The following is a 60,948-nucleotide window of genomic DNA, read 5'->3' as shown; positions in this document are numbered from 1 at the left end:
GCATCTGCCCATTCCACTGAAATATTTCATCATATAAATAATTTCCACATCTCTCCTTTATAATAAACTAATGATGGCACCCCGACGTGGAGAGCATCTCCAAGACCACCCCAGGTTCAGTGACGTGTGGGGGCTCACAGGATGCAGCACATAGCTGTCCTCATGGCTGTAACTTATTATAGCTGGAGGATACAAGCCAGACAGCAAAGGGGAAAGGCACGGGGTGATAGTTGGAGGAGACCAGGTCCAGGCTTCCAAGAATCATCTCCTAGTGGAGTCACGTACGATGCACTTGGTTTCTCCAATGACACATAGTGAAAGCACATGTGAAATGCTGTGCACAGGGGAAGCTCATTAGAGACGTGCAATTTTTATTGAGGGCTGGTCAAAGAGGCACTTCCTGCTCAACGCATACCAAAATTCCAGCCTCTCACAAGGAAACAGGTGTTCAACATGAGCCCCACTTCGTGTATGAATAGTTCAGGTGCAGACAGTCATTCTTATCAATTCTGGGAATGGTAGGAGCAACCCGCAAATCCGACTTCCCAGACACCAGCCCCGGACCTAAGCTTCTCAGCAGGCTTCTCTAAGGATGGCGTTCTCTGGCCTGCTACATCTGGTTTGCACAGCCTGCTTATCCCTTGCTCCTTAGGAAAAGAGTAAGAAATCACTGGCATCGATATGGGTTTGGAAAATGCCCAAACTGTCTGAGCATGTGGATAAGGGACCCAGTGTTTTCCACAAATGTTCCAATGCCCGGGTCCCTGTATGCCAAGTGTGGCACTTCTTTTCATCTGTTTCAAGAATTGGATTTAAGCAGCAATTAGGCACCATGTCCGGAGAAAGCAATGGCAACCCACTCCAGTACTCTTGCCTGGAAAATCCCGTGGACGGAGGAGCCTGGTGGGCTGCAGTCCATGGGGTCGTGAAGAGGTGAACACGACTGAGTGACTTCACTTTCACTTTTCACTTTCATGCATTGGAAAAGGAAATGGCAACCCACTCCAGTGTTCTCGCCTGGAGAATCCCAGGGACTGGGGAGCCTGGTGGGCTGCCATCTATGGGGTCACACAGAGTCTGACACGACTGAAGCGACTTAGCAGCAGCAGGCACCATGTCAGCCAAGAACTTCTTTGGCGGGGTGGCAGCTCTTTTAAGGGATTCCAGGCCTGCCTGGGGACTGGAAAGTCACCTCTGGAAGGGGGTTCCGTCAACTGTCCTGACACTGTCTTGATGATTAACTTGCTTCCAGCCTATTCGAGGCTTCCAGAACATCACCAAGAGGAGGTCATTCTTGTACTCGCCAAGGTTTCAGGATGCTTCTATTGGAAACTGACTAGAACCTAGGCCCCAAGAAGCCCAGCTTTGGAGCTGTGCCACATTAAAAGAAACAGTTCATATGGAAAATGCAGTTAAAATGAAGTCTGATCTTTATTTGCATTTTTCAAAGAACATTAAAGACCACAGATTTGTTACCTACAGTGATACTTCTTAAAAATGTATTTCTGCTCATATTTTTAAAACGTTTTATTTTATAATTTTTAATTTAAAAAAGTTTTTGGTGCTGAAATCTGAGATAAGTGTTTTGTTTTAGAACAGTTTTCGATTTCCAGAAAAGTTGCACCAATAATACTGAGATTAGTATATGCGTGCATGGTAGTGAGCATGCTCAGTCTTGCCCGACTCTTTGGGACCTCATGGACTGTAGCCCACCAGGCTCCTCTGTCCATGGGATTCTCCAAGCAAGAGTGCTGGAGTGGGTTGCCTTGCTCTCCTCCAGGGGATCTTCCCGACCCAGAGATTGAATCCCAGTTTCTGGCATTACAGGTGGCTTCTTTACCGCCGAGCCACTGGGGAAGCCCCAGATTGTATATTCCTCACCCGATTTCTCCTATCATTAACATCTTATATCACAATACTACTATCTTATATCAAATACTACTATTTGTCATACCTAAAAAATGAACTAAAAAGGAACCAATGTTGATACATTAGTAACTGAAGTCCATATTTAATCCAGATTTCCATAATTTTTACCTAATTCTTTTTGTTTCAGGTTTCTAGTGAGGAAAACCTATTTAGTCAACATATGTCCTTAGGGTTCTCTTGGCTCTACTTTCCTTGTTTTTGATCACCTTAACAGTTCTCAGGAGGAAACTGCCCTTTGGTTAGGGGTTGTCTATTTTTCTCATGATAAGGCTGGGTTTTGCATTTAGGAGGACCGCAGAGGTCAAGTGCAGGTCTCATCACAAGAAACCTTGCTCACCTGGCTGAGGTTGTGTTTGTTGTAAAGCCACCCCCCTCCCCCTTATCTGTACTGTTCTCCTTGGATAGAAGTCACTATGTACCACCCATACCTCAAGAGTGGAGGGTTAGGCTCCACTCTCTTGAGGGCAAAAATATCTATTTAAATTATGTAGAATTCTCCTTGGGAAACCTCTCTATTCACTTGCATCTATTTATTTATTCAATCATCTATTTGTGTTGGTAATGACTGGTATTTTGGGAAACTATCTCTCATTCATCTGGCACGGGTTCTCCTATCTCTTTCTACTCTTCCTTATAAATAACTTTTTCCATTATTTTCATTTTTCTCTTCTTTCCTTTTCACTTCCGTTAACCTGTTTTCCCACCCCCTTTCCCACGCCCTCTGTCTCTTATCTCATCCCTTTCCTTGAATCTCCTACCCTATTCCTCCAGTTGTCCTCCCGATTGGTCGATTGGTTACTCCGCATACCAAATAAAGTATTTAGAAAATAAAGTATAAATAAAATAAAATATCTAGAAAACAGGGGGAAGGGAAGCAGGGAATGCTCATTAGTCAACATCAGAATAGCTTAGCAGTCGAGGGGGCAGAAAGAGGCTGTGACTATTTCAAGCACTGATAATTTTACCCATCTTGTATGCATATATGTGGAAATGGTTTCTAGAGAGCTTGTGTCGGGGGTGGTATTGAGAACCATACTACTATCTTACTCAACCTCACAACAACCTCATCATGCTTATTTCAGAGCTGATAAATCTGAGACTCAGAGAGAGTACCTGCTCAATGTCAAGTTAAGAGGCAAAGTGGGGGTTTTAAGTCACAATTGACTCCAAATCGGGTGTGCTCATAGGAAGAACTGAGATGTATTTATAATCCTGGCTCCCTAGGAAATGAAACATACCTCTACTTCTAAAAACACCAATGTGGAGTACAGAAACATGTTCACAGTCTCAGAGAGTCTCAGCTCTCACGAGGCCTTGGCTCTGTCTGAATTTGTAGGTACACCTTAATTACAGTTTTGCCCTTTTCCTCCATGGAGCTGGTACCTCGGTTTTCACCTCCTGCAAAGCAGACTCCAGAGTGTTTTAGTCTTTTTTCCTCTGTGAGTTACTGTGGAGAAAACCGTTTAGGTCTCTGGATTTGTTTTCTCTTGCTGTGTCACAGGTAACCACAAACAGCGGCTTAAAGCAATACCCACTGCTTAGCTCCCGGTTCTGTAGATTTGTGTGACAGCTCTCTGTTCAGGGACTTGATGGCCAGGCTGCCTTCCTTTCTGGAGGCTTCGGGGAAGAATCGGCTTCCAAGCTCATCCAAGTTGTTGACAGAATTCAGTTCCTCGCAGACTAAGGCCTCTGTTCACAGGGTGACTTTTGCCTGGGAGATGCTCTCAGCTTCTAGACCGCCCTCCACTCCCTGCCAACAGTCTTTCTTCATGTAGCTCCCTCCAGATACTCTCATGCTTTGAATCTCTTCCCTCCTCTGCCTCTGACTTGGGACCCAGATTTAAAGGGCTCATGTGATTGGTTAGGCCCACCCAAATAATGAACCCGCCTTCCCCACCCACCCACCCCTTTTTCTTTGACCACACCATGTAGCAGGCAGGATATTTCCCCAACTAGGGATCAAGTCTGGGCCCTCTGCAGTGGAAGCACGGAGTCCTATCCGCTGGGCCACCAGGGAAGTCCCAGCCTCCCCTTCTTAAAGTCAGCTGTGACACATAATATAACCTAAAAAAAAAAGTGAAAATGTTAGTCGTTCAGTCTGACTCTTTACAAACCCATGGACTGTAGCCCACCTGGCTCCTTCATCCATAGGATTTTCCCGGCAAGAATACTGGAGTGGGTAGCCATTCCCTTCTCCAGGGGATCTCTCCAACCCAGGGATCAAACCTGGGTCTCTTGTATTGCAGGCAGAGTCTTCACCATCTGAGTCACCAGGGAAGCACAGCAGTAATACCCCATCACATTTCCAGTCTTAGGTATTAAACAGGCTGTAAACCACATCTTACAAGTCTGTCTACCACAGCCTCCATTGCTTCATTTATTTACACATCTCTTAGTTAGGGAATGCCTGCCCTGTGCCAGGCATAGTTCTAGGAGTTGGAGATAAAATGGTGAACAAGACAAACCTGACCTCTTAAAGCTTACTATGTAGCATAGTAAGACAGATAGTAACCAAGGAAACAAAAAAAACTCCCTGTTAGCGCTGAATGCTCTGCGGAGAATTAAAATGGGCTGGTCTTTAGGAAAGGGCTCTCCGTGGAGGGACTGTTTTAGCTGCTCCGTGAGAAGATAATATAATGAAAAGGTCCATGTGAAGATAATCTAACATCCACAAACCCGAGATGAAAGTCTACACATTCCAGGGTTCCTTCTAATCATGTTTAACACGCTTCACAGAGAAGCCTTGTTTTAAACCACACCCAAAACCACTATACACAGTGTCTTACTCATTCTGCTTCCTTGGCTGTAGTTGGTCTGTGCAGCTTTGAGCATAATCTCCCAAGTTCCCCAGCAGTAGCTGGGTTCCATGGCATGCCAACCTTGGCCTGTGTGAGCATGTATTCCTTGTCCCATAAACAAGCCCCTGTTTCTCCCTTCAGCTTTCTTCTACAGGCAAGCAGTATCTTTTTAAAAAATTCTTGTTAAATAAATTAATTGTTTTACTTTGGCTGTGCTGGGTCTTTGCTGCTCTAAGGGCCTTTCTCTAGTCACAGAAAGAGGGGGCTACTCTTTGTTTCTGAGTGTGGGCTTCTCATTGTGGTGGCTTCTCTTGCTGTGGAGCACGGGCTCTAGGGCACACAGGCTCTGGTGCACAGGCTCAGCAGTTGTGGAGCACAGACTTAGTTGCTCCTCAGCCTGGGAGATCTTCCTGGACCAGGGATCAAACTTGCGTCTCCTGCGTTGACTGGCAGGAGAGTTCTTTACCACTGAGCCACCAGGGAAGCCCCAAGGCAAGCGGAATGTTAATTGAAGACTCCTGAGTGTAAGATGTATGTTTCCCAATCAGTAATAATATATCACCAGGACATGTTTCTGCTAAAAAATATACTCGACTGAATCTGCATTTCAAGTTCCTGCTTTAAGTTTGCAGAATCCAAACTTTCAGTGAGGTGAGAACTTCCTGGCATAAGCACAGTGCACTCCACGTGTGCCCTGGGCACACCACTGTTTAAAGGCTTCCCAACCCCAGCTGGACATTTTCAAGGTGAGAAACGCCAGGCTGTGAGGTTTTGGACTAGTTTATTTTCATAAAGCTTCGGTGCCACTGATGTGCTCTGAAATACACACCAAACACTTCCTGGGTGTGACCATGAGCCAGGCACCATCCAGATACAAAGATGAACGGTACCAGTCACTACCTTCAAGGGACTTCCAGGGTGACACAGGAGAAATGTGCAGATGGGCAATTATAATATAGAAGGCTTGCTTTGACCAACTGTCATTTATGCAAATGACTTTGACTTACTGAGTGTTTACTCTGCGTCAGGTACTGCTACCGGTGCTACAGAGATAGCAGTTGGACAAAACAGACATAAATCCCTCCCCTCATCAAGCTTATATTCTAGGAAATTCCCTGATGGTCCAGTGGTTAAGACTCCTTGTTCTCACTGCTGAAGGCCTGGAATTGATCCCTTGTCAGGGAACTAAAAGTCCCACAGGCCACATGGCACAGTCAAACAAGCAAATAAACAAAAAACTTACCTTTTGGAGGGGCAGACAGTAAAGAAATAAACTCATAAAATATATCAGGGGTCAAATGGTGATAAATAAATATTACGGAGGAAATGAAAGGCTAGAAGGGTGCTAAGAAGTATAGAAAGAAGGGAGGCTATTATTACTTTAAAGAGGTGAGATAAGACATTGCTGAAAAGGTGACATTGGCATGATGTGAGGGGGATGAGGGAAGAGAAGGGGCTGTGTTGGGTCTTGCAGGTCATTATAAGGACTGACTTTCACAGAGTGATCTGGGGGCCACAAGAGGGTCTTGATTAGGAGACTGACACGATCACCTCACTTTTGTTTTGAAAAGGATCCCCCTCCTTGCTATGTGGAGAAAAACAGGTGAAAAGAGAAAGACAAGCTAGCTGGTTATTGTACACTCTAGCTGAGAAGTGATGGTGACTCAGACCATCATTGGATAGCCGTGGAAGTGGTGTATGTGGGATTTGTTGATGGGCTGATTGGACATGGGGAAATGACAGAGAAAAGCGGAGTCAAGGATGTCTTTAATATTTTTGTGGCTTAGGCAACCAGGAAAACAGGGTTGTAATTATTCTCTGGGGGATGGTGAGAAGAAGAGCAGGATGGAGCCAGAGAGATCTGGCATCTGGTTTGGGGCAGGCTGGGTGTACGTTGCGTGTCAGACATTTAATGGATGTGTCAAATAGACATCTGGGTGTGAGCTGGGCTTTCAGGAAAAGAGGTCAAGTGCTGGTGATACAGTTTTGTAACTTGACAGCACAGATGTGATTTGTAAAACTATGAGCTAGTATTTTGGATGTCTTTGCTGCAAGCATTTTCGCTGCAAATTGGCCATAAGACAATTTTGCCAAGAAGGATATACTAACCGGTTGACAGTTTGGGGTTTGACAGTTTGGTTTCAATAAGTTGAAAAGTATTAGCATTTCTTCTAGTCAGTGACATTATGGATGTCTTTATTGAGCTACCAGGTGATGTCTCTCCTTTACTTTTTGTTCTTTTAGCTTTTTCCCTCCCATTGTTTTATCTTTTACAGCAAAATTGCCTCTGGCCAATCAGTTATGAGGTAAAAATATTTGGGGCAAAAATGCTTGCGGCAAAGATGCTTACAGCAAAAGCATCTAGAACCATGAGCTAGAACCAAAAGATGAGGGCAGTTAGAGGAGGAACAAGGTCCAGGAACTGACCTCCGGAACTTTTCAACCTTACAAGTCAGAGGGACGAGGAACAGACGGAGAGGTGAGAAGAAAATCAGGAAAGGAGGATCCTGGAAGTCAAGTGGAGAAAGTGTTTCAGGGAAGATACAGCGATCATTTCTGTGTATGAGAGGAGATGGAATCCAACACATTGGTAGGTAAGGGCTGACCCTAGATAGGAGCATCAATGAATGGTAATAGGAGGGAAGGCAGAGAGTCTGAGCATAGATGAAAGTGGGCAGCAGATGGCACAGTGCCAGACTTCTCTAATTTCTCCTCTGTTTTCTCTCAGCCATCAGTGGAAAGTAGAGAAAGGAGGGCCTGGAGGTTAGAGAGAGGGAAATGTATGAACTGGTCACCTAGGAGAGTGAGAGAAAGGCCGAGAGAAGTGCAGTAGGATGGGTGAGCAGCTGCATGGCGCTTGTTGAAGCTTGTGGTTGTGAATTTGAAGTGAGACTTCTCGATGTGGCTGTGCTTTCGTCTCCAGTCATATGAGGCTGCAGGCAGGAGTAGGTAGAGGGTTGGATTGGCCAGAGTTTGGGGTAAAATAGAGAACTGAGCAGACAATAACTAAATGATGGAGTCCATGTTAGGCCTGGAGGGACTTCCATGGTGGTCCAGGGGCTAAAACTCCATGCTCAATGCAGGGGGCCTGGGTTTGATCCCTGGTCAGGGCACTGGATCTCACATGCTGCAAGCAGGGATCCTGCATGCTGCACTGAAGACTGAGGACCCAACATGCTGTAGCTGTAGCTGAGACCAGGTGCAGCCAAAATAAATACATAAAAAAGAAGGAAAAAGTTGTGTCTGGAGGAAACAGAGAACATGGGGGATGAGAGCAGAGAAAAGAGGTACACTGGATGAGTGGATTGCAAATAAATCCCAGTCAAGCAGCAGGGTTGTTCCAGTTGGGATCTGATAGAATTAACCACAGCAGGGGGTGGTCAGAAAGTAAGATGCTTGAAATCTAGATTTGGGAACTGAGATAGTTAGTATGACAAGATCTGGATAGAGGTCAGCATACTATGGCCTTGCAGGTTAAATCTGGGCCTGTAGCCTGTTTTTATATAACCTTGAGATAAGAATGGTTTTCCACATTAAAAAAAAAGAATATTATCCTTTTAGCAAGAACAGTTGCTCCAAGAATTGAAGGTATTTCATGGCCCACAAAACCTAAAATAATTACTACCTGGCCCTTTATAGAAAGAGTGCTGACTCTTGGTCCAGACTCTAGGGTATCAATGGCTGTGTGAGTGGCTGAGGTCAGGCAGAGGACACAATGGTGAAGGCCAGGTGGCCAGGATATCTGCCAGGATCAATTACTTGGGTACAGAGCCCACCAATCATTATAATGGTGGTGTTGGAGAGAGTGACAGGGAACCAGAACTAACAGCCAAGGAATGAGAGGGTGTGACCTGGGATTGGTAGATGACTGAAGAGAAAGGGCCACAGCATGGAGGAATCAAACATGGCCTAGACTGATGATGTGAGCATCAGAAGTGAGAATTTAAGGGAAGAGAGAGAGAGAGGAAGAGATAGAGAAAGCATGCTCTGGGATGGAAGGAGTTAGTGGATTAAAACTAGTTGGTCACGGATCCACCTCCCCGTGCCAGTGGTTTGATGGAGAAACTCTAAAATTTATTATGTTCATCAGTACAAATACCTTCATTATAGCATTCTTGTAAACAATGAATGTGAAAGTGTAAACTGTGAAACAGGATACTTGTTTTAAAGCTGTGAAGTATTATGTTGCAAATATGTATAATGTAGTACTTCAGTTGTACCCTCAACAACCGTTGTCTTTTTTTTTTAGAACCTTATTTATTCCACTCAAGTCAGAAAAATCCTACAAAACACTGTATTAGAGAAAGTATCCAGTCATATACAGTATAAACGTAGCTTGATTAGGGGGAAAAAAAAACTTCATCAGCCTGATTACATCCTTTTGCCACTTCCTGAGTGGCTTTTAGCATTATTCAGGTTGCCTGTTTTCCACTAAGTGAGCATTAATCAACAGCAAGTAATTATGCTTTTCTCCAGGCCCAGAATAGATCCCATCTTGTCCCTCTTTGTGTACTAGTCTATTTTCACCAGTGAATCATCATCTGTATGAAAGGAGGCATCGTGCTTATTTTTATCCCCAGCATCTTACATTATGGCTTTTAGCTGGTACTGAATACCTGTTAGTTGAGTTTAACAGGTAAATTTATCCTGGAAATTGACATTATACCTTTACTCATTCAAAAATATGGTAACAGACTCTAAATACTTCTCATGCACCTAAATGGTCCTTTGGTATTGCTGCTGCTGCTACTTAGTTGCTTGTCATATAAGACTCTGTGTGACCCTATGGACTGCAGTCCACCAGGCCCCTCTGTCCATGGGATTCTCCAGGCAAGAGTACTGGAGTGGGTTGCTGTGCCCCCCTTCAGGGAATCTTCTAGACCCAGGGATTGAACCGGGTTCTCCAGCATTACAGGCAGATTCTTTACCACTGAGCCACCAGGGAAGCCCCATTTGGTGTTGATATATTACCAAATGCTTCAAATGCAGTCTTCCCTTGGTATCTACAGGGGATTGGTTCCAGTTCCCACCACATATTAAAATGTGCAATACTCAAGTCTTTTGGCATAGTATTTGCAGGCAACCCTATCACATCCTCCTATATAATTTAAATAATCTCTAGATTACATATAACTCTCAATGCAGTGTGAGTGCTAAGTTGCTTCAGTCGTGTCTGACTCTGCAACTCTATGGACTGCAGCCCATCAGGCTCCTCTGTCCATGGGATTCTCCAGGCAAGAACACTGGAGTGGATTGCCATGCCCTCCTCCAGGGGACCTTCCCAACCCAGGGATTGAACCCATGTCTCCTATGTCTACCTGCATTGGCCAGCAGGTTCTTTACCACCTGGGAAAAAGCCCTAATGTGGTGGTGCTGCTGCTAAGTCGCTTCAGTCGTGTCTGACTCTGTGCGACCCCATACACAGCAGCCCACCAGGCTCCCCCATCTCTGGGATTCTCCAGGCAAGAACACTGGAGTGGGTTGCCATTTCCTTCTCCAATGCATGAAGTGAAACGTGAAAGTGAAGTTGCTCAGTCAAGTCCAACTCTTAGCAACCCCATGGACTGCAGCCTACCAGGCTCCTCCATCCGTGGGATTTTTCCAGGCAAGAGTACTGGAGTGGGGTGTCATTGTCTTCTCTATAATGCAGTGTAAACCTATGTAAATAGTTGCCAGTAACAAATTCAAATTAGGTTTTTTGAAATTTCTGGAACTTTTTCCCCAAATATTTTCTTTCTTTTTTTCTATCTGTTGCTCTCTCTTTTGAGGCTTTTTTTTTTTTTTTTGGCTGTGGGATCTTAGTTCCCCAGCCAGCGATTGAACCTGGACTCTCAGCAATGAAAGTGCAGAGTCCTACCCCTTGGGCCTTCAGGGAATTCCCTTCTGAATATTTCTGATGCACGTCTAGTTGAATCTGGGGATGCAGAACTCCACAGGTGTGGGCGCAGAGGGTTGACTGTACTTTTAAAATAACTTCAAAGAGAAAAGGATGAAGATGTAGAAACATTGGATTTCATTTTACCTCCCAATTTTCTAGTATTTTTGTTTCAGGTCTACCAAATAATGAGCAATAATCAATAATGATTTTACCATTTTCTTTGAGATATGACAATGGAAAGTTAAGAATGTTGGAAAGCTTTTTTGATACTTAGGTCAGGTTTCTTTTTATTTTATTCTGTTATGTACCTCTCTGGTCTACTGAAAAAGTTTTCTATCTATAGCATTTAAAAGCTATATTTGATCTTATGTTTAGCTATTTTGACTTAAGTATTTTATACACAAATAAGCCTCTTGATCTTGTCCTATAAAACAGTTCCCATGGCTTTTTAATACCTATTGCTCAACTCTGCTCTTAGTTTTTGAGGTGTAAGCTCAGGGTGATCTAATCATTTGGAAGAAGAACTCTCTGAAATGAATTTTAAAGTAAATTTTTTTTTTTTTTAGAATTTGTGATTTTTTTTCTGTCTATGTCTGCATTTCCCAAATATTCTTTCTAGTGATAAACAGAAAAACCTCTTTGCTGAGGCAGAAGGAATGAGGGGGAAATGCTTTTTGTGTGTATATACTGTAGTTTTCTCATTCGTTAATGTGGTACTCTCATTAATTCACACATCCCATCTATTATTGTGGTGGTGAGTTTAGTCACTAATTCTGTGTCCGACTCTTGCGACCCCATGGCCTGCAGCCTGCCAGGTGCCTCTGTCCATGGGATTTCTCAGGCAAGAATATTGGAATGATTTGCTATTTCCTTCTCCAGGTGGTCTTCTCCACCCAGAAATTAAACCCACATCTCCTGCATTACAGGTGGTCTCCTCTATTGTAGGCAGATTCTTTACCACTCATTATTACAGAATGTATAATAAATTTGCAACAATTTATTCTACTGCTGCTTTCTGAATTTTTCTTCTGATTTTAATTTTTTTGGTCAAGCTGCAGGGCATGCAGGATCTTCTGTTTCCTTGACCAGGGATGGAACCCATGCCCTGGCAGTGGAAGTGCATAGTCTTAACTGTTGGACCACTGCCAGGCAAGTCCCAGAACTCATTTTGAATAATTAGATTAAGTTTAAATGGCTTTCAAGTTCTAGGTATAATGTTTGAACATTAAAGTTGTTCATTAAAAATAGAAGACCTGTAGCAAACGGCCTGTACAGAATTTTTTCATTAACACTCTTCTTAGGTTTGTGTGCAGTATATGCTCAAAATAAAGGCGACGACAGTCCCATGTATTTTCAAATATTTTGAGGGTCTGGTCTGCTGCACGTCTTTTCTCCCCACGCTAGACTGCTGTCTCCAGTATATCTCCAACCTTCAGGTCTTGGCTCAAAACGAGCTTTTTCTGACGGCCCAGGCACTCTCTGTGTCACCAACTTTAGGGTTTTATCTAGATGTGAAAAAAACCTGCTTGGTTGTTTAGTTACTTATTGCAACTCTCCTCCCCTGGCTAGTCCGTCATGTGACAGGTCTCCACTAGAGGTGAAAATCCTTGGCCTAATGATATGTTCTCAATGCATTTGTGTTAAGCGAATAAATTCGGTATTTTAACTCAGCCAAGCCAGTATCCTTGTGTGGAGAATTCCAGGGAGGGAAGCCTGACGGGCTACAGTCCATGGGGTCGCAGAGAGTCGGACAGGACTGAGCGACTAATTTTCACTTTCAAGTCAGATCATTCTCTTCCCTAGGCGAATGAAACTCCACTACTTTGGCCATCTGATGCCAAGAACTGACTCATTGGGAAAGACCCTGATGCTGGGAAAGATTGAAGGCGGGAGAAGGGGACGACAGACGAGATGGTTGGACGGCATCACCGACTCGATGGAGATGAGTTTGAGCAAGCTCCGGGGAGTTGGTGATGGACAGGGAGACCTGGCGTGCTGCAGTCCATGGGCTCGCAAACAGTCGGACACGACTCAGCTGACTGAACGGAACCGAACTAAGGCGAATGAGACCGATTTTAACTTTGTAGGACTCCGCACAAATCTTATTAGAGGAAGACTGCGCTTTCTCGCCAGACAGTAGTTCTGACCCAAACTGCATCTTTTTCACCCCTATTCTCACTCGAGGAGCTAGGGGCCTGAGAACCCTCTCCCCAACGTTCGTCTCGCAGGAACCAGAGGTGGAACCCGAGCGCCCGTCTGCCGAGCACAGCCGCCACGTCAGCCGGCGCGCGTGACGCCAACACGCTTGCGCGCGGGAGGGGCGGGGCGTGCCCGGAGGCCCGCCCCCTACATCCGGGGCCTAAGCGGCGGCGGCGGCGCCGCCGCGCAGGGCGGGTCACGTGGCTCTTTCCTTTCCGTCTCTGGCCGGCTGGGCGCGGGCGACTGCTGGCGAGGCGCGTGGAGCCTCGCGCTGGTTCCCCTTCGTCTCCTCTCCCGGCCCGGGACCGCGAGGATTCGCTGACGCCGGGTGAACTGAGCCTGCCGCCAAGATGCCGGCCTATTTCCAGAGGCCGGAAAATGCCCTCAAGCGCGCCAACGGTGAGGAGGGGATCGGAGCGCGCCGGACTGGGGCGGCCCGAGGCCTCGGAGGTCGAGGGGGCCCGGGCCTGGTGCGCGGTGTGCGGCCGCCCGACTGTGGCTGCACGGGAGGCCCCTGCGGCCTGCCCGCCGCCGACCCTACCCAGGGTTGGGTATGGTATCCCTTCTCGCCCCAACCGACATGGGAGGTAGAGCCGGGAGGGTGGGAGGCACGGAGCCGGGAACCGTCTCTCTGCGGGGCTCGCTTTCCTCCCGCCGCCTCCCGGTGAGTCTCGGAGGCAGGGTGGCGGCGTCGCGGCGCCGGAGACAGGCCGACCCGGGCCAGAGCTCCTCTCTCTCCCTGTCTCTGCTGGGCACCCCCTCACTCCAGACCACGGGTCCTTGTGCGATTCGGCCCCGCGCCCCCGGCCGCCATCTGGGAGTGTCGGGGAGGAGGAAACATGGCTCCCTCCCGGGGACAATGCACGCGAGAACCTCGGCTCCACCTCCCGCCGGGCCGGGAGGCCTGGCAGGCCCACCTCCGGGCTCTCCTGCGGACGCCTTCGCGCCCCCGAATCCAGCGCCGCTCTTTGCCGGCCCAGGGTCCACTTCCCCTTCCGACCCCTCTTCTCCGCTTCGGGGACTCTGACCCCTTTAACTAGTTCCCTATTTTTTTTTTTTTTCTTTTGGCATTGATTATTGGCAGCTGCGAAGCCTACTCCGAGTCACAAGGAAGTTGGGACAGAGTTAATACTATAAGAGGGACTTGAAGTTTCTCTCAAATATTAGGAAAGTGAGGCCTAGGGAGACTGGTTTGCCCAAGGTCACTCTGGGAGTGAGTTGTTGAGCTAGAAGCCTAACACCAAGGTCTCTGAACTTCAAGATCCATCGTGATTCTCCCCCCCCGCCCCCCCCCCCCAACTATTGCGCTGCTGCTTGCGATTATTTCCATATGTGTGCTTGAGTCGGCGGCACTGTTGGGAAAACGTGTGTGTCCTGATTTGTTCAAGAGGCATTTATTACGTTGTCATTACAGGGGGTGCAAATGTATTCTCTGGTCTTTCAATAGATTCTTATTTAGGGTTTGTAAGTGTTAAGAGTGTCCATTGCTCTTTAATTTTCACGCTTCCTCAAGCCAAACGAGTTTTGGGTCTTACCCCTGTTGTGGATCGATGTACCGTGTCTGTTAACCCTTTTATACTTATGAAGCTTATTTTGTTAGTTCGTTTGAAAATCCTCTTAGGAAAAGGTCAGTTTCAGTCAATGCGTACAATTGGTACTACTGATAATCTGTCAGGGCCAGAGAGCTGTTTGTCCTATGCTTGTTACTTTTACTGTAAGTTAACAATTTCGGGGAATAAGTAACCGTCTGCGGAATAGGATAATGCCACATTCTGTGGAATAGACTAACTGTTCTAAAAAACAATGGAAACTACAACTTTGATCTAATCACTCACTCTGATCCTCCATGTTAATAGTTTGAACAGGCAGGAAGTTTACACATGCTGATTAATTTATAGGAAAAAATAAGATTGAGATGGAAATTTAACCCTACAAAATAAACTAGCAAATTTAGGGAAAGCATTATTTCTCAAATGTTTTGAAACTTAAGAGAATTATATATTGTGGTATACAAATGGCTTGGGTGAAATTATTACTGTAGATCTGTTTTATAGCCCTTTGAATGCTTTACCAACACATTTTTTCCCATGTTAATTGGCTGAAGCCCTGTAATCTTCATGGCCTAAATACTACATATTGATGTGTTCAAGCCTTGTATCCTTCACTCCTCCCCTTTGAATCTATATGAACTTAATATTTCAGTAACTTGTATGTTAACATCTTAAATCTTTTCTCACAATTTCTAAGTTGAAATAGATTTGATTCATGAAGAGCAATGTATGAAAATGTCAGAAATTCAGGTAGGCAAGATGAGAAACACATGGGGATGGGGACTTGAATTTGTTAGTGTAGTTTTTGTAAAAGGCCTTTTAAAAAGCTGTTAGATGAGTGCTGGTATGGTAGAGATGCCTTCCCTTTCAAGTAGTATAATTTCTGTCCCTTTCATCTTAGATCCTGTCTTAGTATCAATGAGCAGAATGTGGATGGCATATGACACTGTTGACAAAATTTTATAAATAGGGTAATCAGAGCACATTTTATTTTTAATGGAAATAATCTCATTACATTTGTAATATCAAATCAAATCACATTTAGATCTCATCCATTTGAGTATCCTAATAAGATGTGAATAAATTTAGGTGTAGAATGGTTTATCAGAGCAATAGTTTTGGAAGCAGTTGGAAAACAAGCATTCTGGAAAATGAGACCGAGTGGCAGCAGTTACCGGCAAGAAATTTGCATACCCCAGAGTCATTCAGAAAAAGCCCCCTTCCAGTTCATATTGATGATAGTGCCAGTCCAGTTGCTTCTGACTGTATAACGGCCGTTTAACTTACACTCCACCACCTTTGTCTTAAAAATAAAGTTGCTATTAAACCCACAAATTCTGTAACATTATAGCTTATCTACTTGGTCTGTTACACAAATAAACTAGTAAAATTGAAGGGCTGACCTAAACTTTACTATAGGTAGATACATGGCTCACTCACTGTGTCATTAAGAATGCCTACCCTCCTAGGAATAGTTTGTAATTCCAGATTTTATTTTTAAGACGGTATCAATCTGGAAATGAACGTTTCTTTAAAGATTGCAGTATAGCTTTTAGTGTGTGGTAGTTTTCTATCGCATAGCCTCAAAAACTTGTTTTTTTCCCCTAAGTAGATGATTGATTTGGAATTCGAAAGTATTGAATTTGGAATCTTAACTAGCTGTTGAGGAAATGAAAAGTACTTTCAGTTTTATCGCTAAACAAGGCTCACTATTTTTTTAAGTGACATTGTTACCACAGTCATTTAAAAATAAGAGATTGGGAATTATTTTTTGATAGTTTGTTATTTTGTTACCACATCATACTGGGGCCTGCTCTTAAATTTAACTCTTGGTGCCTATTTTGCAACATATTGACAGTGCTTATATACAGTAGTATGGGATTTAAATCCTCAATGTAAAAGTGGGAATTGGATAAGTGATTTTGGTGGGCTGCTGTGATATGCTTAATGTAAAGGATAAACGTAAAAACATTTACTCCCCAATTTTTGGCTGATAGAAGCTGTTTCTGTTAAATAGTTTTGAAAAAAATACTAAAATATTGTTGAATTTTAAAATAACGATGTGTGCGTGCTCCAGGAAGATGATGAGTAGGTCGTTCCCTTGAAACAGAAAACAGCAAAGTATCTAGTTGTAGTCAGTGTTACATCTTTGATTGGGAGGGCGTGATAAAATTGACCCTAGCGAAGATGGCCTTGCTCCCATATTGGCAGATTTGATATTGAGATTATTGAAGTATTGAAGAGGGGTTTATATTAATTTGCTTGTGAGGAGTATGATTGGTATAATATGGGATGACGTAGGATATTGTGTTAAAAGATACTAACTTCAGTGTGTTTTGTGATTTCTCCTGTATAAGGTTTTAAAAATATACTAGAGTAGAAATATTGTTTATAGTTTTCCTGGAGGAAGGAATGTTCAGAGGCAGCATTCCTGAAAGATATGATGATTGAAAGAAGAAATAACAGTTACTAAATCCATAGATCTAGTAAATCCTTCAGATAAGAGACATTTTGGTCTGTTTTTGCCCTAGAATAGTTAATCTTAGATAATGTTATACATTGTTAGGTTAATGCCTAAAATAATTGTCAAGGATTTTTTTAAGAAAAATGAACATTGATTTTAAAAAACAGATGTGTTTTAACTTTTTTATAGTGTAAACCCGTGTTCTGCCAAATTATTTGTCAAAATTTTCAGTGGAGAAATTTTTGTGTGTGTGAAATTTGGCGCTTAACTGAGTTTTAAGTTGAACATAACCAGAAAAGAACTATGTGTAGTCTGTTAAGTGTATTAAGAAAGTTTAAAAAAAAAGAAAAATATGACAAATTTTAACTTTGGTCAGAAATGTAATGGAGGAGCTTTTGCTTTTATTTTCAAAACAAGCAGTATACACAAAATCTGAGGTTGGAACAGATTTTGAAATATTGCTACATACAGAATGCCCTCAGATTTGGGCAGTGAATTTTAAAGAGTATACATTTGTTTGCGCTACATTCAAATATTTTTTCCTCAATTAAAAAATAAACTTTTAATTTTAGAAGTTTGAGATTTACAGAATTATTGTAAAGATAGTACAGAGGGTCACACCACACACAGATTCTCCTGTTAGTAAATATCTTAGATCTGTGTGGTATGTTTGTTACAACTAGTGAATCAGTGCTGATACATTATTATTAAGCAAAGTCCATACATTGTTCATATTTTCTCAGCTTTCTGTAATGTCCCCTGTGTATTTCAGGATCCCACCCAGGACACACTGCATGTAGTTGTCTCCTTAGGTTTCTCTTGGTTGTGGCAGTTAGGGTTGTTGATGGCCTTGACCGTTTGAGGAGTATTGGTTGTCAGGTATTTTGTCTCTTAGCTGGGATTTGTCTCAGTTTGTTTCTCGTGTTTAGATTGGGATAAATAAGTGGGGAGATACTTCATGCTCATGGATTGGAAGACTAAATGCTGTTGTCAGTTCTTCCAAACTTGTTCTATAGGTTCAATGAGATCCCACTGAGCTATTTTGTAGGTATCGACAAGAAATTCTGAAGTTTGTATGGAAAGGCAAAAGGTGTTACCTAGCCAGCTAGTACTGAAGAACAAAGTTGGAGTACTCACAGTACCTGACTTCAGGATTTTCTGTCAGGATACAGTAATCAAGACAGTGAGGTATTGGCAAAAGCCTAGGCAGGTCAGTAGAGAAATGATCAAAAGACAGTCCCCAAATAGACCCACACAGTCAGTTGATCTAAAAGGAACATAGTCAATCTAATTTGTTTTTTCTACCTCAGATCTTAATACAAACTAGCAAAAATTGCATCAGCCAGATAATTGTGACTGAAGTTACACTTGCTTTTTCTGCCTGTTCAAGGGGGAGATTGTTACCCTCATGACTTGAATTTCTGGAACTTCATAAAGTAACTTAGACATAATTGGTGCAGAGGAATTGAGTGAAATCTAGTTTTACCTATAGGTCATATCTGAGATAGTATCAGTTTTCTATTTTTTTATCTTGGCATAGTGTTAGAAATCAAAAATAAATTGTGACCTCAAAAGAGATGGTAATAGGTTGGGAAATTAAAAACAGCCAAGTTAAAAAGCAAGATTTAGGTTTTTACATAGCATTCATAACTAATTTTCTTCTGAATTATTTTTCCAGAATTTCTTGAAGTTGGCAAAAAGCAACCTGCTTTGGACGTTCTTTATGATGTTATGAAAAGTAAGAAACATAGAACATGGCAAAAGATACACGAGCCGATTATGTTGAAATACTTGGAACTTTGTGTGGATCTTCGCAAGAGCCATTTGGCTAAAGAAGGCTTGTATCAGTATAAGAACATTTGTCAACAGGTATGAACAGCTGGGTTTTTGTATTTTAGTAAGTGCTTTTAGTAATTTTGGGAGGCATTTACCTTTCAAATTTACTGTTTTATACCATAAAGTTTGCTTTTAAAATTATTTTTTGATAAAATATTTTCTGGTTTGTTGGGAGACGAGTTTTATTTATTTATTTATTGGCTAGGTGAACATCAAATCTCTAGAGGATGTTGTTAGGGCATATTTGAAATTGGCAGAGGAGAAAACGGAAGCTGCTAAAGAAGAGTCCCAGCAGATGGTCTTAGACATAGAAGATCTGGATAATATTCAAACTCCTGAGAGGTATGTGGGCTGAATTGCTAAATATATCTTTCTCATTGTTTTTCTTCACATGTGTCTCCATTGTCCCCATTTGAAGTAAATGTTTATTAGAAAGAATGCTTGTCTTTGGGATTTTAAATGTACAGTAACTTCAAGTCATGTACTATTCAGAGTTCATAAAAGTGAAAAATTAAACCATCCGATAGGGTGTATACTAATTTAAATGGCTTTAATACAGATTGAGAATTCAAATACTTGGACTAAGTGATAGCTTTACAGTATGTTCAAAGTTGTAGGTAGGATTTGAACTATTTTATAACGATCATTGTTGGTTTTGGTTTTATAATCATATGGCAAAGTAGGAAACCATGTCTAAAATTGTTTTCAACATTTTTAAATATTTTTGTAGTGTTCTCCTAAGTGCTGTAAGTGGTGAAGACACTCAGGATCGTACTGACAGATTACTTTTAACTCCATGGGTTAAATTCCTGTGGGAATCATACAGACAGTGTTTGGACCTTCTTCGAAACAATTCTAGAGTAGAGCGTCTCTACCATGATATTGCCCAACAAGGTAAAACAAGAACTGATTTGAAAAGTTGACTTAAGGATAGGTTTTGCAAAAGATTTAACTGTTAAAGTTAACCTCCTTTTCTCTGTAGTACTTTACATAGTTTTAATTCTTTCTTTAGTGATTGGCATTCATTTAAATATTAAATAAGAAATTTGTTTCATTAGTCAAGGTAATTCTGTGTTTTCCATTGATGTCTGAAGCACCCTTTAAAGTCATTTTGGAATTTTCTGAGTGACTGAAAAGATAAACTTTTCCATTGCTTTCTGGCAAACTTGATTCTATCAGTGCTTTTGACTCTATAGCATACTCTTCAGCAAGCTACTTAACCATATACTGGGTTTCTGAGGTCTTTTTGAGTTCTAGAGTGTTACTGAATATCGAGCTAAACCTTACTGAAGACTCAGGATCATCATAAGAAGTATCCAGTAGTTAACAGTCCGTGCACTTTTAATCTGAAGAACTGTATTAAGTTTGTTTTCCTAATCTTGTCTTCTTGCCTTACTGTTGCAGCTTATCTTCTGTCAGTGCAACCTTTTAACTATATATGACATGAGTGGCTCTTGGCTTTTTCTTACTTTTAGCCTTAGGCACAAGCTTGTCACCATTCTTTAATATGGTATTTGTTTTTGTTTATTTTTAAGTGATTATGTGACTAAGAGTAGCTTACTAGGAGCATTAGAATCTGTTTCGTTTTGCCCACATGGCTAGCATTTAACACAAGTCAACTCTCAACTGTTTTGATAACAGTTGAGATAAATATTAACTTGTAGTTAAACTGCATCCTTTTGTTTCAGGCCTATTGAAATAGAAATACTCTTTTAAGGGATTGACAAAGGACATTCAAAGAAGTTACTTTAGTATTGCATGTATGATAGTAGAGAATTATGTGTTTCAATGATAGAGCAAGTGGTTCATTTACACATCTGTGCACAATTGAAATTAGGTTACCATAGACCCCCAGTTTGTATTACTCAGTTTGTTAGTGCAGAAGCTGTTTTCTAGTAAATTAGGTAAGAGAGTTAATTATATTTCAGACCAGAATTTTTTTGCTCTTTTAGGGTTTGAAGTGATAAGTGTTTGAAAGGTGAGTCTCTCTTAGACCTAAACTTAAATAGCTTCCTTAGCTCTCAGAACCATTTCAGTCATAGACCAGGACTGATGACTATGTCTAAAAGGTGCTCAGGGCACATGAAGTGAGTTATAACTGATCATTTCTCAAAACTGATGCTGAGTTTGGTAAATCTTGTTAAGATAACTAACCTTAATGCATGAAATAGAACCTGTTTAAAAACTAAGTTTATGGTGGAAAGTACCTAATATATTTTACAATTATGCTTATAGCTTTCAAGTTCTGCCTCCAATACACCCGGAAGGCCGAATTCCGTAAGTTGTGTGACAACTTGAGAATGCACTTGTCTCAGATTCAACGCCACCATAACCAAAGTACAGCAATCAACCTTAATAATCCAGAGAGCCAGTCTATGCATTTGGAAACCAGGCTTGTTCAGTTGGACAGTGCTATCAGCATGGAATTGTGGCAGGTATTTTGTGAACTATTTTGGCTTTTCTTTGTAGTAATAATAACCCATATTACCTTTTTTTCTCTTAATGAGTATCTGTGTCTTGGTATCTCTTGGTTAATTTCAATAGCTCGGTAACAGATTTGAGGTTGTCTAATGGAGAAGGAAGAGTTTGGGACAAGAAGTCTCAGTTATTTTGGTTCTTGATGCCTGCTGTCACTTCCAGGCCAAATCATCTAATCTCTTTTTTAGACCTTAGTGCTCAAATTGTGGCTCAGTGTGTGGCGAGTATGCATTTACAAAATTTTGTAAATAATTTCATGGTAGCTTTGTTTCTTATTTACCTGGATTTTAAAAAATCAGTTTGTCTTTCCATCTTATTTTAATAGTAATTTATTGTACTTTATAAAAGTATTGATGGCAACAGTTTAGAAATTACAGACTTGTCCTTTACTGCAGAGAGTTGGAAAATGCAGCACTAGACTGTCCCCTAGATTTCTCAGTGCTGTGTAGACTTAGTAAGCTTCCACAGTGAATATCCTGCATCAGAGATCTCGATAGTGGGCATTTTGTTGTCAACATGGACTTTTTTACTCTAAGGATTCTGCAGACATTTTCTCATGAGTTATTTTTATATATTTGATTCCCCCACCAAATCTTATTGAAATTGCAGAGGCAGAAACTAAAAATTGGTAGTTTTCAGCCAATGAAAATGTGATCTCCTGCTCTCCCATATTTTCCTTTTCTGCAGGTACACCCTTAAGATACCTGAACTAAAGGAAAAAGTTTAATAGAAGACGAGTAAACATGCCTAGTATGGAAAAAATGGATAAGTGAAAGGAAGAAAATATCCATTATCTTAACATTCAGAAATAGCCTTTATATTGTGTTTTATGTCCTTCCAGATTCTTTAAAATTATATTCCCCCAAGTGGTATGATCCTCTTTAGAGGCTTGAGCAGTCTAAGAAATTGTGTTAGTTTTCTGAAATATATCAGATAGTTAAATTATGAATAAAAAGAACCACACATGAAGGTATTTTATTTGCTATTTTTAACCACACATGAAGGTATTTTATTTGCTATTTTTATTCTTAAGTGTAATATATTTTAAGTTTCATAGATTTTTTTTTGTTTTTTTAGAATGTAATGACTAATTTATACCACTAATTTTAGGAAGCATTCAAAGCTGTGGAAGATATCCATGGGCTATTTTCCTTATCTAAAAAACCGCCCAAGCCTCAGTTGATGGCAAATTACTATAACAAAGTCTCAACTGTATTTTGGAAATCTGGAAATGCTCTTTTTCATGCGTCTACCCTCCATCGTCTTTACCATTTATCTAGAGAAATGAGAAAGAATCTTACGCAAGAAGAGATGCAAAGGTAAGAATCTTAACTGTTGGGTAGTACTGAGATATAGAAGAGCTGTCTTGTAAATGGTGTGATAGTGCTAGATCAGGGCTTCTCAGCTGCGCTGCTGACGTTTGGGGCTGGTTATTTTTTTGTCAGGGGGACTGCGCTTAGGATCTTTGGCAGCATCCCTGGTTTTCCCACTGCTTACCAGTAGCACGACTTCTGACTGTTAACTACCAAAAACTCTCTGTGGTATTCTTGAGCAGTATTCTTGGTCTTTGGTAGCTATCTTTTATCTGATAACCAACCCTCCAATTGAGAAAATGGAATGTTAGAAAAGGCAGTGTTAAGGTATTAGCTTCCTTAACTGAGTGTAGGTATTTAGAATTTAGGAACTAATTCGACCCCCTCCCCCCAAAATGAGTACTTTTATCAAGTAACTTTTCCCCCCCAGCTATAAAACATTAACTGTGTAAATAATTGGCATGTGTATTATGTAGATAGCCTATAACCTAACAATCTAAAGACTTTTATTTTTTTAGCATTACGTATATACTTTGTCATGTTTGGTTTTTATTATACATGTTAGTTGGGTTTAGACAACTCACATACCATTTCTTACTGGCAGACCATGTTATTTTAGTCTCTAGCAGAAGTATGTACATCAAATTGTTTTTCTTAGCTTGTAAGCAGTGCATGGAACCAACTAAGTTTTTTCTAGTGTATATGGCAACCCACTCCAGTCTAATTGCATGGAGAATCTTAGACCGAAGAGCCTGGTGGACTGCAGTCCATGGGGGCTGCAAAGAGTTGGGACAGGACTGAGCAACTAAAAGTTGCACTTCCATGTATATATATGTATCTTTTGCCCCACAGAGCATCATGTGGGATCTTAGTTCCCCAAGTAGGGATTGAACGTGTGCCTCCTGCATTGGGAGCTCAAGAGTCTTAACCAGTAGGCCACCAGGAAAGTCCCTTAAAAAACTATTGAGGGCAGTGTTCATTATGTCATTCACTATCAGTTATGTATGTAATCCTTGTCTATTGGAATAAGGGAAAAAACTTGATTTTCTTTAAGTTATTTCTATACTCTTCTGTTAGAAAATACTGTAAGAGTACTGTCATAATCATTAGGCTGTTCGGCTATATGTACATTATTTTCCGTAATCCTCCCAACACCTTGTGACTTAGAAAATTAAGTATCTTGCCTAAGGTTCCAGTCTTGGAAATGGTGAAGCTGAGATTCCAACTCTTGACTCTTGGGCTCCAGAGCCTGCAATCCTTAGTGTCCTGTGGTGCTCTAAATTCAACCTGAGTTTTGTATTTTAAGGAAGCTAACATTTAACCTTTGCCCTCAACTCCCATAATACGTTTTTGTGATCCTTGTAATTTTCCCTCTTCTTAAGTGTCAGTTTTTTCTTAGTTTTAAAAATCTTCCCTAATAGTTTCTATAAGGAAGTAGGGGTGTATGCAGATGTGTCTGTGCTGGCATTCAACACAGTCATTCTAGCTAGAAAACACTGACAGTAGTAAGTGGGTGGGTGAAGTTCTGCTTCTCCAAGTGTTCATTGTAGGATAATCCATTTCTTTTTTAATTAATCCCATGCTTTGATAAACGCTTAGGAGGCCAGTTCGTCGTGGTGGTATACAGATTCTATCACTGGCACATTTTACTAGATAATTAAAGAGAAGTGTCTTTCTCCTATCAAGTAACATTTGCAAATTTAACAGATTGTATCTTTGTTCTCCAGAATGTCTACTAGAGTCCTTTTGGCCACTCTTTCCATCCCTATTACCCCTGAGCGTACCGATATTGCTCGACTTCTGGATATGGACGGCATTATAGTTGAGAAACAGCGTCGCCTTGCAACCCTGCTAGGCCTGCAAGCCCCACCAACGCGAATTGGCCTTATTAACGATATGGTTGGTATAAGTTTTAGCACTTTTTAACGGCTTTGAACAGAACGCTCTATGATCAGGTTTTATAATTTATGATTAAATGAATTCTGATGCATTGCCAGGGGATTCTGATGCTTGGACAAGTTTGAGAACCATTGGTGTAAGTCAGCCCTGTGTTGAGGTGAGATGTTTTGTCTTGAATGAGCTGGAGTTAAATTGGATGCAGCAGACAAGACTCAGACTAGCTTTGAGGACTAGCACGGGCCCCTTAATAAGGGAAGTGTGATGGGAAGGAACGATCATGGCTTATTTCAGGGGCTGTAGGAAAAACTGAAGCTGATAGGTATTAGAAATACGATGAGTCCAGGAAAGCATGGAATTAGATTAGGCCCAGTTCTGGACAACTCAGGTGTTTCTAACTTTGTTTTCTTTAACTTTCATTGTATGTTACTAAGGCAGTGGTTCTTAATTAGGGCTATACACTGTAATTGTGTGTGAAGTACTTTTTAAAATGCAGATTTCTAGGTTTCACCCACTGCAGATACTGATTTCAGAATATGGAGCCCAAGGTTTTGTATCTCACAGTGTTTTACATTGGACTCTTTAATTCAGTAGGAATTTATCATGTTAGTGTCTGTTATCTGCCAGGCAAGTGATAGTTAAATGGAATTTGTACTCCAGAGGAGTTTGATTCACGGTACTTTGACTTAGTGGTTACTGTGATACAGCTCTAGCAAATTACTTCAGGATAAGAGAAAAAAGAGGGAATATAGGCCTTATTTCTTCACTGACAGAGTCAATCAGTTTGGATAAAAGTTAATACATTTTGTATATGGCAACATCCTTCACTGGCAGAGTCAATCAGGTTGGATAAAAGTTAATACATATTGTATATGGCAATACTTTTATCTTGTAACAGTTCTCTGTTATAGTAGCAAGGCAAGTTCCTGTTGTGGTCAATTTTTCAAAAGAACTAACTTAACCTCTGAAATAGTATTTCTCTCTCAATGCCTTCGTGTTTTATACTGCTGCCATTTATAAAAACCGGCTCTGTGTTGGCATGTTTTTATGGGACTGAATTAGGATTGCTGCTGCTGCTATGTCGCTTCAGTCGTGTCCGACTCTGTGCGACCCCATAGACGGCAGCCCACCAGGCATCCCTGTCCTTGAGATTCTCCAGGCAAGAACAGTGGAGTGGGTTGCCATTTCCTTCTCCAGTGTGTGAAAGTGAAGTCACTCAGTCGTGTCTGACTCTTAGCGACCCCATGGACTGCAGCCCACCAGGCTCCTCTGTCCATGGGATTTTCCAGGCAAGAGTACTGGAGTGGGTTGCCATTGCCGTCTCCTGAATTAGGATTAAACGTAATTAAATAAGAGCATCGTATTTAGGAAGAGGTCTTAACTAGCAAATAAGTATTAGAAAAAAAATTTTTTTAATACTGAAAAGTGTGCCTGATGGAAGTATTATCCATATCTCTTGAGCTCATGTAGCATACCTTGATGTTAAAGTTGATCAGTTATGATACTGATGTAGGAGTCTGTTGGTGAGGTCAGGGTCAGTAGGCAGGACATTCACATTTGGGTCCTCATTGGACCCATAAATAAATTCCTATAAGAAGGCTTCTAGTTGGTGCCAGATGAATGGCTTAACTAGATGTCAGGAGGCATTGTCTAAATCTTGAGTTCACTATATGTACAAGGTTGAGACCTGAGTATTATGTTTATGTAGCTAAATTCATAATCACCTAGAGAATGATTCTAGTATCTCAGGAACAGACTCAAGTTAATCAAGTTCATAAGAGATTATTAAGCTTGGGAAGCAAGTTTATTTCAGTAGATGGATAGCCAGTACATTCCTTATTGGAGGTGGTGCTCAATGGAAAATCCAGAATATTCATTTATTTAAAATACAAGTACAGTTGATTCATAATGTGTTCATTTTTGCTGTACAGCAAAGTGATTTAATTGTATATACATTCTTTTTTATATCCTCTTCCATTATGGCTTATCTTGGGATACTGAATATAGTTGTGCTGTTCAGTAGGAAATCTTGTTTATTCTGTGTGTAACAGTTTGCGTCACTAAACCCCAACATCCCAGTCCATCCCCCTGCAAGCACAAGTCTGTTCTCTATGTCTGTGGGTCTGTTTCTGTCTCATAGTTTAGATTTCACATGAAAGTGATCGTATGGCACTTCTTTCTCTTTCTGACTTCACTTGGTACGATCATGGCTAGTTGTGTTTGTGCTCCAGCAATGATGTTACTCCATGCTTTTCCACTGTGTGTGTGTGTGCTTTATCAGCTCATCTGTTGATGAACATTTAGGTTGTCTCCATGCGCTGGCTGTTGAGAATAGTGCTGCTATTCACAATAGTAGGGGTGCATGTATCTTTTTTGAATTACTTTTTCTGGGTCTGTGCCCAGGAGTAGGATTGCTGGATCATGTGATAATTCTAATTTTAGTTTTCTGAGGAACCGCCATACTGTGTTCGTTAGTGGCTGCCCCAGTTTCTGTTCCCATCAGCAGTGTAAGAGGGTGCCCTTTGTCCATACCTTGTCCAGGATTTGTTGTTGATAGATTTCTTTTGCTAATGGCCATAGAGTAGGTGGCCATTTGTGTCGGTGAGTCTCTATCATTTCATGGCAGGTATGTGACTGATGTCCCATGACCTGAGGTCTCTGTCATTTCATGATGGGTGTATGACTAATGTCCCATGACCTGAGGTCTCTATCATTTCATGGCAGGTGTATGACTGATGTCCTATGACCTGAGGGCAGGTTAGACAAGCTACGTCTGTATTGTGCAAGGAAGCTCTATTCACATATCAACTTAAAATATGACTAAATTGTAACATACATTTTAAAAGTACATGTCCTAAGTATAATTGTGTAAATTCTCAAAAAGATTTTTCCATTCACCGCTTTTTCCTGTTTCCTCCAAGAGTAGCCACAGTCCTGATTTATGACACCACAGATAAATTTTGCCTGTTTGTGTATTTTATATGAAATTTAAATCTCACATAAATATGTGAAATTCTTCTCCTCATTGGTGAGATATATTCATGTATTGAATATAGTTGTTATTTCTTTGACTGTTTCTGTATATTATGTGAATCAGGGCCTGTTTTGTCCTGAGTTCTCGCTTTTTTTTTTTGAGTTTGTGGCTTTCCAAGCAGTGTTTCTGTAATAACTTTTCTCTGATACAGCTATTTGTAAACTGGTATTTACTTTTTATTGATAATAAACTTATTTGTATTGGCTGCATGAATTGTCTTTGTAAATATTTTGATTGTGTCGATGAGTTTTTATTTCCTTTGTAAATTCCTGTTGGGTTTCACTGTAGAGAGTTGCATAATTTGGGGCAAGAGACTCAACATAGTGGTCCTGGATTTCTCTTTGGTACAGGTGGTTGAGGCTAGATAAATACCAGTCATTTCTCAGATCTCCAGTGTGATATTTTTATTTAATTTATAATCAATTCAGAATCCCAGTTACAAAATACCTTCAGCAGTTAATCCTTTTGTTTTGCTCACTGTAGGTCAGATTCAATGTGCTACAATATGTTGTCCCAGAAGTAAAAGACCTTTACAATTGGCTGGAAGTCGAATTTAACCCACTAAAACTCTGTGAGAGAGTCACAAAGGTAAGCTTTGGTTATATTATCATGTAGCTATCCCTGTTACAGTTTTATGTTGTATTGTTTTCTTTTTTATTGGAATATAATCACTTTACATTGCGTTCGTTTTTCTGATGTACAGTGAAGTAGATCGGCCATATGCATGCATATGTCTTCCTCTGTCTTGGACTTCCCTTCCACCCTGGTCATCGCAGAGCCCCTGCTGAGCTCTGTGTGCTGCAGCTTCCCACTGGCTGTTTTCTACCTGGCAGTGTGTGCTTGTCAGTCAGAACCTCCCAGTTAGTCCCGTATTTGTTAATAGAGAAGTGTTATCCTGTGTGTTCGAATTCGGTGCACATTTCATTGTCTTTTTTCTTTATGTCAAGAGAAAAGATATTTCTGATGTGCTAAATAAACCTTTGGAGGTAAATTAGCAGCATGACTTAATTTAGCCATTGCTGTCAGTCACCTTCATACAAGAGTCAATAGCTTCCTGTTACATTTTGTATTTCTTTGCATAGTGTGGTGATTTTGTCTGTGAAGAAAATGAAAAAGTATCACAAGTGTTTTAGTATTTATTGTAGAGAAAATGTAACTCTTTTAATGAATTTTATAGGTTCTCAATTGGGTTAGGGAGCAACCTGAAAAGGAACCAGAGTTACAACAGTATGTTCCACAACTGCAGAACAACACCATACTCCGGCTTCTCCAGCAGGTAAAGATGGAAAAACGGATGTTTCATGGAACAGCTGGGAATGTTCCAGTGATTGTTCTGATCACAAAACTAAAAAATTTGGAAATAGCCCAGAAAAAAGCTTCCTCAAATTCTAACTTTCACCAAAATTATTTTATGTGTTTGATTTAAAAAACAGTTATTTTACATAACTCATAGCTGCTTTTGTCTCTTTTGTTAGCCATTGTCTTCGTACATTTTTCCTTGTTAGCCATGTACATCTTTCTTATTCCTTTCGATACCTATGTAGTTTTTCATTGTCTCAAACTACCATGGTTTATTTATTCAGACTATTGGTGGAAATTTTTTAGTTTTTTTGGCCTTAATAAAAAGTTGAAATACTGAACATTTTCTTTACAAGTGTATTTGCATATTTCTAAGAAGTAGAGTTAGTCATAGTCTACACATTTAAAACTTTTAACAGATCCTCAGAGATTGAATTCATGGACCTTCCCAGCAGTAGTTAAGAAAGCTTTTTTTTCCTGCTAACGCTAGTATTGTCAGTCTGTTAGTTTTTTTGGCAACCCTGTGGTATGTGGGATCTCAGTTTCCCACCCAGGGATGGATCCCGTATCCCTTGGATTGGACGTGTGGATTCTTAACCACTTGACCGCTAGGGAAGTCCCAGTATTGTCAGCCTTTTAACTGTTGCAGGTCAGCTTTGTACTTGAGTTTGAATATTATGGTTTACAGTATGACTTAAATGATCCTGTTGTGTCTTCCATTTGTTTCATTGATGGTGGAGAACGTTTACTATATGTTAACTTCCATGTTTGTGCACATGTCATTGACCTGCTTTCTCTATGTGTGAGCAGTGTTATTTCTTCTGTGCTATACAAATAATTGAAGGTTAATTAGCAGTATAACTAAATAGTAATACTGCCCGTCTCCTTCAGACAGTTTTATTAAATGTTCAGATGAATTCGGTAAGTAGCAAGTCTATCTACAAATATGTGACCATTTAGGGGTTTTTTTGGTTTGTTTTTATGGAACTAGGATTTGAAAGGATTATGTGATGGTTTGAAATATGGCGTAATCTTTTCATTAGCCTTGGATTTTAATTCTAGCTCCAGCAGTGCATGTTTACATACTCTGAGCTTCAGTTTCTTTTCTTTGAAAAATAGGCTAACTTTCTAGCTTTCTACTGTTCCATGAGACTCCACGTAACAATTGCTGAATAAATGATAGCTATTATTACTAACATTGTGTTTCTTATGCAGGTGGCACAAATTTATCAGAGCATTGAGTTTTCTCGTTTGACTTCTCTGGTTCCTTTTGTTGATGCTTTCCAACTGGAACGGGCCATAGTAGATGCAGCTAGGCACTGCGACCTGCAGGTAGGTGCTACCAGGGGACACTGAGGCGGTGGAAGGCCTAAGAGGACTAAAACACACACTCGTTGCTTTTCTGCTTTTGGCACTGCTTTAAAGCTTTAATGAATTGAGACTTCTAGCTTTGATATTTGACATTCTTCAGTTGATTTTTTTTCTTAAATTCAGTTGAAATTTTAATCAAAGTTACTAATTTGTGTAAAGACTTTATATTTGCGTGTAGATTTAACTATTGATAATACTCTTTCAATTTTCATAGGTTCGTATTGACCACACTTCTCGGACCCTTAGTTTTGGATCTGATTTGAATTACGCTACTCGAGAAGATGCTCCAATTGGTCCTCATCTGCAAAGCATGCCTTCAGAACAGATAAGAAATCAGCTGACCGCTATGTCCTCAGTACTTGCGAAAGCACTTGAAGTCATTAAGCCAGCTCATATCCTGGTACGCATCTATGGGAGAAATGGATGACGGAATTATGAGGGGCCCTTTAGGTCTTTCAAAAAAAGGTTTGAAATGATGTCTCAGAGAAGGGATTTATTATATATTTCCTCTTAGTTGTGTTTGATACTTTCGATATTTTATTAAATATCTTTGTCAGATAACACAGATCGTTGAGCTGCCTTCTGTGGGTTAGAGTAACAGGTTAAGGTGATCATAGGAGTACTGTGATGAGTGATAAACCACAGGTGATGACCCTCCACATAGGGAGTACTGTGATCATGCCTTTGCCTTCTGTTTAAGTTGTTTGTGAACTCTGTATTTTCTCCTTGGCTTGAACACTTTATAGTATGTATGCATGGTTCAGATAAAAATTGGCCTAGCAGATAAAGGTTCTTCAGCTATGTCATTGCTGTTAAAGACTTTGAATAGTTGTAGCATCATAGTATTTGGTGCTAGAAACCAGTAGTTGAATAATGTCATCTTCTCTTTTCAAATGCAAGTACATGTTAGGATAATACATTAGGAGTATGTAGCAATATTTTTGGTCTCGGATACTGTGGTATGTCACTTAAAGATATTTTTAATGCATTTGTTCTTGAAGCAAGAGAAAGAAGAACAGCATCAGTTGGCTGTTACCGCATACCTTAAAAATTCACGGAAAGAGCACCAGCGTATCTTGGCTCGCCGTCAGACAATTGAGGAAAGAAAAGAGCGGCTTGAGAGTCTGAATATTCAGCGTGAGAAAGAAGAACTGGAGCAGCGGGAAGCTGAACTCCAGAAAGTGCGGAAGGCTGAGGAAGAGAGGCTGAGACAGGAGGCAAAGGAGAGAGAGAAGGAGCGGATCTTACAGGAACATGAACAAATCAAGAAGAAAACTGTTCGTGAGCGTTTGGAGCAAATCAAGAAGACAGAACTGGGTGCCAAAGCATTCAAAGATATTGACATTGAAGTATGTAGCATATTAATGCATTAAAATTCCAGTTTTATTCAGGTCTCTTAGAAGCACAATTCTTTACCATTTATTGGTTTACTTTGGGTTTTTGGTTATTTTGCTCAGTTTGATACAGCTATTAATAGTTCATTAGTCTATGAAATAAGCATTTGTTTGTTGACTCCACAGTTTTTAGTCACTGTTGAAATGGAGTTTGGATACAGTAGAATACAGGAATAAGAAGTAGATGTTATGATTACATTGTTTTTCCTCACAAGTAAGCCTGTTTTAAAACATTTTTGTTGCCTGAATTTACCCATTGTAAGCATATGCCCTTTTGAAGTAAAGTAATTTAGGATCCATTTCTAGGAAGGAGTGGTGCTCCATATTGACTGGTATGCACTTTTATACTCTTATTAATTAATTGTGGTACATTTCTGTTACTTTTCAGGACCTTGAAGAATTGGATCCTGATTTCATCATGGCTAAACAGGTTGAACAACTGGAGAAAGAAAAGAAGGAACTTCAGGAACGCCTAAAGAATCAAGAAAAGAAGGTAAATGAAAGAACTGATGAACTTAAACATGCCAAGTTAAAGGAATTTTTCTAACATTTGTTTTCATGATACTCAGATTGACTACTTTGAAAGAGCTAAGCGTTTGGAAGAAATCCCCTTGATAAAGAGTGCTTACGAAGAACAGAGAATTAAAGACATGGATCTGTGGGAACAACAAGAAGAAGAAAGAGTAAGGCTTTAATTTAATTGTAATATTTTTAGACTGTAAGCAAACTATAATAAAGCCAGTAATGGGAAAAGGGTTTCAAATTGATTTTTGTATTATTTTGCCAGAAAGTGTATTTTAATGGCTGTATACAAACAGGTTGGTAGACATCTACAAAATAGAGATTAAATAATGAAACTTGTAAAGTACAAAGGATAGATGAACTTTATTTTTTTTTTTTTTGAAAACTGCTTTATGGAGATATAATTCACGAAATTAAAGTGTGCAATTGATGTTTTTAGTATATGGAATTGAGCAACAATCTGATTTTAGAACATACCCCAGAGGAAACTCCATACCCATTAGCAGTCACTCCATTTTCTCTGCACTCTTTCAGCAGCCACCTAACTCCTTTCCGTCTCTAGACTTGTCTGTGGGTATTTCTTACAGACGGAATCATACAGGCTGTGTGTGTGAGACTAAACAGCTCCTTCAGTAGTTTTATTTGTTTATGTGTACTTAAACAGTACAAAAGCAACATTTGCAAATGCTTATAGTGGCCAGATTTGTAGTAAAAACGAGTGACCTCATTTTGGTTAAAAAAGAAACCATAGGCAGGAGACAACATATATCTGTGGTGGCTGCCTCTTCTTGGTTTCATTGGATTGTTGTCATTCTGGGCCTAGTGTTAACCATCTTTTCCAGTTTTCTTAGAAGTCGCAATTTGTGTGATAATTCTTTTAACATGAAATTAGAGAAAGCTTGAGAGGATTTGCTGCTTTTTTTAGGTTAATTTATTGAAACAAAATTTAAAAATTTTTTTTTTGGCTTGTGCCTCATGGCATTTGGGATTTTAGTTTACTGATCAGGGATCAAACCCATACTCCCTGGAGGGGCCAGAGAAGTCCCTCCAGTTGCTTTTAAAGAAGAAAATACAGTAATAAAGCCGTGAGGTATCTGTTGTTTTGTCACACACATTTTAGTTTTTCCTCCATAAGTTTTGTGGTTGTCTTTGTCCAGTCTCTAAGTCCTGTCCAGCTCTTTGTGACCCCATGAACTGCAGCCCTCCAGGCTTCTCTGTCCTTCATTATCTCCAGGAGTTTGCTCAGACTCAGTGTCCATTGAGGTAGTGGTGCTATGGTACCGTCAGGTTAAAGCTGTTTCTTACAGATGCCCCAGGTCTTTTTTTATTCATCTTCTGTTCCTCATTGTCATCCTAGGGAGCTGTTGGTGTGGCAGAATGGAGGGGGCAGAGGAGATGCTTATACTTCTTCAAGCATATCTGTCAGAAATTTGGGATAAATTAATCATCAGATAATGAGCACTTTGAAATTTAACTTTGTATCATGTGTTTGCAGATTACTACGATGCAGCTGGAACGGGAAAAGGCTCTAGAACATAAGAACCGGATGTCACGAATGCTTGAGGACAGAGATTTATTTGTAATGCGGCTCAAGGCAGCACGACAGTCTGTTTATGAGGTGAACTTCTTGGTTTCAGGGAAACCTTTATTCATGAGCTTTGCCTTAAGGGTTCTTCGTGTGGTGGTACATTCTCTATCTTGAGCTAACATAATCATCATTCAAATAACATTTTAATAGAGATGTCTTGAAATTATTTCCTGGACTTAAGTAGCCATCACTATAAACGGATTTTTTCTGAAGGTGAAAATAGACTGCATTAAACTTGCTTTTGATATAAATTTTTGTTCTTTGATTCAGAAAGAGAAAAAACTAGATCGAAAATCCGGCTCTTAGACTCTGATTTAATCACTTTATTTATTTTGTATAAATAGATCCACTGTGTATAGATAATACTGTCAATTCAAAGTTTTAACCATTTGACACAAAAACTTGTTATGTGGAAATTTGATTTTTAGGTTTGTAGGTTGCTTTTTATGGGTCCACCAGACTTAACCATGCTTTTGTAACTTACTGCCATTTTGTAGCCCTTGATAGTTTGATTCCTTTCTTTTGGTGATCATTCCATTACAGGAAAAACTTAAACAGTTTGAAGAGCGGTTAGCAGAAGAACGGCATAATCGCTTGGAAGAACGTAAAAGGCAGCGTAAAGAAGAACGAAGGATAACCTACTATAGAGAAAAAGAAGAGGAAGAGCAGAGGAGGGCAGAAGAAAAGATGCTAAAAGGTAACTAGTTGGACTGAGACTGGGGCTATACAGCAAGGCTGATAATAGGTCTCCTCTGTACAGCCTTACTTAGGAAACAGGAATGTGGAACCAAGGCGATTAGCTAACTAGTCCTCAGGTTCTGACAACCTGACTTAGTTCTCTGCAGTGTGTTACCTGTGAGGGTGTTAATGTCCTCTGCCAGCCTATTTCAATGATGTTGGTGTTCTTTCACAAACTTTGCCCTCGTATTATCATTGTAGTCTGTATAGTATTAACATTTATTGAGCAAAACGTGCCACGTGAAGTTTCTCAAATGATGCTTTTTGTGGCATCACAGATGCTTAGGTGTTGGGGTGGGATTCTAATATCTTTCATTGTGTTGAGTGGGATAAGACTTGTTTTCTTGAATATTTTCTGATATTCAAGTTTAGCTGATTGTAAACTATTTTAAACTTTTTAAAAAGAATTTTTTTCTACACTATGCTGCCTCTAATACCAGAAAAGTAGACCTATAGTATAGCACCGATGGAAACGTGTGGGTGGGAGGCACACTTTATAACCTGATGTGTCATGCAGAGCGAGAAGAGCGAGAGCGGGCTGAGCGTGCGAAGCGTGAGGAGGAGCTACGGGAATACCAGGAGCGGGTCAAGAAGCTAGAAGAAGTTGAAAGGAAAAAACGTCAGAGGGAGTTGGAAATTGAAGAAAGGGAGCGTCGTAGAGAGGAGGAGAGGAGACTTGGTGATGACTCACTTTCTAGAAAGGTAAGTACGGGTGTCAGTGCTATGTGAAAGTGAAGTGAGGTCGCTCAGTCGTGTCCGACTCTGCGACCCCATGGACTGTAGCCTATCAGGCTCCTCCTTCCATGGGATTTTCCAGGCAAGAGTGCTGGAGTGGATTGCCAGTTCCTTCTCCAGGGGGTCTTCCCGACCCAGGAGTCCCAGGTTTCCCTCATTGCAGGCAGACGCTTTTACCATCCGAGCCACCAGGAATCAGCCAGGTCTCTGCATATCAGAGCTGTCTGCGTGTGTCAGTGTCTGGGCATGGTGTTTTGAATCACATCGTTCAGATTTGATACTGCTTTATCTTTCCAAAGACGGAGGGTTCCTAAGGAGGATGGGGAGGGGATTAGACTTGTCTTAGCAAGCTGGGATTTTATAGGCTTTAGAGTACTTGTCAGGAAGAACTAATCCCATGGAATTAAGTATTTGATGAAAAGTAACACAGTCATATGGAAGAGGAACTGTTCGGTTCCTTGAAAGGAGTTGCTATGATGTAAGGGTCCTCAAAGATGAATTTGTGGAACCAGCCAGTATTCAACATCCCTTGATAGAAATGCAGTCTTAGGCTCATAGCCAAATCTTTTGAACTAGAATTTGCATTTTAACAAGATTACCAGGTGCTTCAAATGCTGGTCTAAGTGTTTATTTTTAATTTCCATTCGTGTCCAAAGCGACCAGTGCTTCTGATTTTATCTTGTATAAAGAGGGTATCTGATACCTTCTCCTTGCAGTAGCTTTGTTACCTCCTTAAACCACATTGTTTCAAACCCATCCCTCCTTTCTGTCCCTGTGCTCCTGCCTTATTTAATTCAGCTGGTTTCTTTTGCCTGTATTACTTACAGGTCTTATCCCTGGTTGTCATCTTTTCCCCCAGCCTCAGACCTTCATCTATACTGTGGCTTGCTTGGTTTTTCATAAAGCATACTTGATTGTTACCTCTGCTTTCGGTTTCAGACCTTCCTTTGGGTCGTACTCATTGCTTGGAGCCCAACTAAATTAAACACACCTTAGCAGCTAAGGTGTGTTTAATTATGTTTTATATTTACTGTTGTTTCATTAGCTTCATCAGTCACTGTTTTCTTAGTCACTTCTACTCTAGCTATTCTGAGCTAGTGTTAGCTTTTATTGCGTCTGTGACATCTGCCTGCATGCTCTTTGTTTTTCCTGCAATGTGTGCTGCCCTTTAAATGAAATACTGCTGTTTTTTAAGGTTAGTGGTGAGTAGCTGGAGGGTTTATTGCTGGAGGGTTTACGTCTCTGAACCTTCATCTGTGCCGCACCTGTATCAAATGCTTCCCTTTATTGGAGGGTCTGCTCCTAGTTATGTAGCCTTCAGTTTGTTTTATAATATATGAATGGATTTTAGTTTTGTTAATTTTGTTGGTAATTATTATGAGTGTTCTTTTCCTATTGGGCACAGAGGGGGGGTGTGTGTGTGGGTGGGTGGGTGTGTGTGGGTGTGTGGGTGTGTGGGTGTGTGTGATTTGCTACATCCTGTTAATTTAGTTCTGAAGCAGATGAGGTAGACCACCCATGGTTATGGATTTCAAAGGTTTTTATCAGTTTTTGCAGTTCTGTGTTCATCCTTTGTTGCTGTTTCTGTTTTGTTAGCGCCCCCTTCCCTTTCAGTTGGAGAGTGTTTAGTTTTCTGTTCACGTTTAACATGGTAGCTAACTGTGGTAACTAACTAGTGCTTGTACCTTTATTCCTGACATTTGTTTTGGCATTTATGCTTTTCTCTGCTGTTTTACCATCCATTCTTTCCAAAGTCTAAACTTACAGTCTGTAGATTTTGAGAACTCTTCCCTTTCTTTAGAACAAACAAAATGTGCAAAACAAAGAAAACAAGCACTGCTGTGCTTAGTCACATCTGACTGTTAGTGACCCCGCAGATTGCAGCCCGCCAGGCCCCTCTGTGCCTGGGGATTCCAGGCAAGAATACTAGAGAGGGTTGCCATGCCCTCCTCCATGCTCTCCCAACCTAGGGGTCGAACCCAGGTCTCCTGAACTGCAGGTGGATTCTTACTGACCGAGCCACCAGAGAAGCCCAAAGATGGAAAGGCTTAAGGCCTGTTTGTCGCGTGTAGTGGCACCTGTGTTCGTCCTGCAGTTGTGTCCAACTCTGCAGCCCCATGGACTATAGAGAGCTGGCCAGGCTCCTCTGTCCATGGAATTCTCCAGGCATGAATACTGGAGTGAGGAGCCATTCCCTTCTCCAGAGGAATCTTCCCAACCCAGGGGGTCTCCTGAATTGCAGGCAGATTCTTTACCATCTGAGCCACATCTATTTAAAGGCTTTACTTAAATGTGTTGCCTCCAATGCATTTAAACAATGTTTTCTATTTAGAATTCTCTTATCAGTTTTACAACTGCATTGGCAAGGTGATTTAGTTTAAAATACGTTTACACTATCTTTTCCCCTTTGCATGTAAATTTTTTGTTTTGTACATTCTATATTTTATTTTTGTGTATGCCTCACAAGAGGTTTGGTTTTTCTCTCACAGTTGCATAACGGTTCATTGGTTTAGCCAATTCAAAATCATCCTCCTTCAGAAGTTGAGAGACCTGTCAGTCCTAGTACTTAGTGGGAAGAGGGTTCTTGACAATAGTCTTGATCTTTTTAGTTCAGTAGATATTCTGCTGTGTTCCTAGGAAGCTCTGAGAAAAGAAGTTCTAGTGTTTCACCAAGTCTTTGTTTAGCTGTCTAAGCTTAGGTCTTTGCTGTTCACCCTTTCTGGCATGTGTGCCCCGTCAGTCAGGACTCAGTTTACGTAGAGCATATTGAATTGTCTTAACTCAGGAAGATTTTTTCTCCTTTTCTCTTCTTCTGGCCTTTCAAAGTCCTATTCTTTATCTCCTTTAATGTTTCAGTTATTTTTTTCTTCTCTTTGTGTTATAGCAACTAGCTCTTTGAGGTTCCAGTTCAATTTCTATCAGCGATGTTGCTAATGTAGTGACTCTCGCTTTGCTCATTGCAGGACTCTCGTTGGGGAGAGAGAGATACAGAAGGCACTTGGAGAAAAGGACCTGAAACAGATTCTGAGTGGAGAAGAGGCCCTCCAGAGAAGTAAGTAGAACTAAGGAGAAGAGACTAATCATAGGTCCTGTTAGTATCTTATTAGTGTTTTTCTAATTTGGCATATTTTGTGGGGGTGGGGAAAAGGGAGTGGTGAAGAATTGTATGCATACCTATTATTGGAATGTTTGTCATGGTTTACTTCAGTGCTGCTGTAATTACATAGAATAGATATCTTGGAAAATACGTGCTTTAGGTTTTTCTTTTATTTTTAATTTCCTAAACTAATGGTATTGAGGTTAGAGTATAGTGAATGGTTTCATAGTATTTTTCTTGTCGTTTTGAAAGCTGGTAGTAATAGATTCAGAAATTGCTAAGGCATTCCTCATAAAGTGCAGATACCTTTAAGAGGCAGTTGTCTGCTTACTGGTTTATTTTGTTGACATAAACTTTTGGATTTTGTGTTTTTGTGTTTTTTTTAATTGGAACATACTCTTATAGGACTAAGATTAGTGAATTTACACTTTGGAAGTAAGTAAAATCATTGCCAAAGAGATCATGTACTTTCTTAAGAAAGAATACTCTTAAAGGTGTTTGGCTTGTTACTCTGTAGGGAGTGGAGACGTGGAGAAGGGCGGGACGAAGAGAGACCTCACAGAAGAGACGACGACAGACCGAGGCGCCTGGGGGATGATGAAGAGAGAGAGTCCTCTCTTAGACCAGATGATGATCGCATTCCCCGACGTGCCATGGATGATGACAGAGGCCCACGACGTGGTCCTGATGAAGATCGGTTCTCTCGCAGAGCGGCGGACGATGACCGGCCTTCTTGGCGTAGTGCAGACGATGACAGGCCTCCCAGACGAATTGGAGATGAAGACAGGGGTAGCTGGCGTCACGCAGATGACGACAGACCACCTAGACGAGGGCTGGATGAGGACAGAGGAAGCTGGCGCACGGCTGATGAGGACAGAGGACCCAGGCGAGGGCTGGACGAGGACCGGGGGCCGCGCCGAGGAGGTGCAGACGATGAGCGTTCGTCCTGGAGGAATGCTGACGATGATCGTCCCAGGCGGGGCCTGGATGATGACCGGGGTCCCAGGCGGGGCCTGGATGATGACCGGGGTCCCAGGCGGGGCCTGGATGATGATCGAGGACCTTGGCGGAATACAGACGATGATAGATTTTCCAGGCGCGGTGCAGATGATGACAGGTTTTCCAGGCGCGGTGCAGATGATGACAGGGGGCCTTGGAGAAACATGGATGACGATCGGATCTCAAGACGGGTTGATGACGATCGGATTCCCAGAAGGGGTGATGATTCACGACCTGGTCCCTGGAGACCATTTGTCAAACCAGGTAAAATTGTGGTATTCGAAAAGCCAAATTGGATGCTTTATATGTATTTACAAATGCTACCTGAAATTTTACACCAGCTAATCCCCACTATTCTGTAGAGAGTAGCAGGTTATTTCAAAGAAAAAACACAGGTCTCAAAAGGACAACTTACATTTTGATTGTTAAGTAAGATGTGTTCCTGCTATTTCAGGGCTTTGAGGTTCTTCTTTCTGTGCTTGTCCGTAAGTATCAGTGTTTTTCAGGATCCTTCCTGGACTGGACTCCTTGTAGAAGTAATGAAAAATATTCTTATCATTTGTTTGTACTCTCATCAACCATGGCATTGTGTTCATGAGGGGAGCCCATTTCCTTTCTCTGTCTTGGGCCTGTTCATCCTTTCATACTTTTGTTTCATTTATTCAGCTATGCTGGGAGAAGGCAACGGCACCCCACTCCAGTACTCTTGCCTGGAAAATCCCATGGCCGGAGGAGCCTGGTAGGCTGCAGTCCATGGGGTCACTAAGAGTCAGACACGACTGAGTGACTTCACTTTCACTTTTCACTTTCATGCATTGGAGAAGGAAATGGCAACCCACTCCAGTGTTCTTGCCTGGAGAATCCCAGGGTCGGGGGAGCCTGGTGGGCTGCCGTCTGTGGGGTCGCACAGAGTCGGACACGACTGAAGTGACTTAGCAGCAGCAGCTGGGACTAAGTTGCCGAGAGCAGGATCTTGGTGGCATGTGAGTTCTAGTTCCCTGACCAAGGATCGAACCCAGGCCTCCATTGGGAGTGTGGAATTTTTATAGCCGCCGGACTACCAGGGAACTATTCCGCCTTCATAATTTTTATTATTCTCGAGTAATTGTGTACAGATCTATGCCTTCATTACTGTCTTGCCCAGATGACTTTTACCCATACCTTCAGACCTGTGTTTCCAACTTTTATGTAGCACCTCGTCACTGACACTTCAGACTCAACCTATGAAAACAGAATTCCGCCCTGCCCACCCGCTCTCCCCCAACCCCGGGGGGGGGAAAACACATATACACGTTTCTCTTCAAGGGCATCACTGTCCATCTAATTGTGTAAGATGGGAGTTCTCCTTTACTCTGCTCTTTGATCCTTCTGGTATCTTTTCAATGACTGATGTCTTTTCAGTAACTTATTTTAAAAGCAGTTTGAGCACCTGCCTGCCCCTTAGCCTGAGTGGTTTCTGTTGCATACTCGTGCTTCTTCTCACTTCGTTCCATTGTGAAGCTTTGTGACTTGTGGGTAAACTTAACCTTGCGGTGCTTTATGTAACATGGGGATAAAAGCATAGTTGATTCTCATTAATTCATGATAATTACATTTTTATAAAGTCAGTGAATACTGAACCATTGCTACTAAGGGAAATACTAGGTTAGGTTCCTGTTTTTTCCTGAACCCTCTGGTCAGTTTTTTCCAGCCAGTCAACACATAACCTTGTTTTAACTTTCTGTTTAAAGATACCTCATTTAATGTACATTATTGATTCATTAGCATTGAACTCCCTGGCCAACAACACAGTCATTCATTCCTGGAAGAAGTTTTATCTAACACCTGTATTTTCTCCCTAAGTCATGTCCATTGCCTTTTTGTCTTTGGGAGAATGCTGGGGGTAACTGAAATCACTAAAAAGAAGCGCAAAAAAGTGGAAATGTGCCACTAAATAGGCCATTCAGAGGCTACTTATTTAAAGTAGGAGAGCTGCAGCCAGAAGACAGCATTGCCTTGTTTGAGCTCAGCTGAGAACAGGCCCGTCGGGTGGCCCAAATATTTCACCACTGGCTACATGCCTTGTACATGGCTTGTGAACGTGCTGGAGTGCTAATTTTGGAATTACAGATTTTTAGCAAGTAGCAAATTAGCAGGTATAATAATCTACTTATCTCAGAGCTGTGGATAGGATTGAAAGAGCTAATAATAGACGGTTTAGACTAGTGCTGTAGCCCACCGGAATATAAATGGTAGTGATGATAATTGTTGGCCTTGCAGCTATAAGAGATTTTCATCAAAATAATCTGCTTCCTTTCATTTCCTTTCGTGTGTGTGCCAGTGCACTTGTGTGCACACATTTTCCCTAGATTGGGACATCGCACGGCTAAGTGAGATACTGAGCAGGGCCAAAGGCTTTGTCCTTATTTCATGACTTTATGGTGGTAAATGGTAGGGGGCAGGATTGTGAAAGGAAAGAGTCTTTTTAGTTAGGTTTTGAAAATGTTGAAAGATATAAGTGAACTCATAATTGGGGCTGTGTCTCTCAGATCTAGATCCTACCCCTCACCCTTGAAGTTCTCTGCTTAAATGAGTTGTCTTCACTGTCAGAACAGGTTTACAGATTTTTATACCTGAAATCTCTGCATATGGAACATAAAGTTCCTATGTGTTATATGTTAGAAAAACAATAATAGGTAGTCAAAATAGAGGAGTTGGTTCTGTGAAATGAGGTAAATGCATTTAGTTTTTTAAAATTATGTTAGAATGTCTTAATTAGCCATTACAGAGGTGATGGATTAACATCAAGATTTGTGGTTGCCAATCTGTTTCTTGAGTGGAAATTTTCATTTTGTTTTTTAAAAACCTAGGTGGATGGAGAGAGAAAGAAAAAGCCAGAGAAGAGAGTTGGGGTCCACCTCGAGACTCGAGACCATCAGAAGACCGTGAATGGGAGAGGGAAAAAGAGAGAGACCGAGATAATCAAGATCGAGACGAGAACGACAGGGACCCGGAGAGAGAGAGAGACAGAGAGAGAGAGAGAGACAGAGAGAGAGATGGTGATCGAGATGACCGCTTCAGACGGCCAAGGTTTGATACTCTGGTTAAGACTGTGGCCTTACGGTTAAAATTCCTTTAATGTCCTATGCATTCCCAGCTATTTTTGAAAAACATGCTCCCCCCTTGCATATATTTATCTAGTAGAATCATAGATTTTTAAAAATTTAGAGGTCATCTGATTGAACCAGATTCCTCTCTTCAAGAGGGGACAGGCAGGCTGGCACTGTCTGTAGGTTGTGTGGCTCTATGGTGGTGGAACCAGTCTAGGTTCTTCACTGTCCATTACTTTTGCCTTGTGGTTGAGGTCCATTTATTGCTTTTAAATTATTTAAAAGCCCCTTTGCTTTTTTTTAAGAGTTCTGGCTGGCTTCATCTGGTCAAAGTGGCTTTGTACTAACCTAATCTAGATCAGCACAATTCAGTACAGTTTCCTGCAAGGATGAAAGTGTCCTGTAGCTGTAATGTCCACACAGTAACCAGCTATCACGTTTGACTGTTGAGTGTTTGGAATGGGTAATGACTATTCTGTTGGACAATGCGGAGCCAGATGTTCTCATTTGACTTCATGCCTGAAGCATCAGTTTGAGGTCAACTCATGAGTTTAAGACTTCTCTGGTGGCTCAGATGGTAAGCGTCTGCCTGCAATACTGGAGACCCAGGTTCGATCCCTGGATTGGGAAGATCTGGAGAAGGAAATGGCAACCCACTCCAGTATTCCTGCTTGGAGAATTCCAGGGACGGAGGAGCCTGGTAGGCTACAGTCTATGGGGTCTCAAAGAGTCGGACACGACTGAGCGACTTCACTTCACTTCACTTCACGTGTTTAAAGTTTATTCCTGTTATTTGCTGACCTGGGTGTTATATATGCACTTAAATTTACCCATGTTGTCTAACGACAGACCTTAACGTGTCATTTGAATTGGCTTGCAGGGATGAAGGTGGCTGGAGAAGAGGACCAGCTGAGGAGTCTTCAAGCTGGAGAGATGCAAGTCGTCGTGACGATAGGGACCGCGATGACCGGCGTCGTGAGAGAGATGATCGCCGTGAGAGAGATGATCGCCGTGATCTAAGGGACAGACGAGACGACAGGGACCGAAGAGGACCGCCTCTCAGATCCGAGCGTGAGGAAGGTAGAGATGTGCTGTGTGACCGCTGGACACCGGGGAGCCATAGTTGATGAGGGGATTTACTGTCTCTTTAACTTCTGTGAACACCAAAAATAAGATGGCCAAGCATATCATTTATTCCATTTAAAGTTCATGGTCTTCACAAAGTTACTGGAGAAGGAAATGGCAGCTCACTCCAGTACTCTTGCCCGGGAAATTCCATGGACTGAGGAGCTTGGTAGGCTACAGTCCAGGGGGTTGCAAAGTCAGACAGGACTGAGCAACTTCAGTTTCACTTTCATTTTGTTTAAAATGACCATGGCACTTTTGCCTCAAAAGCTTTTACTATTTATTTGGTTTTACATCAAGGGTATTTCTTCTTTTATAGTATAATGAAATATATTTCACTTATTTGCTGTTGAGTCTTCAACAGGAGCCAAAAATTTTGTAAAAGATTTTTATCCAGCCAGATATTTGTCACCTTATCCTAAATTTTTTTAAAATTAGGACACTTAACAGGCCAGTGATTTATTGCTTGCAAGTTGGTATTTTTAAGTCTATTTTAAAGGTTTTTCAGAAATTGTATCAAAATGATTAAAATATATTTAGCTTTTTTTTTTTTTAGTGAAGATTATCATCTTCAGTACTGAATTTCTGAGTAATTTGAGGCATTCCTTTTGCTTTAGTTCTATTTAGTCTGAGCTGATAGAATACAGTACACATTTATTTTCTTTCCTTTTCTTTTAATTAAAGTAAGTTCTTGGAGACGTGCTGATGACAGGAAAGATGACCGGGCCGAAGAGCGGGATACCCCTCGTCGTGTTCCTCCCGCAGCTCTTTCGAGAGACCGAGACCGAGACCGAGAAAGGGAAGGTGAGAAAGAGAAGACCTCCTGGAGAGCTGAGAAAGATAGGGAATCTCTTCGTCGTACTAAAAATGAGACTGATGAAGATGGATGGACCACAGTACGACGTTAAGTCTCAATATAATGGATTCAAACTCATGTCTTTACATAGGTTTGATCACATTCAAGGATTATTATATTTGTGCTTCAACCAATCTAAATTGGATTCTTTAATGTCTCACCATAACACAAAAAGCATGAACTTGTATTAATCCTATATAATAGATTGATCAGGCACCGCATCCACAGACGGTTGGAAAACCACGCCATGTTTTTGAATTTAAGGTGTTGCATTATTTCGTCAATCATTTGTTTACAAAAAAGAAAAACTAAAAATAAATTTAAAATGAGAATTCTTCAGGTATTGAGTAACACCTGTATCTTGGTATAGAACTGATCTTTTTTCTTTTGATTTTGAAATATCTGGTATTAATTTGTAATGAAGTAAGGTTCTGTTATAGAGAATGTATCTGAAGTCTCTAAAACAGGGAGCTGAAACAGTTCTCACACCATTGAGACATACCTCTAGATATTTTGAGGTATTTACTATTTACTAAATTCAGAAGGTTTTTAGGTTTACTCTGAGTGCAGTAAACATTACACACATTGGATACAGTGGAGTTTTCGGTAGATTTTACTTGAAAGAAGGTGAGTATAAACCAACTTGTGGTCATTATTATAATGACGAGAATACTGCTGGAGTGTGAATCCAAAACAGATATAGCTTTTAAATTTTAAAGCATTTGGTAAACTGTGGCTGAGTTTTTTCTGTTGCCAATAGCAAACTGCTTTTCCATTTATGGAGAATTCATGCCTTTCAAGCATTTTAAATATGACAATATTTATAAATGTGTGGTTTGGAGAAATTCTTTAAATTCTTTTTCCTAATTTCCTTTCTCTTCAGGATAGATTCTTTCAATAAGTAATTTGTAGTAATGACTGTGTTGACTTCAATTTTGGAGTGTAGTAGCTATGTTAAAGATTAACTATTTGGTCTTATTGAAGCCAACACAGAACTTGCTGCTGTGTTTTTTCTTCAATGATAAATAAAACACTTACATAATTTGTTTTAGTGTTGATTTGTGGTTAGAGTTAGTGTTTCATATATAATGTTTAGCTTGCATGTTCGTTGAGTTTATTTCACTTGAGGTTTTACCAGTGGTATTAATTTTCTCACTGTTGAGTATCAAAGAAAATAACCTAAGTATAACAAAAAGCAAATGTGGCTAGGATATTTCCACTAAAGTGTCTTCCTCTGTTACTGGATGAACCTCTTAGTTTCCCTGTAAAGTTGTCCTGTCTGTATAGGGGGTGTGTGTGTGTAAAGTTGTGTTTCCCTGTAAAGTTGTCCTCTCTGTGTGGTGTGTGTGTGATGTACATCTTGAGTTTTCCCGTGAAATTAAAAGCATAATTGATTTCACAGAATGTTAATTGCAAATTTATAGTGGCTCTAGGCACTTAGATTCTTTCTGGTGTTGAGTAGAGGTGAGAATTACTCTTGGTGCAGCTGTGAGGCCAGAAGAGGGAGTATTGATGCTTTTTTATAAAAAAACTTTACCAAACGCAGCCTTTCGTTTTTGATGTTAATAATGATAGAACTCACTTTAAAAAAACGTTCAAATAAGTGAAAGTCTTGTGAAAAGAGGGCCTTTTGTAACAAGTGAAAACTTGGGACAGTAACCTGCTCTGTCCTTTTACTAGAACAGGATATACCTGGGCAGTCACATACAGGCCCCAACAGACATTCATTTGAGCCGATTTGTTTAGATGGCTGTCTGACGGTTAGGTTTCCAGGCTCGTCTGCAAACGACCCTTCCTCCCCAGACCCTCTCCCAGATGTGCTGTCCTCCCAAGCTCTGTGACCTGGGTGTTGGAATTGGAGCACAGGGCAAGGGCAGAAGAGTGTGCTGCTTGTGACCCTGCTCAGGGCCTCAGTCTTGCCCCCTCCCTCAGTGTTTATTCTGCATTTGTAGACAGGGTGTCATCACTGTCAGTATGGGTGGATCTGAGGGTGGAGTCAGCAGCCCAGAGAAGGTTCCACATCCCAGCGGTTGTCCAAAGTGGCTACTAGGGGGAGGCTGGCATCTATATGTGTGACATGGTTTGGCTGGACACCGACTTAAGATTTTGTAAGTGTAACTAAAATATACTGCAAATTAATGGAAGGAATGTTCATGTTGTAGCTAAGAACAGATGAGAAAACTAGGACTAACACTGAAATTTTTCTTTGATAGTACATGTTCATTTGTGGTACGATTTTAAAATGTAAGGTAGTCTGTGGCTGCACAGTTGGTAAAGCTCTTTTGAGGACTCCATACATCTTTTCCCAAAAATATGCAGTCTTTTGAAAATAAGTACTTTTGTCACTATTTTGTATACTTTCTAGACTTCAAAAAATTGGATTTCCTTTTAAATTAAGCTTTTCAAGTGCTTAAAACATGTTTCAGATTGAGAGTTGCTTTTAAATGTGTTAGAGCCTGTTTAGTAAACCTTTTCAGAAGAGAGTTCTAGAGAACTACTGACATTCAAAATACTAGAAGGTAAAGTTAGCTGCAAAACAGGCAAATGGCTGGTGGGGGGTGGGGTGTTGCTGCTGATAGGTAAGTCACCTGCCTAGTCCTTCCAGTCTGGAGAATGCACCCATCTGTTAATAGTGACTCTTGAAAAGGTAGAATTAAAGCAGTGGCAAGAGGTGACAGGAATTCATGTGACCTAAAAACAACCCAGAAAGCAAAACTCTTTTAAATTGATATGTTTTCTAGCAAAACTGAAGAGAAGAAGTTAATGCATGCTTTTGAGTTTAGGTATATTCATATATGAAGTTTTCTCATTTGGAGCTATACTAACAAGTATAGCTCTTGTTATAGTTCTTGACCAAGAAATGAATGGTTTGCCTGTGTGCCCCCGCCCCCTTCTCCCACCCTTTGACCAAAAAAGCTCATAGCTATCATGGCAGCTTCTTAGACTTTAAAAGAAGTGTTGAAATGAAGCAAATTTGCTGTGGAGGGAGGTAAATATGAAGGCAGCCTAATTTTTAATAACCTAGCTAAGCTCTCCTGGAACCTCTAAAGACTATAAATTTGTTGCTGTTATTTTCAGATAGTGATTTTTGTACATTTTAGATGACTTCATGTTAATTTCCATTTTTACCTTCTGTGTCTGTTCTGATGGTACATACGGTGTGGTAGGTTAAAGTAGAAGTCAAGCACCTTTGCCCAAGATGAGATTTAATCTCATGGATGAAAATCACTGGTGGGATTCCAGAATGGTTGTTCTAATGAGAATGGGAACACAATAGAGGGAGGCTGTGTTCCATGTCTTACCCCACCTACCCCCAGTCAGTTCCTTTAATTGTTACTTATACTGGTTTGACTTCTATGATGGTTTAAAGCTGACACAGTCCAGAGTGGAACCTTCCTGAACACCAGTTGTTCCATTAGCTCAAAGGATTCCATCTTACATTTAGAGCTCAAAGGATTCCATCTTACATTTAGTGTGAGAGGCAACAGCTGGAATGAGATTTCCACTATTTAGAGACCCTGAAATCGAGCAATTCAGAGTGAATGGAATACTGCACCCTTTTGATCTTAAGTACGACATATTGTTGAAGAACTGGAATAGGAAGGGGCATAAAGAAAAAGGCAAGTAGTAGAGTTAAAGGCAAGGTTAATGAATTCATATACTGTTACTGTATAAATACACAATTTTTTTTAAACAGCACCATTTTCAAGTGTATACACAATATGATTATAACTTGGCACTATTTTTAAAGGGGGAAAACGGTAGTTGCTCGTTCAGTAATAAAAAGATCTGGTACATACATGAGCTGTATTCTACCTGCTACCTACAAATTGTACATTTTATACATCTCCAACTAGGACAAAAACAAGCCACAAGGAGGGAACACCCACCCAAACTACTGTAAAGTATACCAAGTCTTCACTTAATGCTGCTACCAGGCAGGGCTTCACCTGGAATTATAACTGGGTAAGGACAACAGAAATATTACTTGTTTCAAACAATAAAATAGTCATTTTGCTGACACTCCATAAAATCGCCAGTTTTAAGTTCAGTTGAGAGGCTTTTAAAAAAATATTCTAGACCTAGTAAAGTGCCTCCACTCATAAAATTAAACATCCAAGATTAGATTGAGACAATTTCATACTGATGCGCATCTAAAATAGGTCGACGTATAAACAAACCACAGCGCCTCTAAGTTGCCACATTTCAGTTAGTACCCAGCCTTCACCGTCTGGATGTGCACAAACTAGAAACAATCAAGATTTTAACGTCTAGTCTCAACCGCTCTTCGACAGGAAAATACTCGGTACCGTTGGCTTCCTCTGGAAAAGCCAAGACGAGCTCCACACTCCCCCGGCAGCGAGGGAGAAATGGTGCGCAGACCAAACACGAGAGTGGGCGGGCGGCTACCCTGGTGGCATCAGGGGGCAGCAGCAGATGGGGATCCGGGCCCTTAGCGCAGCTTCTTGCCGGGCAGGCCGTCCCGGGCGCTGCGCGGCGGCGGGCGGGCTGCAGGCGGAGGCGGCACTTTGGAAAGCGGGCAGTACTTGATGGTGTGCGCGTTGTCGCCGCTGGCACCGCACAGGGGACACGTGTACCGGCGCAACACGGGGCACAGCACCCGCCCGTCGGGTCCCTTCAGGATGTGGGTGGTGTAGAGCGCCACCGCCTCCTTGTTGTTCCGGCAAAACACACACACCTGCAGCTCGGGTTTGAGCAGCCGGGTGGCGGCCGCCCCGTTGGCGGCGTGCAGCTTGGGCTCGGCCGCCCACGCTGGGGCCCGCTCCTCTCGCGGCGCTGCTTCGGCGGTGGCCGCGGCGGCCGCGGGTGCGCAGCCCAGAAGCACGGCAGCGGCGCGACCAGCGAACGGGCTCAGCTCAGCGAAACGCTCCTCCAGCAGCCCGGCCTCGGCAGGGTCCGCGCACAGCTCCAGCGCGCGCAGCTCCAGCGCGCCCCCCAGGTAGCGGCTCCGCGACCCCTGGTCGTCGCTGTCGTCGTCGTCGTCCTCGTCGTAGTCGGGCGGCCCCAGCGCGGGCCCCAGCGCCCCGGACCCGGCCCCCGCGTGGGGGGAGCAGCACGACGAGGAGGAAGAAGAGGGCGGGGAGCCGTCTCCGCCGCCGTCCCCGCCGCGGGCGCAGCCGAAGCGCCGCTCGCCGTCCACCGCCTTGGTGATGAGCGTGGCGAGTCCCAGATAGTCGTTCCACGAGCTGAAGGGCTGCGGGTGCGCCGGGCCCTGGGTGCTCACGTAGCGGGCGCTAGGCACAAGCGCCATGGGCGGGGGGGCGCGGCCGCGGCGGGGCGAGCGGGGCGCCCAGGGGAAAGCCTCCATGGGCGGGGTGCGGGCCGCGCGCGCCGCCTCCCCGCCGCCGGCGCGGGCCGGACGGAAGGGACGAGCCGAGCCTGCCCGCCGGCCTGCCTCGGGGTGGGGCTGCCTCGCCGCCTTTTATCGGGCCCCGCTCCTCCCCGCCCCGCGGCCTCTCCGCCGCGGCCCTGCCCCCTGCCCTCCCCCGCCCGGGCCACCTCGCCCGCGCCCGGGACGGAGGCGGAGCGGAGGCGGACGCGCGGGGGGCGGGCGGGCAGTGAGCGCGCGCTGCTCCGTCAGGCGAGGCTCCAGCACCCCACGCGCTGCGCCCGCCTCGCCAGCTGCCGGGCAGCTTTCATTCTGGGAGGGGGCGGACAGGCACCGCCTCGGGCCGCTGCGCTAATTGGCTGCTGACCAGAGCCCCCTGCGCCACGGGCGCCGCTCCGGACGGTGATTGGTGAATCCGGGGGAGGGGGCGTGCCCTACCGAGAAGCTGGGAGGGGAGGGGGATGTAGGGGAGGGGCGGCTGCTGGGGCCCGCCTTCGCCTGTTCCCCTGGTTTGGAACAGGTGACCAGTCCTGGCTCTCTCTCAGCCTGGGGGTGAGACCCACCTCCCAAGCTTTTAGTGCCCTGGGCCAGCCTCTGTCTTCTGAGAAACGCCTTCTCTCCTCTCTCCTTCTCATCAGCATCAGCAAGGAAAGATGTGGGGAGGCAAGACTTGGTGCGAGCTAACGATGCAGTTTTTAAGTGGGAGCCGCCCAGCAATCAAGTAACTTCCTTTTGCACAGCGTTTTGGAGAACTTTCAACTGAGTGGAATCCTCTCACAAACCTCAGGGAGCTTCAGAGAGGTTTTAGTTCTTACCTCGTAAGTAGTGGAAGGACACATAACTTTCCCACAGCAGCACTGTAGCACCTCCCAACAGGTGTTCCGAGACCAGGTGGTGGCCAGTAGCTGGTGAGACAGGTAGGGGTGAGGGCCTTAGGACAATGATCAGTGTGTGTGTTTCTAAGTGTGTGTAGCTCCTCACTCCCCGTTGCCCCTGGGGTGAGGTGACCGTATTGACATATGAGGTGTTTGTGCAATTGAAATAACAAAGCGTATTCAGGGGCCACTTCAGCGTCACCATTTAATACTTTGAAATGAATACTGTACTTTTGTAAAAACGGTGGAAAATAAATCAGAAGACTTTAGGTGGCTACGAGATGGTCATGCCCTTCCCAGGAGAAGGAGCAACAAGGTTTTTTAAAATATGGAAAGTAGGAAAAGTATTAGGTGGGAGGAGGGTTCCTGTAGGGTGCTGAGGGGCGGGGACAATGCCTCCTCTAAGCTGGCAGGTAGGGTTTTCCTTCCTCTCTCTGGAGGAGCTCTGTCTGTTGAAACAAGGGTTGGGAGACTGGTGTTGGCAGCTGTCATTAGTGGGTGGGTCTGGGTACGTCCCAGCAGGTATAGAGTGGCCCCGTAGGGATGCCCAGAACCTAGTGCTGGCTCGGGTTAACAGGGGAATGAATGAATGAGTCCCAATGCTCACAGTGAAGGGGATCTTTGGTATCATTCAGTCCGATCTTAACTTTACAGATGAAGAAAATGAGACCCAGAGAAGAGAAGGCTTCTTTACAACACACAGTGAATTTGTCACACTGCCAGAGTGAGGACTCAGGCCTCTTCATGACTGGCTTGGTGGCCTTCCCTCCACACCGTGAATCTGGAAGCTATTTCAGACTTTGAGACTGTCTGTGCGAGCATCAGCAGAAATCAAGTGTAGCACATGGGGGTACGGAGGAAGAGAAGCGAGATGGGGCCTTGTGCCTTTGGTATGGACCCCTGCCCTCAGGCATGATCCAGGGACCACGCAGCAGGGACAGGGAAGGTCTTGAGGCAGTAACGTGGTGCCTGTCCCGGCCACCTGTCTACATGCCGGGGTGGAAGTTATATTTTTCAGCCTCTTCCTCACCTCCTACTCCCTGATGGTTGATTTAAGTCCCCAAACCAGGCAGTGATATTCAGCACTTGCCAAGCTGGTTCCTTTTCCAAGTTTGTGTTGGCACTCAAGTTGAAAAGCTATTCCTTTATTTCCTCCTGTCTCCCACCAAAAATAAATAAAAGGGCCTGGCTGGCGTGGGGCTCCTGCAGAAGCGTGGTGGGTTTGCTGACACTGAACTTACCACGAGAACGCTGGCCCCCAGAGTGGTATGAAGAGTATTATTCTATAAATGGAAAATTCCACTCTGTTCTTGCAGCCTGCGTACTTTCAAGGTATGCGGGCTTTTCAAGCTCTGAAGACTGAGAGCTACTATTCTGAGAAAAATCTCTGCGAGCAAAGTTTAAAGCCACCAGCGGCTGAGGCCAGCCACTCTTGGTCAGACCAGAGAGAATGGCAACTAGGAGAGGCTTTCTTTCCTCATGTGGATTTTTTAGCCCTTGTGGATTTGCAGGGAAATAAACGCTTTTAAGTGAACTTGAATGGGAACAAATGCCTGGATCCGGAGCTGCAGCCTGGGTGGGTGGGATGTGGTAATCGTGAGGCAGATGTCCTGGGGAAAGCTGGCGGGGTGTGTCCTGGAGCCCTGGCTCCATGCTGTTTCCCCGGGGCTACTCACCTCATCTGCTGTCAGCCTTGCCCAGAGTAGGTGTTTTGCCCCGAAAGAGTGTCTGGAAGTGGAGGTCAAGGGCATGAAGGCTTCTTTTTTTTTTTGGCAGGGGTGAGGGTACATGCTGCACCTCGGTATACTGTCAGTGACCCCAGAAAGGCTAGAGTGCATGCCTGCCCCAGCTCTTGGCTCAATCAGCAGTTACTTTTGTCACCAAGCGCAGACCTCAGATGAGCTCTCTAGCTCTCTTTGAGGCTCTTTAGCCAACTTCTGAGATGTGCTTAGTACCTCTGTTGGATGAAGTCTGACTGCCTTTGGTTCCGCTTCCAGAAGTCCAGACTGAAACAGACAGAAAAGCCTGAGTGTTAAAGTTTCTTCGAGGGACAGCTTCAGGTGGTTGGGGGCAGGAAGACAGAGCAGGAGGGGCCTCATCTCAGAGCTTAGACAGTGTATCTTCCGTTTCTTCTGGAACGGGGCCTGCGTGCCACAGGCAGGGCAGGGGTGAGTTGTGAGATGCTTGGGCTCCGGGTGTCCAACTCTCCACGAGGCCCCCAGGCCCCATCCTGGGCCGTTGCCTTTGCTGGCAGCAGAACTGAACCAGGAGAGACAACACACAGACCCCGGGCGTCTTGAGGCTCTTCAGAAACATGAGGTCAGCCCCAGGGAATGAGGCAGCTTGGCGGGGGTCCAGGCGGCTACAGAGATGCTGTTTGTCAGGCTCTGGGATCCCGTGGCCTGCCTGCCAAGCTCCTGTGAGGGGCAGGAATTGCTCTGACTGCCCCAGCCCCACACGGCCCTGGGGCCTAGAGGCACATTTGGGCACATCAGGGGTTCACTTCTGTTAACGGTCTTGACTTTGTCCGCGTCATGCCTCTGGCCAAGCTCAGAGGAGTGCCCTTTGGGGCTTGGGGTCAGCCACAGTTGGTGAAGAAGCCCCGTGGTGATGTGGTGGGAGCTGGCTGGGCCAGTGGTTAGGATTTTACCTTGGTCTTTCTGCAAAATCTTGAGTGGCCTTGGATGAGGGACTTCACCACTCTGGGCTCCAGGTCCTTCCTCCGTCAATGAAGGGGCTCTATGTAGAGGGACAGCCACATTCTCCTTCCTTCTCTCTTACTTTTATGAAGTCTCTCCCTTGAACCTGGCGAAGTGAGCTGTGATAGGTGTAAGCCAGCAGAAACAGCCCCTGTTCCTTGATATTTTTAGGAGAGGGCTGGTAACCCACGTCTGGTGCCTGAAATATAAGAGGGTTGTCTGTTAGGGAGGCTCTGGAAGAGAGTTTGCTCCTTTCTTCAGAAAGATACAAACCAAAACCAGGAACCTCACCTTCTTCCAGTCACTGGCAGGATGAAAATCTGAGGCAGCCCAGAGGTGACAAAGCTAAGTTTTCAGGACAAAAAGCTGATACACTGATGGCTGCCTGGATAAGTTATTTAGAAAAATGAAGCCTCGGTGACATTTCTATTGCTGTCCTATGACTTGTTACACAAGATAATTAAGCATCTTTATTGTTTCAGCCACTGCAAGTCAGGTATTGGCTTGCAGCTGAATTCAGTCTAATTGAGACCTGCTGTGCTCAGACTCTCGGTTGTGTCCGACTCTTTGTGACCCCATGGTCTGTAGCCCACCAGGCCCCCCTGTCCACGGGATTTCCCAGGCCGGAACACTGCAGTGGGTAGCCATTTCCTCCTCCAGGGGATCTTCCTGACCCTGGGATCAAACCTGCATCTCCTGCATTGGCAGGCAGATTCTTTACCACTAGCACCACCTGCGAAGCCCAACGGAGATATAGTAATTAAAAAAGCATTTGGCAATTCTGTCAAGAAGGTGAGACACCCCATTCTGGCCAGAGGGAGGTGACAACCATGTGAGCATTGTGTGTGTGTGTGTGTACGTGTACAGGGGACGGAAGGAAATCCAGAGGACTGAGAACAGGAGCTTTGTGGGGCTCTTACCCAGCCTGCCTTGCCCTGAAGCCTCCCAGCTGATGTTAGTATTGATAACACCACGACCATCAGACCAGGTGCTTCGTAGCATCGTCTCAGTACCACCTACATAACTGCTGCACGAGGGCTGGCTGGGATTGCCCTCGTGTTATCCATGAGTTGAGGCTGAGCTCACATGTCAACCTGTGTCCCTCTCCAAAGCTGGGCTGTGCTTCCTTGGGTTCACCTGGTCATCCTCTGGCCCTGGGGCTTCAGGGCACAGCTTGGGGAGGCTGGCCAGGAGCCAGGCAGGGGCTGAGGGAGGCAGAAGGGGACATTCAAGGCCAAACTGGGCCCATCTATCGTGTCAGAGATTGTTCCCCAACAAAATCAATTTTGTTCAAAAGCGGTGTGGACTTTTTATCAAGTACTGGGTACTTTGGTTCAACGAGTAGTCCTTTCTGTTTGTAACACACCCTCCACCTCCCGGCCAATATGGTTCCAATTTTGTTTAAAGCAAGTTATGCCTGGAAGCTGAGGGCCTGAAGGGCAGATGTCCCTGGACTGATGGTGCTGATAATAACAGCAATAACAACAGCTGGCACATCCGGAGCTCTCACAGGCTCATGGTTTTTTTTTTGGCCTCGCCACGCAGCAGGCAGGATTCCCAGCCAGGGATCGAAACCATGCTCCCTGCGCTGGAAGCTCGGAGTCTGAACAACTGGACCACCAGGGAAGTCCCAGGCTCGAAGTTTCTTAAATTCTCCCAACAGTCCTATAATCATACCCTTTTCACAGAAAGGAAAACAAGGTTTGGGAAGGCTTAAAAAGTGTGCCCAGGGCTTCCCTGGTGGCTTGGTGGCAAAGAATCCGCCTGCCGACGCAGGAGACGTGGGTTTGATCCCTGGTCCAGGAAGATCCCGCATGCCGTGAAGCAGCTAAGCCCGCGCACCACGACTATTAAGCCTGTGCTCTAGAGCCCTGGAGCCGCAAATACTGAAGCTTTGGCCCCTCTGGAGCCTGTGCTCTGGAAGAAGAGAAACCACTGCAGTGAGAAGCCCGCGCGCCACAGCTAGAGAAAGTTCGGGCACAGCGACAAAGACCCAGCACATTAGACCCCGCCCCCCCGCAAAAAAAGTGTCCAGCATCTCCCGGTGGGCAGTGCATGGCTTTCTCGAAGGCCTGAGCTGGGAGCTACCCTACTTCCTCGACCACCTCCTGGCCTGTGGATACTGAGTTAGAATCCCCCACTTCCTGTCTTCCTACCTGGGGGAGGGGGGAGGGGGACCGGGCTGGGAGCGGGGACGGGCGGCGGGGGGCGCAAAGGCTGGGGCCCCGAGTGGAAGAGTCAGACATAAAATGGCATACTATGAGGGTAAGGCTGTTCTCCAGTGGGCCTGCGGGATGGGGTGGGGGCAGCCTGCCCAGCAGGGCTGCTCTGTATGGTTCTGCAGGTTGTGCAGTGTGCCAGGCTTCCCATCTCAGGGAGTGCCTGGTGCTTCCTAGACGTGGTAATATTGATATATGTAGGGGTACGTCTATGATAGTTTTCTGGCAAATTGGGAGTAAGGTCTTTTTCTAATGAAATCAGTATATGATGACAATATTCTGACATTTGGAAAAGCCCTCTGGAAGAAATGCCTTTTCCTAATTTGCCCAAAGCTTTGACTCTGACCAGAAGTGTGAAGTGCTAAGATTCTTGAAAGCAGCCCTCAGCTTGCCATTAGCTACATGCCTGTGGGCTTTTTAAAGCTTCAGGTGTTAGTGTCTTTCTAATTGAGCTGATCAGGCGGGTGCTGGCTGCATTTCTGCCCTAGTAGTGGTGGTGGACCAGAAGCTCCATTGGGGTTAACGTTTTTAAGATTGCTCATTTTAGACATCTCTCCATCTTACCTGCCTTATGCTCGCGTGTCCCCAGCTGTCTCGAGTTCTCTAGGCCTTCTTGTGCCCTGACAGTGCCTGCCCTTAATGGTGAGGTGGCAGTTGCGCCTGTCCTGGGGCTTCTATGGCTTAGGAACCAGAAGGCAGGGTGGTGGCCCAGGCTGGTACAAATTGAGTGGCTTTAAGCAAGTGATTGCCCCTTGCTGGGCCTCAGTTTTCTCTCATTTAAAATAATGAGGTGGCCAAGACTTCCCTGAGGGTCCGGTAGTTAAGACTCCGCGCTTCCAATGCAGGGGGTTCAATCTCTGGTCAGGCAACTAAAATGCCACATGCCGTGTGGTGTGGCCAAAAAAACAAACGCACCCCAGAAAATAAACAAAAAACTGGGGACAAATTCTACCTCAATAAAGTTGTTAAAAAAAACACAAAAACCTAGGGACAGGATATAAACTCAAGATAAAAACAAAAAATTAGGTGGCCTAAGTGATTTCTTAGACTTTTCCAGCTCTCAGATTTATTTGTTCACCATCAAGGCCTTGGGCTGAATGTGAATAAGACAGACATACTTCTGAGCTCATGGAGCTCATACTCTGATGAGGTGGACAGACAGACGATGATACTTTGGAAGAAGGCATAATAGCTTCCTATTGCAGCTGTAACAAATTATCACCAACATAGTGGCTTAAAACAGTGCAAACTTGTTTTCTTACCATTCTGGTGGTGAGACATCTGAAATGGATCTCAGGGCTAAAGTCAAGTTGTCTGCAGGGCTGTGTTCTTTTCTGGAGAATCTAGGGGAGAAACTGTTGCCTTTTCCAGTTTATCGAGGCTGCCTGCATCCCTTTGGCTGTTTTTCCCTTCCTTCTTTAAAGCCAGCAACAGCAGATTAAGTCCCTTCCATGCTGCTATCGCTCTTTTTTTTTTCCTGCCTTCCTCTTCCACTTCTCAGGACCTTGTGATTACACTGGGCCCATGTGATAATCCAGGATCATCTCCCTATTTGAAAAGTTATGACCAACCTAGACAGCATATTAAAAAGCAGAGATATTACTTTGCCAACAAAGGTCTGGCTAGTAAAAGCTATGGTTTTCCAGTGGCCATGTATGGATGTGAGAGTTGGACTATAAGGAAAGCTGAGCACCCAAGAATTGATGCTTTTGAACTGTGGTGTTGGAGAAGACTCTTGAGAGTCCCTTGAACTGCAAGGAGATCCAACCAGTCCATCCTAAAAGAAATCAGTCAGTCCTGAACATTCATTGGAAGAATGGATGCTAAAGCTGAAAGTCCAATACTTTGGCCACCTGGTGCAAAGAACTGACTCATTTGAAGAGACCCTGATGCTGGGAAAGATAGAAGGCGGGAGGAGAAGGGGATGACAGAAGATGAAATGGTTGGATGGCATCACCGACTCAATGGACATGAGTCTGAGTAAACTCTGGGAGTTGGTGATGGACAGGGAGGCCTGGCGTGCTGCGATTCATAGGGTCACAGAGTCGGACACTGAGTGACTGAACTGAACTGAATTAGCAATCTAATCTAATGATGATCTAATTAGATCTAAACTCGATCTAATTAGCAATCTTAGTTCCACCTGGAACCTTAATTCCTCTTGTTGTGGAAAGTAGCATAGTCCTTTGGGTTTGTGAATTAGGATGTGGGCATCTTTGGCAGGGGGCATTATAATGTGTCCCACATGAGGAGTACAGAGGACTGTGGGACCCCTTGGCAAGGGGCATCCAACCAACACACATGGGTCCTAGGACCTTTGCATGTCCAGAAGTCAACTGGGCTGGTGAGCTGAGGTTTCCTTTGCCAGTCAGGACCTGACAGCATACAGGGGACTCTAGAGAGTGGAGGAGCCTTGTGTGTGTGTGCATGCACTTGTGTGTGCATGCGTGTGTGTGTGTCCCTCAGGCAGAAGGAAAGTAATTGCTGAGGGTCTGAGTTGCAAGAAGTGACGGTGAGCAAAGGAAATGGCATGTTAAAATCATTAAAAATAAGGATTATGATGATGTTATTTAACTTGTGGTCAAAATAAACAGCCAATTTCAATAAAAATACCAAGCAACAGCAGCATGTACATCATGGGGGAGTGACTGGAGTAAAGCACTCTAAAATCCTGTGCTCTGATTCCAACACCCAGGAGAGTAAAGAAACTAACTCTAAAAATTTTCACTTATGGAAAATTTTAAGCATTACAAAAGTAAAGGTCCCAGTGTAAAGAATCCTAACTGGCCTTTCCCTTAATTCACGACGACTCTTATTTTATCTATCGCCCCCACACCTGTTTTTCACTCCATTCCCACACTGTGGATCATTGTGAAGTTATGAACATTGATAATTTTGATAGGTTAAGTATGTGTGTTAAAAATCTGTTGAGCACCTCTGTTAAAGGAAAATAGGGGCTATATATAGTAGATGTAAAGAAGTGGAGTGAAGAAAAAATAAATCTTACGAAAGAAAGCATGATCAAGGTGAAAGTCGTGAACGTGGTAGAAGAAATTAGTTGTAAGGCAGAGACTAACACGACATTGCAAAGCAATTATCCTCCAATTAAAAATAAACAAAAAAAACAAAAAATAAATAAAAATAAACAAAAAATAATGATAGAAGATAATTTGAAAAGATTGGTACAGAAAAGTGAAGGAATGAATGAAATAGAAAACAAAAATGTGACAGATGATCCACAGAACCAAAAAGCTTGTTCTTAATAAAAAACAAAATTAACTCTTTTGGCAGGATTTATTTCTTAGGAAAAAACATGACACAAAGTGAAAAATTTTGTGACCAGCTGCTTCTTAAATTTGAAAATGTATAGGAAATTGAAAAATTGCTGAAAGCAAAAACTCAAGAAGAATTTTAAAACCACAGAAGTCCTCTCACATTGTATAAACTGAACCAGAGTTAAAAGTATCATAATAGTGACTTCTCTGGCAGTCCAGTGGTTAAAACACCAAACTTCCATTTCAAGGGGCCCCAGTTCAATCCCTGGTGGGTGAAGTCCTGAATGCCACATGCTCTGGCCACCTAAAAAAAATTGTCACAAAGAAAATGCCAGATCCAGATGACTTTAAAGAGAAGTTCTATCATTCAAGGAACAAATAATTTCAATCCTATGCAAACTGTTCTAGACGTTAGCTAAAGAAGAACCATTTTCTAATTAATTTTATAAGACTAGTATAGCCTGATATAAAAATAACAAGTATAAGAAGGGAAAATTATAAGCTAAGCTCAGTTGTAAAGATACATGCAAAAATCTGAAGATATCAGCAAATCAAATTCAGCAATGAAGGGGAAAACAGAAGATAATTTATCAGTTCTAATGCAGATGGACCTATAGAATGAAATATTGGTTTAACAAAGAAGTCAGTTAATGTAATTCACCATATTAACATAGTAAAAGAATGAAAAAAAGATCATCTCAATAAAAAGCATTTGATAAAATTCACGTAGAGTGATGATAAAAATTTTTGTAAAATTAGAAAAAGATTTCCTTAACTGATAAAGCATGTCTATAAAACCCTATAGTGAACATTATAATTAACACTTCTATTCAGTATTGTCCTGGAGGTCTCAGAGGTCCTAGCCAGTGCAGGTTGGCAAGAAAAGTAGAATTATAAGGATCAGGAAAGAACAAACAAAACTGCCATTATTTACAGGTCACATTTTCTTTGTAGAAAATATAAGAGAAACTTGCTAGTCTGGTAAGAACCTATATGCCATGGGGGAACTGCTAAGCCTATGCTCCGCAAAAAGAGAAGCCCCCGCAATGAGAAGCCCCCATACTGCACCTAGAGAAAGACTGCGAAGCAATGAAGACCCAGTGCAGTCAAAAAATTGAAAAAATTATATTTGGAGAATTTAGCATATATTTTCCAGAATCAAGCAAACAAAAATAATAGGAGGGACAGACAATCTGAACCATACAAATAATATACTTTAGCATTAGCTATCTATAGAGCATTATACTCAACAGAGAACACATTCTTTACACGTGGGACAGTTATCAAAATAGAACAATTACTGACCATGTAGGAAGCCTCAGTAAATTCCCAGGGATAATATCATATTTCTGCCATGTTGTAATAAATACAAATTCTAAAAAATAATCCTGTACATTTGGAAATGTAACAATGTATTATATTGAAAATTTACAATGAACTTTCAGAAGAAAAATAGAGTTTAGTAAGTTTCCTGGATACAAAATCAATGTTTACTGGGAAGATCCCCTGTAGAAAGAAATGGCAACCCACTCCAGTATTCTCACCTGGAGAATTCCGTGAACAGAGGAGTCTGGTGGGCTACAGTCCATGGGTCACAAAGTGTCAGATATGACCAAGCAATTAACACTTTTCATGCATTTCAATATACCAACAGAAACAAAGTATTTGCTGTTGGTATACTGCCAACAACATAAACGATAAAATCTCACTTAAGTCAGCACTAAGAAATCGCCCTCCAAAGAAAAATACCAGATCCAGATGACTTTATAGATAAGTTCTCCTATTTGAGGAAAAATAATTCTAATAATAAAACATGTATATGATCTCTATGGAAATGATTGTAAATTTTATTTGAAAGACATTAAAGGAAACCTAGATAGGAGAGATACACTGTTTGTGTAAAACTCACTATTGTAAAGTTGTTAGTTCTTCCAAATTCATCTATAGATTCAACGCACATCCAATCAAAATCCTAACTTTGTATGTGTGCACATATGTGTCAAACTTGACAAGATGACTTTACAACTTGTATGGAAAAATAAAGATCAAGAAAGATAATGCACTCTTGAAGGAAAAAAGGGCTGGATGGGTAGGAGTAAGAGCTTGCCTGGCCAAAGATCAAAATTATTAAAGATTTAGTTATTCAGACGATGTGCTACTGAGACAGCTGTAGACTGAGTGGCTTAAAACCAGAATCACACATATAAAGAAACTTGTGGGACTTCCCTGATGGTGCAGTGTCTAAGACTCTGCATTCCCAATTCAGGGGGCCTGGGTTAAAAAAAGAAAGATCCCATGTGCCACAACTGAGACCTAGTACAGCCAAATTAAAAAAGAAATTT

At 42.6% G+C, this 60,948-nt stretch overlaps 2 protein-coding genes and 2 non-coding genes across 4 annotated transcripts; 3 read left to right on the top strand and 1 right to left on the bottom strand.

Moving 5' to 3' along the window:
• Positions 1–12,559: 12,559 nt before the first annotated feature.
• On the top strand, positions 12,560–45,234 carry EIF3A (eukaryotic translation initiation factor 3 subunit A). The gene is made up of 22 exons (XM_069567261.1): positions 12,560–13,203; positions 18,497–18,687; positions 18,860–18,996; positions 19,385–19,548; positions 20,890–21,089; positions 22,243–22,451; positions 24,173–24,344; positions 27,859–27,963; positions 28,553–28,651; positions 29,890–30,006; positions 30,260–30,445; positions 31,047–31,394; positions 31,828–31,932; positions 32,009–32,122; positions 33,457–33,579; positions 34,093–34,246; positions 34,805–34,989; positions 37,986–38,074; positions 38,637–39,382; positions 41,968–42,187; positions 43,088–43,287; positions 44,017–45,234. The coding sequence occupies exons 1-22, from the start codon at positions 13,155–13,157 to the stop codon at positions 44,238–44,240; spliced, it is 4,137 nt and encodes a 1,378-aa protein (XP_069423362.1). The 5' UTR covers positions 12,560–13,154; the 3' UTR covers positions 44,241–45,234.
• On the top strand, positions 28,288–28,417 carry LOC138428018 (small nucleolar RNA SNORA19). Its single transcript, XR_011252257.1, has one exon. It is a non-coding gene; the product is annotated as a small nucleolar RNA SNORA19 (small nucleolar RNA).
• On the top strand, positions 29,445–29,571 carry LOC138428017 (small nucleolar RNA SNORA19). The gene has a single exon (XR_011252256.1). It is a non-coding gene; the product is annotated as a small nucleolar RNA SNORA19 (small nucleolar RNA).
• A 2,582-nt stretch (positions 45,235–47,816) lies between the features above and the next one.
• NANOS1 (nanos C2HC-type zinc finger 1) lies at positions 47,817–49,815 on the bottom strand. Its single transcript, XM_069567262.1, has one exon. The coding sequence runs from the start codon at positions 49,515–49,517 to the stop codon at positions 48,642–48,644; it is 876 nt and encodes a 291-aa protein (XP_069423363.1). The 5' UTR covers positions 49,518–49,815; the 3' UTR covers positions 47,817–48,641.
• Between the last annotated feature and the right edge of the window lie 11,133 nt (positions 49,816–60,948).

The sequence above is a fragment of the Ovis canadensis genome, chromosome 22, assembly GCF_042477335.2.
Source record: "Ovis canadensis isolate MfBH-ARS-UI-01 breed Bighorn chromosome 22, ARS-UI_OviCan_v2, whole genome shotgun sequence".
Lineage (NCBI taxonomy): Eukaryota > Metazoa > Chordata > Mammalia > Artiodactyla > Bovidae > Ovis > Ovis canadensis.
This window is presented reverse-complemented; position numbering and strand designations above follow the sequence as displayed.

Excerpts from the sequence above, each read along its gene's own strand:
- EIF3A (XM_069567261.1), top strand. The coding sequence starts at position 13,155 with ATGCCGGCCTATTTCCAGAGGCCGGAAAATGCCCTCAAGCGCGCCAAC. Across the intron at positions 18,997-19,384 it reads AATATTCAAACTCCTGAGAG|TGTTCTCCTAAGTGCTGTAA; the intron begins GTATGTGGGCTG and ends ATATTTTTGTAG. Across the intron at positions 43,288-44,016 it reads CAGATCCGAGCGTGAGGAAG|TAAGTTCTTGGAGACGTGCT; the intron begins GTAGAGATGTGC and ends TTTTAATTAAAG.
- NANOS1 (XM_069567262.1), bottom strand. The coding sequence starts at position 49,517 with ATGGAGGCTTTCCCCTGGGCGCCCCGCTCGCCCCGCCGCGGCCGCGCC.